Source organism: Oryza sativa, chromosome 5, assembly GCF_034140825.1.
Source record: "Oryza sativa Japonica Group chromosome 5, ASM3414082v1".
Lineage (NCBI taxonomy): Eukaryota > Viridiplantae > Streptophyta > Magnoliopsida > Poales > Poaceae > Oryza > Oryza sativa.
This window is the reverse complement of record NC_089039.1, coordinates 20,717,060-20,786,509: the sequence shown is the minus strand read 5'-3', so window position 1 is coordinate 20,786,509 and position 69,450 is coordinate 20,717,060. Positions and strand designations below refer to the sequence as shown.

The window sequence follows — 69,450 nt, the reverse complement described above, 5'->3', positions numbered from 1 at the left end:
TAAAAGAAACGGTGCGCAAATTGACACGCCGACTGGGACATGTATAAAAGGTTCGACCGACGGCTTGTACGTACATTTGGCTAGCGATGCCTTCTTTTTTACTTTTTTATTACATACATGAACAAATACGTGTGCACACATGTTTTTCAATAAAATGGATGAAAAACCGATCTTTATATCTACCTGTGAACGTACATAGATAAAGAATATAGGAATGCTTAAATTTCAGGTCTCGCAATTGAGAAAAAAGTTATAAAAGAGTAAATTTTACAAAAATAAACTAGGTTTTTGGAGAGAACCGTAAGGCAAAATCCCAGCATTACGTTTCGAAAACCCTCAAGTAGTGGAGCGCAATGTTTCAAGAAATTCATCTTTAAGCTTGTATTGATGTATTTGGCTAATTTTTTTATGCATAATAATTACAAAAGGTAAATATAAGATATGTCAATACATGCTAGTACTATGTTATCCTTATTTTAATGAGCGCTAACCATAAGATATGTCAATACATGCTAGTACTATGTTATCCTTATTTTAATGAGCGCTAACTATTGGTAATACGATTGTTTGGTTGTTTGTACGTATAAGTAGTCAGTTAAGGTTTCATTCTTAGCATGTGTTCGGTAGTTAGGGTTGGAACCTTTTACCCTGACACGTAAAATAGAGCTGCGAATTAGCGCACGATTAATTAAGTATTAGCTAAAAAAATAAAAATGAATTAGTATTTTTTAAAAAAAAATTCCTATAGAAAAATTTTAAAATATGTACCTTTAGTAATTTAGGAAGTAGGCACACGAAAAACGAGAGAGTAGAAATTGAAAAAATGTTATTCTGATCACATCTTAGTGGATTGTATTGCTTTTTTTAATCTACAACAAGAGAGTGAAGAAGATAAAATGCAGGGGGTTCGGGGATGTATATTTTGAGCCTACCAGGGTAAACTTATACATAAAAATCTTATATAATACTGGAAATGTTATCTTGGATAGCCTCCCGATCTATACAATGTCGGCCCTCTTGCTCCTCAAGGGGACAATTGAAGCTTTTGATAAAAAACGGCGGGCGTTCCTTTGGTCTGAAAATGATTACTGTAGTGCCTCCAGCTGCCTTGTTGTCTGGGACACAGTCTGCACTGCCAAGGATGTGGGTGGCCTAGGGATTAAAAATATGCACGATCAAAAATGTGCTTTGCTCGTGAAAAGACTTCACCATCTTCACTCGGTCGACTCCTCCTGGGGACGCTGGATATGGCAAGAACACTCCGGCTCCTCCCTCTTTTGTGATAATCAGCTCGGTCCTCACTGGGAATCCTTGGCCACTCTCCTCCCGGTTCTTCAGCGTTTGACGCGCGTTCAGGTAGGGGATGGCACACGCACTTCCTTTTGGAAAGATTGCTGGTGTGGTCCGAATTCTTTCAAAGATCACTTTGCCACCTTATTCTCTCATGCCCTGGATGGGGAGGCTACAGTTGTAATGTTCCTCTCAAGGCCAATAGAAGACAATTTTGCTCCCAGGTTATCCTCCATGGCTGAATCTCAGTTGCTGCAATTGCGAGAGGTGCTTCAAGACGTCTGCCTCAGTGCCTCTACTGATTTGCGAACGCCACGTGATGCTCCTGGAATCCTTCGCACTAAGAGCGTCTACTCATCCTCTCAACAGACCCTGCCCCTGTGCAAGAACTGGCACTTCATTTGGGACAACCGAGCTCCCCCCCCCACCCCGCATTCAATTCTTCGCTTGGCTTCTTGCTAAGGATCGTCTTCCTACCAAAGCTAACTTACATAAGAAGAACATTGTTTAAACAGGTGGGTGTATTGTCTGTAACCGAGGTGTTGAGACGGCGAGTCATCTCTAACTTCATTGTCAATTTTTCCAAGACTTCTGGCGAGCCTTACGCATATATGTTGTTTCGGATGTTCATGATCTCGTTGACCTCGCCGTTCCCTGCCATCTACCTGCCAAGCATTTCAGAATTTTTTTCCTGCTTTGTTTTTGGAGGCTTTGGAATCATAGACATAATATGTTGTATTCCGGGGTCTTCCCAATTCCCGGACTAAGTTAGTTGTCAAATGTATTGAAGATGCTACTCTGTGGGCTAAGCGTCTTTGTCGGTAAGATAGATCGGTAGTTACCGATTGGAAAAATCTTCTCTCTTCCTCTATTCGTTCTCCCTAATCATGTAATCTCTTTGTGATGTAACCTTTTTTTTTCTCTCAATATAATTCAGGTGAGGAATCTCTCCCCCGTATTTTTTTTAAAAAAAAGAGCTAAAGAATATCATTTTAAGGAAATCCGCTCGATTTTAATCGAAAAATCTATACAGATTTTTTGAAATCAAGTGCTATGGTTTAAATCCATACCCAATCCTGAAAGTTCTTAATTATCATATTTTCGTATTCTCTTCTTAAACTATGAATTTACTCCTTTAAAAGATTTTCTTAAAAAAATCACTTTGCTTAAATGTTGAATGCTGATACAAGTGCATAATTATATGATTGCCGACACCTTGTAAAAATGCAGCATGCTTTGTTGCATGCGACAAAGTGTCCAGTCTTCTTTAAAAAAGATGAAAAACATAGCAAGAGCCTCGAGAGAGAAATACGCCCAGATCGATCTAGCCAACCAATTTCGCATATACACACGGCTTATAATTCTCGAGTACAGTACCATGCATCTCCTTCCTACACGCATCTCGGGGCTCCCCTGTTTCATCGCCGCCGTCCATACGGATACTAGTAACTAACTAATGCCATTCCATCTCCCATCTGACGGCTACCAATAACTCGGCCGCCATCCAACGGCCACCGATCGATTCCAGCGGCTCGCCCGAGCCACCCCGATAGAATATCAGATCATTCATCCCTCCCGGCTCAAGCCGCCGAGCCGAGCCGAGCCGTCAGAACGGCTTGCCCCAGTACATGAGGATGTCCTGGAGGAGCGGGTCGCCGCCGCCGGCGACGGCGGCGGCGGGGTCGAGCTGGCCCAGAATCGGTCCGGCCGTGCTGACGGCGCCAGCCGGGGCGGCGGCGCCGGCGAACGTGCGCTCCCACTCGGCGATCTTGGGCTGGCTCTGCACCTCCGGCCGCTCGACGACGCCGCCGGACGACGCCGACGTCGTCAGCACGTGCTCCGAGCAGCTCGAGTCCGCGCCGTGCGCCCGCGGCACCGAGTCCGACGGCCGCACGTCGTAGAACGCCGCCAGCTCCGAGAACGGCGCCGCCGCCGCGTACGGCGGTGGCGGCGGCGGCAGCACGGCCGGCTTCTGCTCCGGCGGCGAGCCCGCCGACGCGGTCTCCCCGTGGCTCATCATATTCGAACGTTCGCCGCCGCCGCCGCCGCTCGGCTTCTCCACGCCGCCTTTCTTGTTGTAGATTCGGCACAGGACCCAATCATCTAGCTGCAATAACACAAACCACCAAAAATCAAATCAAATTTCATCAAGACCATATCATTTCGTGATCACAACAATAAATATATGATGAAATCCGCCCAATTAATGTAAAACAAACAGTATCAGCAATAATTATGAACAATAATCGAAATTCCTCCGAAGCGCATTATTGGTGGGCGTGCATATCTCCTCGCATCCGTCGCTATCGTCGCCCGCAATTTAAAGCTTAGCGTTTATACAATACTCTCTCTTTCACGATGTAAGTTATTCTATCATTTCTCATATTAATATTGATGTTAATAAATCTAGATAAATATTTCCGCATTCATATTAATGTTTAATGAATATAGATAGAACATCAATATGAATTTGAAAAATATTAGAATAACTTACATCGTGAAACAGAGAAAGTAAATTATTTGCGCGCGTGGAGGTGGTGACCCGCGCCGGCATCCACCGCGTTCACACTTGCAAGAAAGCGGCACACAGATGCTAACCTAAGCTAACCTAGCAAGAGGAATCATTTGTCCTTCCAAAAGTCCGTACTTATCTTATCAGTAATTAGCATCTCGATCGAATTTTGTGTGGTTAATCCACATCAAAATCATATGATATCGATCGTGCCGATAACCAATCAGCTAGAACTTCTTGTCTAAACTTGATTAACTGAGAGTAGAATTCGTCTGAATTTGAATTTGATGAATTAAGAGCAAATTCGAGGTAATTAATTAATGGCGTATATATGTACCCGGAGGGTGTTCTTCTTGCGGGCGGAGCGGTCGACGTCGGCGAGGCGGTACTCGTGCATGATCCAGTTGGTCTTGTCGCCCTTGGGCGCCTTGCCGGCGTAGAAGACGAGCGCCTTCTTGATGGCCACCGGCCTCGGCGTGCCCACCGGCTTGTCGGCGCCGGTGGCCTTCCAGTACCCGGACCCGGCGGCGCGGTTCGGCCGCGACCCGTTCGGGTACTTGCGGTCCCGAGGGGAGAAGAAGTACCACTCCTTCTCGCCGTACAGCGCCATTCCTGCATGGAGTCATGGACGATCGATGAACAGTAGCTATAAGTTTGCATGGATGGAGGAGGGAGATGGAAGAGACGTACTTGGGAGATGCCATGGATCGAACTTGTAGAGGTCGACCTCGGCGATGATGGGGACGGCGATGGGGAGGCCGGCGCACCGCCGGCAGAGGTAGTGCATCACCAGCTCCTCGTCCGTCGGGTGGAACCTGAACCCCGGCGGCAGCTGCAGCTCCTGCCTCTCCGCCGCCGCCGCCCCTTCGCCGCCGCCGCTCATCTCCGAGATAATTAATTCTCTCTCGTCTCCTCCTTTTTCTCCTCCGGGGAAGAGAGACAAGCTAGCTAGGCGAGGAGCAAATGGAAACCACGCGCCGGCCGTGCGACGCGCGCGGCATATATAGCGCCGCGACGGCGACCGTCCGTCGGAGCGCGACGCGTGGAGGGACGACGGCTTCTGTCACTGCTTACGACAGCGCGCTTGGACTCGCGCGGCCATGCATGATGGGCGGTGAGGCGGCCGGGTGGGGCCCGGCGGATTGGCGGCTCACGTGGACAGGTGTTCCATTTCGGGGGTGTGGGGTGGGGCCAGGGTGGGAACGTGCGACCGTCGAGATGAGGACACGTGGCGGACGGAGGCGAAAGAGGAAAGGCACAGGGTCCCCTAGAATGTACGGAGCATATGAAATGAACCTACCACAAAATACCAGTGGAGGCCTATACAAGGCATGTGGTACAAAATCTGTCTAGGTACTCCTCCCATCATGCCATCTATCCACACACACATCGAAGAGGAAGGACCTAGTGATCGGTCAAGAATCGAGCCGCCCTACCGTGTACTCTCTCCGTTTCCCAATATAAGTCATTCTAACATTTTTTATATTTATATTGATGTTAATGAATCTAGACATATATCTATCTAGATTCATTAACATCAATATGAATGTGAGAAATATTAAAATGACTTACATTGTGAAACGGAGAAAGTACTTCGAAGGGGCTGTCGATCGTCGGTTTATCTTGTGCTCTCCTTTTTTTTTTTTGAACATCTCATTTCGTACATAGAAATATTTTCATCCCGTCAAACCTCCTTGAAATATATTGAAGTGTGTATGCATTCCTATTTCTCTATGTTTTTCTTATTTCTATGAGTTAAAATTATGCCAAATTGACAAAGCCCTCAATGTTGTCGTCGGTGTTTTCATGCTTTCTTCAAATCGTGCATTACCACTTATATTCTTTGTACATGATGTGGTTGTGAAAGAAAAATAAAAGGGCAACAAAATAGAAACAAAATCAATAGAAAGAATGTAATCATGAAAACTATACAAATGACACTAAGAATTACATTCAGGGAAATCAAATCAAGAAAATGGAAAAGCAATCAATAAAACAATATATAGCAAGATATATTGAAGATGATCAAATCCAAACAACTAATCCAATCAAGAAAAACACAAAACTATTTTTTTTTTGGCTAGATCTTAATTGGCCTCATGGAGTTGCTTGTGGTGATATTGAAATCATGAAGTTGATGCATATATATGGCCTCTCACCACTAGCAAATAGTGCTCGGCCTATAAGATAGCTTGCAGACTCACCGATGAATCGAGCTTGGTACAAATGCTAAGCTTGTGAGCTGCTTTTTTACCACTCGTGCTATGGCAAAGATACGATAGCTAGGGTTAAGAATAGACGTATAGGGCGTAGTATATACGTACAACTAAGCCTTAGGCCTTCTAGTTGGACCACCCTAGATGTTCTATCCTCTAAGCTTTGTTCGATTAGTCTTTTTTTTTTGTTTAAAGCAAAAAAACAAACTTCTAAAAAACAAACAACACAAAACGAGCACTAAACCGAAGAACAAAAAACCACTACTTCAACTCAATTTATGTTGGGTTGGTAGCTCAAGTGCCCCCTACCCCCCTCGCATTCTTTCATATGATATTGCATTGTGTTTTTATGTTTTTATGGAAGAAACTGGTAGTGTTGGATTAATATTATCATTTCAGCAAGTTGAATGTCTACATAGTGCCAAAATTGTATTCACTCGAAACTTCATTTAACAATTACTCCCTCTGTTCCTCTTTATTTGGCAGCTATGAGTTGTGCATGCTTCCCAAGGTAGAGAAACTGCAATACCAGGAAAAATCTACGGAAAATGATAGATATTGCCAGAAGTGTCTAGAATAGCTATGAAAGCTTAGAGACAAGCAATACCAGATGATGTTGTAGCAGGGAGCCACCACCATCCTCTCTATTCAGCCTAAACGCCAAAGAGGAGGTCTTTGAGTTTTTCTAAGTGTTCAAATGGTAAAAATACCTTTCGAGTGGTAAAATGGTAAAATACCTTTCGAGTGGTAAAATACCTTTCGAGTTGGAAAGTACCATTCGAGTTAGTTTATGCTACTAAGGCAAATCGACTCTTTTGGGTGCATTTCTAACTATTGACAGATAAACTATCAAGAGCTGATCAGGAGGAAAGGAGTAGTCGAGTACCCAAGAAGGTAAAGATGATTCAAGATGGAAAAGACGACCCAAAATGGAAAACACTATTCGAGCAATAAAGATGCCAGGAGAAGATTCCATGGGGACCACTCAGGCCAGCTGGTGCCAAAAGACCGTAATGATCTCCTAAATGTACCAAAACACCCCTAGAGTTGCTGACATGGCAAGGGCATAATTGTAAACTCACAAGGGCCCATAGGGGCAAAGTTGTAACCTCACCTATACGGCTTTGGACTATATAAACCGGCCAAAAATCTGTAGCAAGACAAGACATAATTCAATAGAAAAATATTCACCATAAAAGTTGTGCATTTTGTTCGGGCTCATTTTTCAGGATAGGCGGGAAAATGAACTTTCCCATTTATCTCCAAACTTGTCCGTGACCTAAGGTCATGACACCAGAAGAGATATTTCTATTTTTTTTTCTTTTACTATGTGGATCCTACTTGATCCATAAGTAAATTATCTAACTGAACCATACTGTTTGATACTACTTGTGGACCCCACATTTGCCTCTCAGACGATTTACATGCTAGGGATGCTCTTGGGGGGCAAAACTAGAAAAAAGCTTGTTATGAACTGTGTGCGCTGTCAATTTTTTGAGAAAAAAATTGTGGTCGGGAGTCTAATCACAATAACTAGATATTAATTCTTAAACAGATCTCTAAATTCTCAACCATGTGGGGTGCAAAAATATGATAAAGTCACCACATATATATGATTCAGATTATGGCTTAAACAAAAAGATAAAAACCCACTTACAATAAATTGTCGCAACATTTATTATTCAATAGTTTCCTAAACAAGGGATGAAATTTTGTAGGTCAACTTAACTCAACTCAATACATGTCACCCTACGTATAATAGTAAAGGACATTAATAAAGGCAATATGCTACTGTTAATATGTTTTGCTATAGTAATCACTCAACATGTGTTGAGATTTACATGTCAACTTAAGTTATGTTAACCATATAAAAGAGTAAAGATATAAATAAAGCAAGACACTACCACAGATAAGGTAAGTTGTGCCGCTTTCTAAACGGCATTAATCCCTGATTTTTTGGCGGCACAACTTTAGTGTTACTAGTGAGCTTCGGTGGCACTCATAATTTACTAAGAACCAACACTAGGTTTTCTCCAGGATAAAACATGAAATTGCTCGATGAATCGGCTTGATTTGACCATCTGCTTTGAGCAGCCCAACGTTCTTGAATTTTTACCACCGAATGATCAAGATGATCTACAAAGAAACAACCAAATCACATCCACAGAGCAAGAACAACCACATTATCAATTAGAACAACCACATATTACGAACATCTTGAAATTTACCCCAAACTCACATTAACAAATCATGAGCTACAAGCATGCACACCTCCTCGTCGCTGGATCAGGAGGAAAAGGCGCCACTGTCGTTATCCACCAGGACGCCGCCGATTAGTTAGTTTTGTAGCAGATCAATAGAGTAAGAAAGGAGAAGAAGACTGAAATGTGGCCGTCATCGAATTTGAGGGCACCTCCTCCCACTAGCCCCTCCCTCTCCTCTCCAGTGCGGTGAAGGAGGAGGTATGAGGTCCAGATCCAACCCCCAAGCTCGGTTTGATCAGAGGATCAGCTAGGTCGAGCTCTAGGCTGACGGATCAGGTGGTCGTTGTGCTCTAGCGGACAGATCCGGTGGCAGATGTGCCAGGGATAGGGAGAGATAGTTACCAACGTACCGGTGGCCGCCATGTCAGGGAGGGGCGACTAGCCACCACCCGCTGGGCGGCTTGGGTGGTGAGGGGAGAATGGAGAGAGTTGGTCAGTGGGAGAGGAAGAAAGGGGGGACAACGTTAGAAAGAGGATTTGTAGTCCTCACCTTGATTTGGCTCGAATTTTGTACTGCTTAATTAAAAAATGACACTAAATAACGCATTTTTATTATGTCGGCTAAATAAAAATCAGCACTGTTCCACTTAAAAATAACTAGGAGCTAAATAACGCATTTTTATTATGCCGGTGTTCTTTTTTTTTCCCTTCCCGCAAGGAGCTAGGTAGGGATTAGTGGGTAGGAAACGGCCTATCAGTGTCAGCCAGAACTAATTAACACCATGTCACCTTACGGCAAATCCGATCCTAACATTATAGAATAGATATTTTATTTTGAATTATCTCAATGCATGATATTAGTAGCACTTAATAGTGACTCCAAATTAATATGCACCAGTCATACATGATTCACCACCATACACATGAAATTGCCGCACCGCGCGCCATGTTTATCCTTATAATTATCACGTTCTACATGGAAGATGAACGTGATGCCGATGAAGAAACTGCCCACACAAAGGGAAAAAGAAATTCCAGATTCCAGGAGATGATCAGGACCAGCTAATAATTATATTAACCGGCCGCACCACCGAAACACAACCGTGAAGATATGCACAGTACATCAACTATAATCAGCAAGGTTAGTTACAGTCCAATCCAACGAGTCAAAGCTTACTCCACTTTAATTAATTTCGTAGCCTCTCACAGAAATAATTAAAAGTGCGCACGAGCCTGCAGGCAGAATTAAGCTTATCAAGTACTGTTCGGACCCCTGTGCCTTTCAGAATTAATTAGTTCAGATATTGCTTTTTTTTTTTTGCGAGGCAGATATTGCTTAATTAATCCAGTCATTATCTGCAACTCTCTAATCATTAATCAACAGCACTTTGACTCTTCGCTGCAAGCAATTAATCAAAGTGGCACACTGGCACTGCAGGCTTTGAACAAAATCATCATCAATTGACTCTGCATCTCTTGTGTGATCCGTGTAATCGTTTGTTATCAATTAATTCCAAGCTAGCCATAACAGATTAGCTAGTGTTTGTACAAAACACGTACTGGGATGAGGTGTACGTACTTTTGCACTTGCTGATCGCCATTGGAGTACGTAGAGCTAGCGTACGTACTCGGACAGCGACACATACGGATGCTTAGTTAGGTGCTCGAAGCGTACGCGTAACCGACCGTGCCCGAAAGCACAATACAAATTCAGAGGCTGGCTGCAGGTTGATCAGATCATCGACTTAATTTGGCTGCATCTCTGCCACGTCGACGAGAGTCGAGACTGGTATAGTGAGTGTCACGTACACATCATGTGCAGTAGTAGATAGCGATGCATGTATATCTTCTCGTCTTCTGATTCTCCTTAGCTAGCTTTCAGGATTGATAGGAACGAGCTGATAAGTGATCCACGCATTCATGCATGTCTAGTCGTCCTTGGCCAAGCCGGTTAGGCGTGCGTAACCGCATATTTGACTAGAAGTAATCCAGAAAAGAAGGTTTTATTGTGGACTTAAGTTAAAGCAGGTTGCACGTATATATGTACATTATATTCACGTTGGAATTTAGAAATATCTCTTCGCCATCTATCTTTAAAGCGAAATCGTCCTCCTACCATCCCATCTTCTTCTTATCGTGCGAAACACGTTAGTATACTACTTACGCTCCACGTACGTAATCATCGGATCCAATAATTTACTTTACTTTAACTTTTTACCTTATCTTTAATTATATGTGATTGGCTAGTTACAAACGTTTGTACGTGTTACTAATGGAGGAAAAAAAAAGTTGGCGTTCACCATCAAGCAGCAGCGGAAATGCGGAATGCGGTTCGCTGTTGGTAGCAAAAGGATCGGTCCAATTAATCCAAAGTTAGCCGTGTGCTATTTATTACTCCCTTCTTCTTTTAATGTATGATGCCGTTGACTTTATAATCAACGTTTGACCATTCATCTTATTTAAAAATTTTATGCAAATATAAAAATACTTATATCATGCTTAAAGAACATTTGATAATAAATCAAGTCACAATAAAATAAATTATAATTACATTTTTTTTAATAAGACGAAAGGTCAAACGTTTGTCAAAAAGTCAACGGCGTCATATATTAAAATATGGAGGGAGTAGTTATTAGTTGAGATACTGATAAAAATATATATTATATTATACTTTCATAATTTGAAAAAGAAAAAAAAAGAACAAGGCGTTTTGTTTCTCCGCGTGAGCTTCGATGGCTGCATCAGCATCAGGCAAAAAGGAGAGGAAGAGATCGATCAGAGAAAAGTTCAGTTTCAGCAAGCGAAACGAACAAAAAAAAAGATATAGTAAAATAATACGAGTCCATTTGAGATGTGATTGCGACACAAAAACAATAATATCGATTGCTCATTCCTATTCATATATAACGGCATCTGCTTGAGATCGATCTGTCGAATTTTCCGTACAGAACGATGATAATTTATGCATGCGCCAGATCGTACCTCCACGTATGTTGGCCATGTAATCTTGGATGATGATTTGCAGGTTACTTAATTAAGTAGCGATGGCTTTGTTTAGTTAATAAGATGCCTGGATGGATGCATATTCAGCTCAATAATTATTAGCTTATTTGCAAGGTGATTAACTACTTATTTTAATTAGTTGCCACGTAATACGCTGTGGTTGTTCGGACAGGCGATCGTGACGGCAGCCTGATCGATGAGCAGGTGACATTTGTGCAAGTCGTTTCAGCTGCAAATTGATCTTATGGCGAGTGAATGATTAGTATATATCGAAGATGTAAGTAGTTAAGCACGAGCGTCTCTGACAGCTCTATGTATTGATTACTTCCTCCGTTTCATAATATAAATTATTTTAGTATTGTCTATATTTATATAGATGTTAATAAATCTAGATATTTGTCTATATCTATATTCATTAACATCTATATGAATGTGTATAATGCTAAAATGACTTAGGGAGTACCGGGCAAACTCTCTTGGTGATTCCGTATCTGTTTATCTCGCGTGCATTGCCTGCCTTTGCATTGATTATTCGTGTTTGGTGCCTACTGTGCATGGATCCGGTTGGTAGGTATACATACGTGACAGCGGTCACAACAACACACAATTATGTGGAGTATTAGACAAAACTTGTGTGGTTTTTTAATAAATTAAACCGGATAAAATCAACACGAAATATAAGCAGTTGCCATGACGCGACCTTTTCAAATATTGGAGCAAATTAGCACAGCCTCACAGGTGTCCAGCCACATGATAGAACGACTGCACCAGCATCCGCCAGCGTATCCTCCCGATGAATAATTCAGAGTTCAGAGAGGACGGAGAATAAAGAGATCGAAACGGTGGCGAACGACAAGGCCGCACAATTGGGCCGGCCTGCAGGTTCATATTGGGCCGAGATCCCGATAGGAATTTGGCCCAGAATAACGCGACCTTTGGATCGAATTATTCTGGGCCGGGTCACTCCGCGCACCAGCCACGCGCTGTGCACGTGCACTCCGGCAAAACGGTGCTGCCTGTGCCTGGGCGTCGGCGCCAACAACAAAACAGAGAAACCAAAGCCGGAGCAGAAGCCGATAATGGTGATGTTTTTCGAACGGGAATTGTTACAGCACGGTATCCCGTTCAAACAGGATTATACGTCATAGCTGATACCTACCAACCAGGTATCATGTGATTTCTCGAAGATATCGTTCCGTTCCAATAAGATACCGTCCTGTAGCATTTTTCTTTCGAACGGTCGATCGTTACCGACGTGAAGAAAAAAAGTTCCATTTCAGCGAATGTGGCGAAGGTGAAGCCGTCACTGGTCGCCTGCGGCGGCGCTGCCTTTGGATTTCGGCTCCGTCATGCTGGAGGTGGCCATGGCGACCAAAGGACGTCGTCCCGCGGCCGCAGCCGCAAGATGGCTGCGACGATGACGACGACACCTGCAAGAACCATCTGGGGTGTACGGATCATGTGACAACACACGCAACGACCATCACCGACGACATGGATCTTCAGCTGATAACCGCCATGGATCTTCAGCCGGCAACGCTGGCAACGGCCAGTCGGCCATCACCGTGGATCTTATGACAATTAACACCGGCAGCAATGACGACTATGGACGTTACTACAGTTACAACAGTGACCAAGACTGCAATACTTACGGTAACGATCGATAATTATCACCATGGATATGATAATTGGGATATAAATTTTCAAAAAAAATTAATGCATTACTAAAATTTACGGTAGGAAAGAAAAGAATAACGAATTAAAAAAAGTAAAACAATTTCAATTTATCCTTTTCCTAGTTAGTTACTGATCGAAATTTTGATGATTTCGTTCGGAATTTCGCTAAAGTCGACCAGTTTTCACAAGCTTATCGGTAAACTCAAGAAATTTGTATTCAAATTTTAGTTTATGAAATTTATTCAGAATCTACCGATTTTTTACCGAATTTTGTGAAAACCATCATTCCGCCAGAGCCGAAAACGGAAGGCCATCTCTGAATCGTAAACCCTGAATTACAGTGTATAATTTGTGAATAAAGCGTTATAATTCCTATTGTGACTTCTTGGGCTCGAGTGACGACTAATCTATGCTATAGTTCATGGCAAGGTTTACTTTGAACTAGTAAAAATACATGTGCACATCATAGCCGAGCGATGAACAGTCAATTAATAAACCAAGAAATCCAAAGAAAAACAACAATTTAATATTTTAATAGGACTTTTTTTTAGAAACACAGTACAAATGCAGGCGCTCACAACGTGAGCACACTTACCCCTATGAACGCATACACACACATCCTACCCCTATGAGCACTTCCGGAAGATTGGGCCGGCATATCTTGAGATTGACGAAGTCACCACAGGCGCCTCGCTGTCGACGGGTACATCGCCTACCACTGAAAGAATAATTAGCCGTAAATGTGAGCACCCGTGTCAAATCTAGATGAGCACCTCCGGAAGATTGCCGGTGTCAAATCTAGATGAGCACCTCCGGAAGATTGGGCCGGCATATCTTGACATTGACGAAGTCACCACAGGCGCCTCGCTGTCGACGGGTACATCGCCTACCATTGAAAGAATAATTAGCCGTAAATGTGAGCACCCGTGTTAAATCTAGGATTTCTACCCCTATGAGCACCTCCGGAAGACTGGGCCAGCATATCTTGAGATTGACGAAGTCACCACAGGCGCCTCGCTGTCGACGGGTACGTTGCCTACTACTGAAAGAATAATTAGCCGTAAATACGAACACCCGTGTCAAATTTAGGATTTAAACCCGGATAGGCTAGTTCCACCACAAGGAACCTAACCAGTTGAGCTATGCTCACTTCGCAATATTTTAATAGGACTTGGCCAACATCGTAACTTAATTAATACTGCTCTCAGTTAATGGGACCCAAGCATGAGTAAAACTATAGATAAAACCCTGGGTTGTTGCATCATTATATGCATAACGGCGTACTAAATGAACATTAAGAATAGGCAGAACAATATTTACATATGGTTTGAGCACCACACTCAAGTTCTCAAGCCTTACATTTCAGGTCGCTATCTGAGCACCCAGACAAAGGCAGACAACCACTGAGCACATAGTAAACTCAACCTACGGACACATAAACTAGAAACCAGTTAATCCTCAACCAATATAGAGTTTTACAATAAGAAAACACAGCATCCACCCTGAAGAAAATGTACATTCAATACTGCAGAATATAGAAAACAGTGCCAGAGTTTGCCTCTTGGCAAAACTTCACACATCAAGAAAGGAGGAAAAAAAGAAGGCACAGTTTTGTCCATTCAAAAGCTGAAAAATCGGTGGAAACACATTTTACAACACCAAACATGAAACTACTCCCCGAATAGAACACATCGAACGAATCACAAGCACAACCCTGACAAATCCAACATGGTGATGAGATGATAAATGGCATTGAAAAATTCAGCCTCGTTCTCAATAGGATAAATACAGTGGCACCAGATTTGTCACTTTTGAAAGCCATTCTTGCAAGGCTTTCTGTAAGCTGGCTCCGTCCAGTTCACAACTTTGTTTCAGTTTACTCGTACAGAAGACAAGCAGGTGGTTCCATTGTTTCTACTAACATAAGCAACACCAACAATCGTCCTGAATGGCAAGGAAACCTGAAAATTAATGGAACCGGAGGGGTCTCAGTGACAACTGATTTACACATAGCAAAACAGTAATCTCCTGAATTGTCAAGGAATACTATATGTGAAAAAACATATTAACTCATTCTAAGCAAGACTTTGAAGTACAAGCATCAAAATCACTTCCAGGAATCTTCATGTTTCTTCCTGCAAAGAAATTAACTAGCAGGAGACATAATGTACCTGGTTCTCAGCTTTTCTCATACTTGGTTATCGTTCTTCCATTCAGTTTCATCATCTGCCTCTCCTGTTGCATCATTCTCAGCATCACTTTCACTGGCTGTTTCCCACTCAGAGTCATCTGCCTCTTGACCAAAAGCATCACTAGCTTCTCCCTCGCAATGGATTCCCCCATGTTTCAAAGCTGCTTCCCTGAATAACCAAGCTGTGCGCATCTGCTTCTTCACCAAACGCTCAGCATAATCAGGAACTTTATTTTGCTTTAATGACAGGTCAGGATCATTCGACTGAGAGCATTCATTTATAAAGAGAATTGCATCCAACAGGCTCTCTTTCGCTAAACCAAGCATATCGTATGCTTGAGCCCTTCTCCACAAGCTTTTTGCGTGGCGATTCAAAGGACTATGAAGGCACAATGCACGGGTAGCATCACTTATGGCAGCCAATGGCTGCTGCAGGAGTAGATAACACTGAGCTCGATTACTATAAAGCACCACTCTTTCTTTCTTAGACTTCATTGGACACAGCGCAAGTGCTTCAGAGTACTTTGCTGCAGCTCCTGCTATGTTCCCTGAAGAGAAAAGTGAATTGCCTTCCAACTTAACAACCAATGCTGCTGCTTGTTTTATATGAAGATCCTCCTTTGGCATATTCTTCTCCAATTTAAAACTCTGCTTGGAACTCAAGAGTTCATCAATTTGTTCTTTGGTGTGAGTACTAATTGAATTCCGTGAATTTGCATATTGTTGCATACATTCTTGGAGCACTGTGACAATGGTGTCACCAAGTTTTTTATAATCACCGAGCATTGAGATATTTGCTAAATCTATCAGTGTTGAGGCAACTCTATCTATTACCTGTACCAAGGGAAACAAAAACATGACTACATGCATTAAAACAGATATTAACAGATCTGTAATGCTTGCATTCATACTAAATTAGCAGCCAAAATATAAATTTGCTGTTGCCAACAATTGAACACATAAAGACCACTTTAAGAAAGAAAAACAAGTGACCACGTAGACCTCATCAAAACAACCTTCTAAAATGCTAATCAATCAACATAACTATTCCAGTTAAAACACAGTGTGTGTGCCTCCATTAGTCCATTGACAGAAACTAAAATTTAACATCAGAGTATATGTTCCATATAGTTTTTGCATTTTTTACTGGCGTAGATCTTAAGCAACCCTAATTAAAAAATAGCTATAATCTGGAAAAAATTAACTGAGTAGACCCCAAGTTATTAAGACAAGACAAAAAAAAAAATTGGTCGTGCTGTAGAGTCCCTTTAAGTGATGCATGTGATGTATTTAAGAATGTCCTACCTTATGACATGTATTTGAATCCTGCACCAACCAAAGTAAACAATCAACAGCCATGTATTGCCAGTCATCTGAAGAACGGGCAATGTTGCAGAGAGCTTCAACAACACTAGGAATATTAGCAACATGGCCTCGGCCAAGCTTGCTCTGGCAGATAGTTCTTAGCAAACCAACACCAGCAGGTGAGTTCTCATTTACGAGTCCACCCCACATTCCAGGTAACTTGACTAGAAAATCAGCCTTGCAAATATCATGGAGAAATTCAGACTTAAATGCGAAGCAGTTAATGAGTTGCAAAGACCAGCACTGAAGTTGGCTTGCCCATTCCTCAGCTTTGCGAGATTCCATTTCCACACCACCCATGCCTCGTGTGAGAAGGTCACAGTGGTAGCCAATCCTTCGGTCCACAAACTGGTAAAAATGAGAATACACAATCTCTAGAGAACTTGAAGCAAGTTGAATAGCAAGTTCAAGTACTTCTCCATGGTCAGCAACTGCAGGAAATGTACTGGGATATGTAGCCAAATGCCCCAAAGCTCTAACAGCAACCCTTTGCTCTACCCAAGTTAGCCTGCCTCGTAAGAGTTCAACCAATGGAGGTATTACACCAGCACGAACAGCACGTTCCGCAAACTCCTCCATATTCATTGTGTAGGATCCAATTATATGTGCTGCATAATATGGGATGTAAATATTCTGATCATGAGAAAGCCAACGCCTGTTTTTCAGTCCCTTCCATATAAGAGCTGACATGCATTCAAATATCCCCAAGTTGATGAATTCAGGGTCATTTGGATGTGCCATCGCAGTATTCCAAAGACCACTAATAGGGAGAACTTGACCATCATCATCTTGAGAAGGAAGTTCCCTAAAGAACTTCAGTACACTTGCTCTTCGTTTACTAGGGTTTGCCTCTTTCATAACACAGAAGAAACATCCAGGATAAGGGCAATCAGATTGTATCTTCTCCATCGTGAGAGACAAATGATTTTACTGACTTCTTTTATTCAGATCCTCAAAATCATACTCCAATCTGTGTCAAAACAGAACTATGAGTAAATTGAGCACAGCCCTTTCTCCATTCATTCATTGGACAAACTAAAGGAAATTCTTCTGTATGGAACGATCATGATAGTTTTGAGAGAATTACTTGTCAGAAAAAGGTGAACAGAACTATTGCATCTATTACAAAAGATGATAATATGGAAATATGTGTAAGTTATATGCATGTATGATATAGGTGATTTACTAGAGACTGTCTTGTTTGCACTGCACTAGTTCAAGTTCAAGAATTTCCTGCAGTTGCTGACCATGGCTACATGCTCCAAACATATGAACTAGTGTTAAAGTTCAAGAATTTCGAACCAGCTTGAAATTACCAGTGAATGCATTTCTAAAACCTGAATCAATGTTAACAGAGACTTATTCCATTGAATTGGTTCAATGGTTACAGGAATATGAAAATGGAAGATGAAACATTACACAGAACAGGCAGATAACAGTTAAATTACAGCATCATGATGAGCATACAATACTCTAAACATTTGGACTCAGTGGGTGATTTACTCCTGATAACAGGCCCAGCTGAGACTAAATGACACATTAACAGGTCTTTCAGCCTCTCATTCAAGAACATGCCCCTGGTTCAGACTGAACGAACCTTTTTTCCTAGGAAAAAAGAATCAAAGGGAACTTCAGAAACTGCCTCCATGAAAAATCCAAAATCCGCCCTCATATTTCAAAAAGGACGTCCAAAATCAATTCACAGGGCTGAGTGTGAGCCTTCCCACCGACACCGAGGCAGGCCCCTATCCCCGCTCCGCTATGCGTTAAGTTATCACGAAGACAGGAGATAGGTGGCAAATCTACCATTCTGTATCCAGTTCTTGTTGAGATGTGGCTTCAGTAGTCAGGCTCTGTTCGGGAGGAGGGGTTCCTCCCCGGCACGTAAAACGATGTTCGCATTAACACGTGATTAATTAAGTATTAGCTATTTTTTTCAAAAATGGATTAATATGATTTTTTTAAGCAACTTTTGGCAAAAAACACACCGTTTAGTAGTTTGAAAAGCGTGCGCGCGGAAAACAAGGGTGGGGAGTTGGGAACCCTAGGGAACGAACAGAGCCTCAGTCTCATTCCTTTCTTTAATGTCTGGTTCTAAATTCCATAACATTTTCATTGGGTATTTACAATGCTTATGTTGTGCTGTACCAAAAGTGAGAGAGAGTGTTCTCATGTTCTTTCCTATCATGAAAAGAAGCCTCCATAGACTTCCTAACAGTTGCCCATATATGTGTACCATCAATGGCTCCAATACAATACTAGTTGTTCAAATAACGTTGAGTAAATTTCAGTTTGCTGCAACTTTAACTAAGCATTTCAGAGAACGGTAACAACAGTACATGATTTATCAGAATGTTGCAACTAGTTAAAGTTTTGTGAAATACCTAGTTAAGTTGCAGCAAAGTGATAGTTTTGACCAAATAATTGCAGTTTTGTAAAATCTAGCAATTACAAAAATCAACCTACCCCTCAAACAAACAGTGGCTACATGTATGGTATCACAAAGCAAGTCACATGATTCACATCCCCTCAAAACTTCACACAAATGGAAGTAAAGGAGCTCTAACATTTTTTTTGGCAGGTTGAATCATTCTTGTAATAAATTCTAGTATTTAGGCAGTCAAATATTTCCTGTCTTCTTTTCATTAATCTAGACCTGGCATACAAAGTCACAATAGCAGCAGCGAAGAAAGCAATGGCCCAAAAGAAAAAAACATCAGCTTTCGCCTTTTAGCGAGCCGCTTGTCCATCTCAAACTACATGGATGAAAGTGACTTGCTAGCTACAATAATACTCAAAACAATAAAGTCCATAAATATAGCTACCAGGGAACAATACGGTCAAATTCAAATGTAATGCAAAAAAAAAAAGCGCAATCAATCAACACATACAGCGCATTACTAACAAAATTCTGCAATGCGTACCCCGAAGCTTTTGGCGAGCACCCCCCGCAAACCAAATCGAGGAGGGGGAGGGAGGGAGAAAAGGGGCACTGGATCTGACGAGCCAACGAGCCCTCGTTGCCACCGGCCCGACGAGGCCGCTGCGCGCGGCGGATCTGGCCTTGCCCCTGCCTGCCTGCCTGCCGCCTCGCCGCTTCCCTGCTTCCCCGGCGCTGCCTCGCACAGCCCAAACCCTAGATTTTCTTGGCGGCCAGCCGACGGAAAGGAGGGAGCCGGTGCCGACGCCCCGCGACGGAGGATGGGGGCGGCGACGAGCAGCGGCGCACAGCTCCAAACCCTAGCTTTTTTTCGGTGGGAGGAAATGAGGAAGCGGAGGAATGTGCTTCTTCATGTGCACGTCCTCCTGTGCACGATGAAAACGGGATGGAAGGAAAAGGGATTCAAAGTAATACTCCGTCCCAAAATATAAGTATTATTTAATCCTCACGTGGTTTTAAAATATTACTTTAACCAATAATATTTATATAAAAATATGATATTTTAAATAAAAGAGTTGTATATTATGATAGTTTGTTTAATGATAAATTTAGTACTCTCTCTATTCCATAATATAATGGATTTTAGGTGGATGTGACACATCCTAGTACAATGAATCTGGACACTAGGATGTGTCATATCCACTCAAAATCCCATATATTTTTGGACGGAGTGAGTAGCATCAATTTTTTTATTGATCTTTTTTTTTCCTATCAATAGTTAAAGTTAAAAATATTTAACTTGTTACTATACTAAAAATGTTTATATTTTAGTATGGAGGGAGTAGCGAAAACATAAAAGTACTACAAATATATATACACCCACGACCAAATAACAAACGCAAAAAGACGTTTCTTCTATAACAAAACAAACCAAAATGCGAGGAAGTGGTATACATGTATCATATTACGGAACAAGGTTTGAAGGACCAAATTAGCTGATCCTACAGTATCAAAAAGACGTGCTACAAGGCCGTACCCCACGCACCGTTCGGTGGTCGACTTCACTGGCGCTGTAGCTCCCGGCCGGCAGTGCAGTGCGCGTCGGCGCGCCGTCATGAAATTATGGCTTTGAGCCCAATAATGGTCCAATAATTGATTGATTTGGATGCTCAAATATGTTGCTGTAGGCGAGCTCGAACATGCGGAACAGACGGAGATTAGGCTGTGTTCTCTATTTCCAGTTAAAAAAAAGGGAACAGTACGCACAGAAATGGAGCGGTCCATCAGCGCATGTTTAATTAAGTATTAGCTAAATTTATTTTTAAAAATGAATTAATTTGATTTTTTTAAAGCAACTTTCTATAAAAACTTTTTGTAAAAAACGCACCATTTAGCAGTTTAAAAACGTGCGCGAGGAAAACGAGAGAGAGGGGTTGGGAAAAGGAGTGCCGACAGAGCCTAATTGAACTAAAGCTATTTTTTAACTCCAATTCGGCTTGGCGATGAGTATAGATGGCCATAAGTCCCGAGGCCCGGCCCACGTCACGGCATTTTGGCCCGGCCCAAGCATGGCACGGCCCGACTTGGGTCGGGCCCGTGCCGACCCAGCCCGACCGCCAGGTCGTGCCTGGGCCTCCCCACCGGCATGCTGGGGGCCAGCAAGCCAGGCCCGACACACAAAGTATAGGGACTAAGAATAGACATATTAATATCACAGTCCAAAGAATAGGGACCTAAAATAGACTTATTTTAGCTATTTATATGTCACAGCCCAAAGAAGAGGGAGGAAATATAGACTTTTTTAGCTATGCATATGTCACAGCCCATGAGGAGGGAGAAAAATTAGACTTATTCTGTAGAAAAGCACGATGGACCGTCGTGCCTTCGGGCCGGCCCGGCACGGCCCGAGTCGTGTTGGGCCGTGTGTGCGGCCCGTGGGCTGGCACGGCACGGCCCGATGTGTTGGTCGGGCCATGCCGGGCCGACTACCCTTGGCCCAAGCACGGCCAGGCCTGGGCCGTGCCGCCCGTTTGGCCATATATAGCGATGAGGCGATCAGCTTGCTAGTATCAGGGGCGGGTCCAGCTATAATTCAAGGGTATTCAGTTGTATATCCAAGATTTTTGGACAAAAAATAGGTATATATACTCTATAGTTCGTATATGTATTCAAAAAGTTAAAGAAAAAGACTTAAACAACGTATTTGGGCCTTGTTTTTTCATTTCTCCTCTATTGGGCCTAAATTTTCCACTTCCCTCCCCCTTTCCAGTCGGCCCGCAGTGTACTTGGGCTGCAACTGAGCCCATTCGAAGCCAAAATCCCCAATTCCCAAATGCAAATGCCCTAACCAGCTCCTAACCCTAGCTTTGCCTGTGCAAGGAGATGGGCGGCGGCGGGCGCTGCGTGCGGCACTGCGGCGTGCGGCGGCGGCGAGCCGGCGACCGCGGGGCAGCCCGCAGCCAGACAGGCAGGGGCGGCTGCCGGCTGGGCGCGCCGGCGCAGCATCTGCCAGGGCGGCCGGCGGCCGAGCGGCGCGTCGCCGGCTCGAACGACTGGCGGCGCCGCACTGCCGCAGGGGGCTGTGGCCTGTTGGGCGGCTAGGCGCCGAGCCGCCGTCCGCCGAGACTTCTGTAGCAGTGACTGATTAGTTATTAATTGTCTCTTTTGCCAGTTGATGACTACATTCACAGTTCATGATCTGGGCACTCCCGGCCTGAAGGGAATTCTATCTATAATCCATTCCTTTCCCCTACCAGAAGTCTGCAAAGGTACATGCCATTTCTTTTCTAGCTTGTACAATATGCTGGATCTCAACTTGAGTCCTGTATAATTTCCTCCGCGTGTTTTGTTTCAGGCTGAAGTCCAGTACTTGCATCCACATGCTGGCGTGAATGCTAGTGTTGTCCAGAATGCAAATCCTCTAGTTAGTTTTTAGCTTTTCTGGTGTGTTTGGAACTGGGGCTTTTGCTGTTGGTACTGATGTTGCATTTGATACTGCGAGTGGAAACTTCACCAAGTACAATGCGGGACTGACCGACTGAGCCACACTACTCGATCTCACTGCGGCACTGCTTCTGTAAGCAGCTTCATCCAATTCTTTGGTGTATTAACACTCTGCTAATATTCGTACTGTTGTTTTGGCCCTTTACCTGTTGTTTAACCCCTCCAAGTCCCAGTCAATTGGCAGTATTTCCTGGGGACTTCTTAGGGCAGCTTGCTCAGTATTGTCCTGCAATGACATCAAGCATTGCAAAATTGTCCTCTAAATTGTAAGATTTCTAATCATTTATATGTTTTATATGTTGTCACTTTGATATGATTAACCATTAGCACTTAGATATGTTAAACAATTTTGAGTTGTGATCAATTCTACGAAAATATGAACTTTGGCTCTATTTTGTGTTATACGGAGTATATGTTATATATAGTACAAATACTAGTGTTTGATGTTATACAAGCCAATTATAGGCTTTTTTGGGTGATTTTTTTTTTACCCTTACATTTCGAATACCCAACCTGTAAATCCTGGGCCGCCACTGGCTAGTATGGCCAGCGTTTGGGCGCTTAACAGGTGAGGCAAGAGGCGGTCGATGGCTGAGCGAAGGTTTTTTGCCTCACGAGGCAGAGCAGAACAGAGGGACAGTCAACCGGGTCAGGGCCCAGAAGTCTAATTTGACTCCCGTAATTATAGTTGGTCTAATTCATGTCTCTCAGCTGTAAAACAGGATATAATGGCTCCTCCAATTATTAAAACCGTGTAAAATAATTTCCAAGATAGTATTGATAGTGTTATACGCTAATGTGACGTCCACATGAGAACCCAGTCTTCAAAGAAATAAAAGAAAAATATGTGAACCCCACGTGTCATCCTCCCCTCTCGAAAATGGTGCTCTGGGCTATGGCCTCTCGTTTTGCTTGTGCACTGAAGCTTCCAACTAGCTATCTAGGTGACGATGAGGCATGCAGAGCTAGTTAAGCCGACATTTAGCAAGCTAGGAAGAATTTAAGCTAGTAGAGAGACCGGTGGTGACGATGAAGGGAGCAGCGAGCGGCTGCACGCGCTACGATTCAAGCCACGGAGGTTCAGGCCACTCACCATCGTCGCCGGTTGCTTCCTCATTTCTCTCATCTTTCTCCTCTCCCCCCCCCCCCCCCCCCCAACACCGCTGTCTTCTACACCCATAAGCCCTCGTATACCTTCTTCCTCACTTTCTTTCTCCATTTGTTAGTTTTCTCACGATCTTGTACTTAATCAACTCGATAACAGGGTGAATGACTCGGTGATAATTCAGGAGAGCACTGACGACAACGAGGGATTGGAAGAGGCGGAGGTGGCAAAGTGTAATGGTTGATATTCCGGCGACAAGGCTGCATCTGCAGGACCACTACCAGTCGTCGCCCTACTGTGTCAAGAAGAAGACAGGGGGGTGACCGGGAGAGAGAGTAGGGGTAGATCAGGGAAGAAGAGATAGCAAGGGGATGACTACATTGTCACTTTATTTTTAATTTTTGTTTTAATGACTGGACTGTCACACGGAAGTCGTGTTAGTAAAATAAAAATAAAAAAAAAAACACCCTCGGAACAGTCAAGGGAGTCGTTTTGCATAGTTTTAATAGTTAGGATGGTCGTTATACTCGATTTTGTGATAGAGGGACATGAATCACACTCGACTGCTAGTTGAGGGAGTCAAAGAAAAGAAGGGAAGGAAGAGTGGAGGGAAAAGATCGGGCCAATGGGAAAGCAGGCCAGCAACAAAAAGGAAAATGGACCTCTGCGATGCAGGTTTGTTGCCAGAGTTTTGGAACAAGCAAATGCATTTTAGAGAGAGAAGGAGAAAAAGGTAAGGCTCCTCCATGGTTAGGGACTCCTGTACCACGACTACCACATTCTGGTTTTGCAGCGTAGCACGCGTGATAGGGCATTGTATGCTTTTTGCTGTAGCGTGTGCAACCTTGGTTGGGAGCTGCTTCCGTCGGCAGTTTAGACGGATGTGTGTCCTTGTACCAATTTGCAATAATAGCATTCCCTTGAAAGATTATTTGACGAGTATTGAGTTTCACCGTAGTACTTTTGTATCTGTGGCATTGGCCAAGGCCTTGGCATCTATGGTAGGAAATGGCGAGGTTGTGTTGCTTGCATCCTCCTCCTTGGCCTTCGATATCTTGAAGAGGGCTTCATCTATCATGAGGCCTTACGCTTCCTACTTTCTTCAAATTCCATCCTTCTAGATCCCTCATTCAATGAGAATGACATTGTTAAGAAGTTCAACCATGTCCAGATGTCCTTATCAGCAAAGTTTGTATTCGTCATATGCACTAGATAATCCGGGATGATTATGGCCCGGATGTCCGACAGAAGGCAAAACAATATTGGACGGTGATTCACCACGTGTAAAAAAAAATGTTTTAGATGTTTTGTCACTTGGTGAAAAATGTTTCGATAAAAAGATTTTCCATCACTTCATCAAAGATGTTTCAATCAAATGAATCATTCAAGAACAATGACTACAACAAAAACTGACTGCAACATTTATTTATAGGATGGGCAGTGTTCGAGTTTATCTCTTTAGTATCGGATGACTGGCTCGAAGCGTTTTTGAGATAAAACTTGTCTAATATATAAGCGTACATGATCATCTAATAAATTCACGTACCACGTAACTAAAAATCATGCTAAGATCAAGTACAATAGAAAGCTATAAGCTAGTAACAAACACTTGTGGATAAGAAAGGAGTAGATAGAGAAGAAAAATGAGCTACGAATTTATAATCAGGTACCACACAAGCTCTAAAATAATGTGAGCATGATAGGTGGACCAAATATTACTGATTTAGTATATACTAGCAAAATGCCCGTGCTTCGCTACAGGTATAATGACAAGTTAAATTATATAAATACACAATTGACATGTATAAAATAATGTTCTAAGATAGATAAATTGTTCATTGGGCTAATGATAATTAGGACCGATAAGAAACACTATTGCATATTGATATACTCATATTGTCATAATACACACACTCTCTCTCAACTCTTGCATGGCAAGCGCCTGATATAATTTCTAAAATCGAACATGGGCTTGTGTGGAGACGACTCGTTTTCATGGCTCATGCGTGGACAATAGATGGTGCGGACTCTAATATGTCGTTTTTCTTGCAGATGATGAAAAGAAAAAAATAATTATGTTTAATTTTCAAATTAAAAATTGGTTCATTATAAGATTTCAGAATCACTAAATATCTATTGAAGAAAGAGGTGCAAAACTTTTGATTTTTCATCCATCGGATACATGGTAAGCGCTTGATATAATTTCTAAAATCGAACACGGACTTGCGTGGAGACGAATCGTTTTCACGCCTCATGCGTGGACGATAGATGGTGCGGACTCTAATATGTCGTGTTTTGCAGATGACAAAAAGAAAAAAATGTTTAATTTTTAAATTAAAAACCGGTTCATTATAAGATTTTAGAATCACTATATATCTGTTGAAGAAAGAGGAGCAAATAGATGGTGCGGACTCTAATATGTTGTGTTTTGCAGATGACGAAAGAAAAAAAATAATTACGTTCAATTTTTAAATTAAAAACTGGTTCATTATAAGATTTCAGAATCACTAACGTGCTAGTGGCGGAGAGAAAAGAATTGCGCAACAATCTAGCAAGAGGCAAAGTAATAATAGGATTTGAGATGTGGGAGGTAAAGTAGGCGGAGAAAAAAACATTGCGCAACAATCTATCCTAGGGGAGGCAAAGTAATAATAGGATTTGAGATGTGGGAGGCAAAGTAGGCGGAGAAAAAAAATTGCGCAACAATCTATCCTAGGGGAGGCAAAGTAATAATAGGATTAGGCAAAGTAGACTTATTCCGAGTAGGATTTGAAATGTGGGAGGTAAAGTAGACTTATTCTGAGGCAAAGTAATAATAGGATTTGAGATGTGGGGGACAAAGTAGACTTTTCGAGCAATCTAGCCTGAGAGAGGCAAAAAGTAATAATAGGGATTTGAGTTGTGGGAGGCAAAGTAGTAGTAATAATAATAATAATAATAATAATAACAACATGTATAAAAAGGGAGAGGTGGTGGGAATCAAATTGTGGTGAGCAGGTTGAAAATGTCCTCCACTAACCAAGTAGGCAAGCTGCTAGTTGTGATTGGTTGCTACATGAGCGGTACATATTATATATCAACCGAGATTTTGGAGTAGGTTAGAAAAGGTCCAATCCGACTATTAAGCGAAGTAAAACGGATTTTGGCAACGTGAATCTGGATGACGGACGAAAAAAATCCGGAAACATTACTTTTTTTATTAGGTATATAGGTATATATTTATATAAAAGTACTGTATGTTTGAACTATTAAATTAACTATAAATAATACGTTAATTTTTAGAGCTAGCAGTTGACTACCCTATTGAACTGTGATCCCAATCAGAATAATTGTTGACATACGTATAGGTGAAAAAAATATCTTAATAACTAATTAAAAGATTACTAATTTTCTAATCATCGCATTAGAATTTTCGTACGTCTTTTTTCCGATTGATTCATGGCCTTGAGTACGTATCAAATACAAGCCGTAATCTTTTTTTGTCCGTTTCGTCCGTTGCTCACGTCACATAAAATCGTCGCTCGCGTCATCATGCCTGCAATGCCGCTTCATCGCGCGATGTATCGAGGCAGAAAAAAAAAGAGCTCCCCTCCCTATTTCTTTTTTTTCTTTTTGTTTCTAAAAAATAAATAAACAATATAAATTCCTAATCACAAAAGGAAAAGATCTAATCTCTAATCTCTATCTCTACTTAAAAAATTAAAAAAGTTTTCGTCGTCCGTATATAAAATAAACCCATTATCTTAACTAATTATTCATAATTTTCTTTTCGTCACCTATTTTCCTTTCATCACCTACTTTTCATCCATACGACCGTGTGATCCGTCCCTCCCAAAATTTAGGTTCGTTCATTTGAGTCCGAGTCTGTCTTTAAAAAACATCCCCAAGCTAGATCCCCAAATCAATCAATCAACTAGACAACCAAAAACAACCAGAAAATACCAAATTTAATCTTCGACCTCATGAATTTGACACCCACAAGAAACCCATGTATTATCACAAATCCAACAACAAAGGCAGGAGGAGGCATGTCGGGTGTCAAGGTAACCGGCTCATTCGATGATGGCGCAGAGGATGGTAAGGCAGCGCGGCTCCGGAGCCCTTTCTCCTGCCGGATCTGGCGGAGGAAGGGCACCTCCGAGCGCCGCCGCTCCTCCCGCTGCACACCGCCGATGCCGCCGCTCGCCGCTGACGAGGAGGGGAGGGCGCGGCCATCGCCACCGATGCCGCCTCCCGCCGCTGGCCGCACCGTCTCCACCCGCTGCCGCCACCCAGTGCCCACCGCCTCCCCTCTTGCGCCGCCGTCTGCCGCCTCGGCTCTGAGAGAGAGGAAAGCGAGAGAGAAGACCGAGAGAGAGGAGAGGAAAACGAGAGACCGAGAAAAAATAATGCGAGATCTCGGCCTTATCTCCTCGATGGCCCCACTGGCTCGGTTCTGCTCAGCCTTATCTCCGCTGTGGATGGATGGATAAGACTCGGCTCAGTTTTTGCAGGTGCCGTTTTTTTTTTAAAAAAAACGGTGTTATAGGTGTCGGTTTTAAATTAACCTACACCTATAATATTTTATAAGTGTTGGTCTTTTTAAAAAAACTAACACCTCTTAACTAACTAAAAGATTCGTAACTTTCCGATCGTCACCTCGTCCGTCAACACGTTACTTTTTCATCCGTCTCCTCCAAAAAAAAAAAATCCCTCGTCCGGAATGTCTGAGATGAGAGTCCAAGACAAAAAGAAAATCATCTAGAGTCCAGATCAACAACCAAATGCACGAGTGATTCAGCGAAAATTCATCACAAACATAGATACAAAATCCAATAAGACAATCAAGTGAAAGAGGAAAAAAAATAAAACATCACCGGAAGCCGCCACCACCGCCGTAGCCGTCGGATCCGGCGCGTGAAGCCGCCGCCACGCGTGTAGCTGTCGGGGCCGCCGGATCCACCGTGGGAACTGCTACCACTGTCGTCGCCATCGGATCCACCGCGGGAAGCCACCGGCGCCATTGGTGCCACCGGATCTATCCGCGGGAAGCCGCCGCACTGAGAGACGCTGCTAAGAGGGGAGGGGAGGGGGAGGGGGAGAGGGAGTGGCAGAGAGGGGGCGGCAGAGGAGGAGTGGTGCCGCTGGTCGGGAGAGGGGAGGGGATGGGACGAGGCACCACTGGTCGGGGAGGAGCCGAGCGGAAGGAGGAGCTTGCGGTCGGGGGAAGGTGTGATTCGGGCTAGGGTTTTGATGAATTTAGAATCGATCCGAGCCGTCCATCAAAACAAAATGGCTCAGATCGAGCCAGTGTCTATATCGGGCCGTAGCACAACGCGCATTTCATGGGTTGGGCGCACAATAGCAGGCCGATAAGGTCTAATGAGACTTTTTCTTACAAATTTTTCTATTTCTAAGGTCTAATGGGGCTCATATCATAAAATCTAAATCCTAATCATATAATATTTTTATATTTATTATATTTTTAGTTTATCCGCTATAATGCACGGGCATCTCATTATTAAAAATGTTTAAACAATTAAAAATATCTTGACATGTTCCCTCTGCTCCTTTTTTTTTCTTTGTCCCTATCCGCTCTTTTTTTTATTTTTTCCCTCCTGTATAATCTTCTTTCATTTTTTATATCTACTTATTAATATTTGACCTCAAATACAATTTGTAAATAAAAAACAATACTTACTCTCACAAAAATAATAAGATTGATTTTTACAATTTGTTAAACTCAACACATTTTATTCAGGTAACAATACACAGGTATATTCCCACAATTACAAAGTGGGTATAATTTAACTGGATAGGTTTCTTGTGAAGGAACCAATCAACCTAGATTCAAATCTTTGATTTAAGATGGGTGCTCAAGGCGTTTGCGGTAACTTCGTCAATCTCAATGCTCGTGTTTCTAAAAAAGTATATATTCTCGCAACTCAAAGTACATGTAGTAAAAAAAATTCCACTCATATTTTATTAGACTTACCTACATAAAAAATAAATATTTCCATTTGTGATACAAATTTTCATCCATCGCCTTTTGGGCAAAGAAAATCGCATTGTTCATTCATCCATTTTCTCCCATGCTACAAATCATCCCAACTAAACATCATATATATTCCACAAATATAGAGCAGATTATTTATCTAAAAACAAACATTTCTTTTTAGCAGATTAGTTGACTAAACCAAACAACACTTTTTATCACTGTACACACTCCGTGATCACCTGGTGCAACGCACGGACACTTTTGCTAGTTAACTACTTAAAAGATTCCTAATTTTCCTTTCGTCACATCTGATTTTCGTCCGTCAATAGAGGAATCCAGCTCAGGAACGACTGGACTCGGACGTGGAAAAAAATTAGGGCTATTCCGGGTTTGCTGGGATATAAATTGAGCCGAAATTCGCGGGATTCAGCGTAAAATTGATGTGGCTTTGTTGTGAAAAGGAAAGAGGAGATTGAGGGGAACCCATTTTTACAACCAATTTGGATAGGGAAGAAAAGGGGAGGCGGGATTGGAAGGATTGGTAGCGCCGGCTTAGCACGGGCACGGGGTTTCGGTATTGAGCAGGAGGAAGAAGATGCCACTGTGCACATGGGCCCCAGGCGACAGAAAGAGGAGGGAGTGAGGGAGGTAGTATAGACTTGCTGCTGCTGTTGGGCGGAAGAGAAGGAAGGAAGCAAACTGGCCAAAACGTGGAGGATATAAATTAGACTTTACCGGAGAGTAGGCAAGCCAGCTATAGAGAGAGGGATCCATATCAGACTTCACTGAAATTGGTCCATCAAGGAGGGAGGATTTTAATTACTTTTCCATTTATATTAATCACAGAAATGATTTTGGAATTTTAAAAAACACTTTTAGTGCTCAAATAATTCCAATAAAAATCAAGAAAATAGTTGGACACTCAAAGTATTTAAAAAAATATTTATCTAGATCATTTAGTCATTAATAGTTGTTTAAATAATTACGAAATGTCATTTGTATTTTAAAATTAATAATTGGAGAATTCTAGAGAGTATAATTAATCATGGAGAATTTAACAATGATTAAATATAGCCATGTTTTAATTAGGATCACATTAAACTTCACTTATAAATTAATAAAATTTAATATAGATTTTAGAAATAATTTACAAATCCCTAAACAAAAATTATAGTGTGGCAGAACACAAATCCTCAAAAAAAGAGCACAACAACAAGCGGAACATATGAGTCGCATCCAAGACCTAACACACCAGGGGATCCGTCAGCAAGATTTTCCTTAATTTTCTTTCCGTTGCCACGTACGGATACTTTTTCTAGTCAATAAACATAACACAATGAAATAATGAATCAAGCGAGGCAATTAATTAATTTAATTAATTTACAAGGCGCGTTCGATTGTTTAATCCGATTAGACGCCTAAACAAAATAATCCGCGACTTCGCGCACGAAAACACCAACTAACGCGTTCGTCGATCACAGGAACACTCGTTACACTCGTACGTACACCCAACGAACGGCCCAGATCCTACATCGCCGCGACGCCGGAGACGGCGGCGCCGCCGCCGTGGCGGCACCGGCACTGCGGCGATTCCTCGAATCCGTCCACCGGGAACGCCTGGGAGAGCGGGCCGACGTAGAACACGAGGTGGTCGGCGTCGGCCACGACGACGCGGTCGATGCCCCAGTTCATCATGAAGACCCTCACCGTGACGCCGCGGAGGCCGGTGATGCTGCCGCCGGCCACCCTGCCGGTGATCCTCCCCTGGTAGGTGAGCCGGTACCCGCCGTCGACCTCGAACTCGCACTCCCCCGTCCCGAGGTACACCGCGAACTCGCCGTCCGACGGCCGGAGCGTGTACCCCGTCACCCCCTCCGGCAGGATGCCGCGCGGGAACCCGAACCTCTCCAGCATCTCGTACGCGCTCGGCTCCTCGTCGCCGCAGTCGGTGAGGCCGAGGAGGCGGCCGGAGCACAGCGTCTTCCCCTTGGCGTCCCAGGCGCCGGAGACCGGCACGGCGGCGCCGGCGGCGAGGAAGAGGATGAACAGCAGCAGAAGGAGGCGGTGATGGTGGCGCGGCGTGGCGGCGGCGGCGGCCATGGCGGCGTTGGTTCGCGATGCTTAATTCGTTTGGAGTTTTGTTTGTTGGTGTAGAAGAGGGTTTTATGGGATTTTGTTGGTGAGGAGTCGTGAAGGGATTCAGGTTCGATCGAACCTGACTTGGATTGCAATGTAATGTAAGGCTGGTGACTGTCGATAAGCTGACTCCAACTCCATGTACAAATCCAATGCGTACGTTGCAGGCATTGCAACCGGTGTTCATGTTTGCCCTTCTCTTGTCACGTGCCATAGTTACCCTCCGACAAATATTTCTTCCGTTTCCTATTTACCACATACGTTTTGATTTTTTTTTTCTTACTCAAGTTTTTTTAAAGTTGAATCAAGTTTATATAGGAAAACATAGTAGCATCTCTAACACAACAAACATATTATCAATAATATTCTACTAGATTTGATAAAACTAATTGGCAAAATTTACTACAGGGCATCGAAAAAACTTGTAATTAGCTGGTGGACACAAGAAAAACATGAATTTGCTGTCGGGCACAAAAAAAAACTGGTAATTAGCTGTATGACACTCGCGGCCTTATTTTATTATTTTTAGGGAAAACGGAGAGAGAAACAATCGAAAAAGACCCGATTATCCTATGTGGGGCAAGGATGTCAGCCTCTCCTCTATTTTCTTTTCTTGTCCTCTTCCTGCCTGTGCTTTCTCGCCGCGCCGCTCGCTAGCGAGCGCAGCGCCTGCCGCCGCCGCCGTTTGGATTACATGTTTGATTTCCAAATTCTCTCTCTGTCTTGTCCAGGTGCACGCAGACTGCGCTTCACCATGCAGAGGGGGAGAAAGAATGGTGCCACACCTGAAGGAGATGTACAGCAGCCTGGCCGCGTCCAAGGAGCTCGTCAAGGCTCTCTTCGGTATCTGGGGCCCCGGCGATGGCCTGAACCTGTCGACGGCGTCGATGCTCTACCTGGCACGCGCCCACGCGCGGCAGCTCGCCAAGGAGGACCGGCGGCGTGGCGACGAAACGGTGCAGATGAGGGCGCAGCTCGCCGAGGAGGCGCGGGAGTGGAGGAGCCAGCAGAGGAAGAAGGTTGCGGCGACGGTGCGCGTGGCGGTGCGGGGCTCGACGGCGAGCGGAGGTCGAGGCATCACGCCGAGAGGGTGAACGCCAAGCTCGGGAAGGCACTGGCCGACGCGGAGAGGGAGCTGGAGAGGGAGTGGAGGTCGAGGGAGCGGCTGGAGAAGGTGTGCGACGAGCTCGTCAGGGGCGGCCTCACCGGCGGCGTGGACGGCAACAGGGGAGGCAAGGAGGAGGTGGAGGAGATGAGGCGGGAGGCCGAGAGGGCACAGGAGGAGCTGGAGAAAGAGAGGGAGATGTTGCGCCTCGCCGACGAGCTCCGCCACCGAGGCCTTCCGACCCGCGGCGCTGCTCACCGTCACACCAAGGCGATGAATTGTGGCGACCAGCTTCGGCGAAGCAGCACAGGGGCGTACTCTCACCTCAGTTTCTCTCTCCGTTTTCCATGAAAATAATAAACACGAGTGTCTGATAGCTAATTAACATTTTTTTTCCCGACAGCAAATTCGCGTTTTTACGGTATCCACAAACTAATTACAGGTTTTTTCGATGCACTGTGACAAATTTCGCCAAACTAATTGGGTTTTGTTATTATTTTTTTTTAATATCACTGACAAATCTTAAGATTCTCAACTCAATTACAGGTTTTTTGGATGCACTGTGACAAATTTTGCCAAACTAATTGGGTTTTGTTATTGTTTTTTTTTAATATCACTGACAAATCTTAAGATTCTCAAGTCAATTGGTGATTGGTTTGGATCGTCCAGTTGAGTGATTGTATCCCAAATCCTGTAGAAGATAGTCGGAATAGCTATGAGTGCACGGTACAGCAATTACTTACAGACGCAACGGTGACAGAACACAATCAATATTACTTCAGAAAATAGGATACTAATCAGACTGCCGGTGCCTACGATTTCCAACGGTTTATTCTACAATCATATGCCTGATGTAGTGCAAATGAAAAGAAAACCAACTTAAAAGTTAGTGACCTAACCAAACAAAACTACACTTGAATCAACCGCGAGTTGAAGTTAGAGACCAAAAGAATCATTGTCAGTGACCACAAGAAAGTGAATTCAGACGTCAGGTAACATGATGCTAAAGGTCACTTTTAACAGCAGCATCATAACACTGCACCCAAATCATATTCCAAGGCAGCTATCTTTTCTAAAAGAACAAAAAGGAGTGCATAAACACATACAAATATAAGACCTGTTACAACTTGCAAATATCCCAAGTACTTTGCTTGTTGTAGCATAAACACAGGTAGCTGATGGGCACAGAATACATCCGAAGGCCAAAAGGCACGGTGCCTGGGATCCAAAAATTGGCTAAGGCATTCTAGTGTCAGACAAATATATACATACACCGCCTGACTGGCCTCCCCCACAATACTACAGAGGGGCAATATGTCACAAGAATTGAGGCCCTCCTGCATTCTGCCATATATGTAGATACATCTAGTAGACATATAGTTGGTTAAACAGTGAGGCTCCTGATTAGTGCTAACTTGTCAGCAGCAAAGCATCTTTGAGCAAGATGGCAGAGTCACAAGATTGGCCTGTTCTCCAGACTCTAAAATCTTCCTTGAAGTATCCAGCTTTCGACCAGTGACGCAGAATCCGCAGCGGAAATGGCCCCTGTTCGTCACCTTGAGGATCATTGTAATACCAGACACTTGCGTGCTCTGAGATTTCTTCCTTCGCTTCGACAGCTTTCTGACCACTGCATAATTTAGGCTTAGCTTCATGTTGTCTCGTACCATGGTCCTCACTTCCATCAGAATCCAGATCAACAGTCATGTCTCCACTTTTACCATGCAGATCATCTTCACCGTCATCAATGTCAATAACTTGACCTGGGTTGACAGCTGCAGTAGCTACAATAATAGTATGAACAAGTAGAAAAACTTGGAGAAACCAAAAAACGAAAAAGAGACATAAAAGACCAAGGATAGCATGCCAAAATAAGATCCCATCCCATCAGCACCAGAAAACATAGGAGCAAAGGTGACATTTTTTCATGTATTAGCACTGTGCAATCATCTGGTTTCATTACAGTGGTTAAACATGTAGAATAAAAAAACTGAGCAAATGAAAAACCATTTTTGTTAAAAAAAAGAAGAAATACTGTTAAGCTATGCCTGACAGGTTTAATAAAGGGTAAAACAAGATGAAATAAGCTAAAAGCACCCTGAAATCTTAGAATAGTTTAAATTTAAGAAAGCAGATAAAGCCAACACGACCTACTTTTGGAACCAGATGGAATAGCATTACTGGTGAAAATGTAAGTGCAAACCTTTAGTGCCATGGTTTTGAACATGTGATCTTGGCATATCACCAGGAGGATTGACTTCAATAGCTGCATCATTAAGCACGAATAACCAAAAACAGCCAGGTTGCCCAGAATGTTGAATATGTCAAAGGGAATAAATTGCAATGGAAACTTCAGGAACAGCTAGTGCCTGGTGGAACAACTAGTGGAAGGACGGGCAGTAAGAGCAAACCTTTAGTGATGACCTTTTCTAAACACGTTCCAGGTGCATCAGCATCGCCTTTGCTACCTGCACATTTAATAAGAACAATAAAAACATGGAAAGTGGCCAACCAAAGGATTTTTCTTACAAGATATAGTGCCAGATTTCAGTAGGCAAATGCTATTTACTCCAGTTTCAAATACTACCAGCATTAAAACTTGAGGTTATGCCATGTAACAACAGTCAATGGTTTGCTCACTTATTAGCCCACACCAGAGGATAGAGACTTCTAACTTGCTAAGCGAACACATATTCTAGGGCCTTAATGATGCAATCTAGACATGCATATAGAACATAGTGGGAGCTATTTCATAGTGAAGTTCCACTGCCATCGATTTTAAAGTTAGAGCATACTCCCTCCGTCCCAAAAAAACTCAACCTAGGAGAGGATGTGACCCCGTCCAGATTCATTGTCCTAGGAGGGGTCACATCCCCTCCTAGGTTGAGTTTTTTTGGGATGGAGGGAGTAGTTCAGAGGGTAGAAGTTCTATACTTATCCTTCAAGCACCACTGCCATCAAATTTTAGAGATGGATAGAATATAGTGGGAGCCATTCAAGAAGTAAATACTTATGAGAAAACCTTCATGTTTTTCTTCTGAGAAACTTTCCGAACACAAAGGTATGTCCCTTTTGTTCCCTATGCAAAAAAGCAGTGTTTACATCATGTTAAAAAACAAATGAATGTACACTATATAAGCCAACCTTTAAGTTTTTCTCCTGAACAACTTTTCAAGCAATCAACTCTATCCTTGTTGCTGTTGGTACCTACAGAAAAATCACAGGGTATACCTGCTGTACAGAAGAAATTACTAAGAACTTCCTGAAGGAAAGCATTGAAACAAGCAGCAGATCATGAAAGAAAATGATTAGCAATCCAAAATTCAACTCTTCATCAGCAATAAGTGTTACATTCCTTAATTTTAATATTTAAAAGTTCAATGGTAACAAAAGAAAAATATCCCAGAATGGAAACTAATCAGGCTAAGTGATTGTCAAGTCTCTATACCCATTGCTTCCTACTTTCCATTGGTTTCATGGCACAATATGGAATTGAGTAGTAAAGCAGAAGAACACGAAACAATTCTAGGAGTCCTAAAAACAAACCTGTATTCCTTTGAGAAGATTTGTTTGCTGCCATAACTAGAAATCCAGAGTCCTTACTATCCTCTACATCTGGAATAATTCGCGGGACTTCTTCAAGAAGACGTTGCCTTTCTGATGGTGTTCGTAGTAGCTTTCTTTTGTCAATGTATTCGTGCATCGTGATATACAGTCAAGGATATAACTGTACTGTACAAAGTTCACTAATCTTATAATTGCTGCAGAGTTAGAATATGAAAACAAGATATACTCGTTGGTGAATATCAACATGATCACAAGAACTCAATCTGGTAAGGATATTCAGCACGCCAACCTTTCTCATTTGCCATTTCAATCAATTTTTCCAGTCTCTGAAGTTCCTTGTTGATCCACTGCAAGAATAACAAACAATAAGTTGGTTGTCACTTCTAATACTATCAACAGATGAACTTACACTGCGAAAATCTATAGTTTTAAACATGTCACCAAAGTATTGGCTATATTTTTTTTAATACAAGAACATAACAATGGGAATTCAGATAGAGAATAGTGATTAGGAAACAAGAAAATTTGGTCTAAAATCTATAAACAATTTCAGAATGTACTGCATGACGCATAAAAGTTCATCAGGCTTCCTAGTGAACTTACATGACTCATTATGTCTGCATGCATACTTCTCGCTTTCTCCTCAAACTCAGCCTGTATAAATACATCTAGTTCAGAGCTCTGAAAGAAGCTTAGGCATAGTTATACATGTATGATGTATTGTTCAAGTATAAGAAGAATTCATACAAACATCCTAAGAACTTCCCAAATGAAGGGAAATATAGAATAGCACCGGGAAAATAGCACATAATAAAACATTATATAATGTCCCAAACATGCAAGTTGCAAATGGTGAATGAAACACTGCGGTTGCTTCCAATGTGATTAATCTCTGAATATATAACCAGCCATAAGGCAGAGGCCAAGATGCCAGATACACATGGTAAAGTATTACCCATTTGGTGATCAAAAAGATGAATTTCAGTGGGCGTAAAGGCTAGTTAGAGTTTGGTGCTTATTTCCTTAGAAAAATAACCGAAGCAACCAAAAAAACTTGAGTAGAACTTTTATAAGTCAAACTGCTTTTCTTAGTAGTTCATGAGCAAGTAGTTCATGAGCCAATGATGGAAATTAGGATACAATGAAAAAAAATTGCAAAATCAACTCTAAAATTAAGTTCCAAAATTCAAATTTTGGCTGCGGTTGATAAGCCAACAAACAAACATGCGAGGCCAAAATACTCCTTGTTTATAATGACTAGGGTGGCACTAAATATCTTCTATTTGTACGAAATGCAAGATCCTGTATTTGTGAACTTGCAACCATTTGATGATTTGAAATTTAAAAACAGTCCCTATACTAATGGATATATGTTCCTTTAAAGTTTCACACTATGGATCTGTTCAGATAATAGCTATATAGCACTAGACTATCTTAGTCAAAATAAAACCTAGGTTTTTCTTATCGAACAACACAGGATAGCAGTCTGTCATGAAGGAGAAAATAAAATACAAAAGGTCAAGACGGAAGTTCTGACCAAAACAAATTCACAAACACTAAACTTATTTACAAATGTGTCATGCACAACTCATGAACGACCAAACTGCCAAGGCTTAAGAGCCCAGACCAGCCAACCAGGACAGCGAGATTGCAAGCCCTTTTGCCCCAGCCAAGCAACAAAGGAAGCTTTCATGAGAACCTAGGTTAGTGCACTATAACTCTGGACAAATTTTGCATTAATCGCCATGATAAGAGGCTACTCAAATTTTCAATCTTCTTTGCTACCATTCCATACGCGAACTGTTCACATTTCCTATTAGCCACATCATCAGCCATCTTGTATAAGGAATTCTTGCTTTTAGCCCAACCATGTCCAACACAACCAAGAACCGAACATTTTTTTTTTTTGGTGCTATCCCTAAAGTATGCATGCTGCCGAAACAAGAATTTCAGCAGCCTATTACATCTGATAAGATACTTGTGTTCTGGGGAAATAAAATTTCAAAGAAGATTTAACTTACAACAGTTTGCCTTTTAGAAGGTTCTTTCCGGGACAATGAACGAAGATCTTCACATTCTTCCTGTTATCAACAAAAGATGGTTTGTACATCAACAAGCATTCAGGACAAAATACTAGTAAGTTATAGAGGGAGGAAATCACATGGTATTGCAAAAGGAAAATAACTTGCACAGTAAATGCATGTCACATCCTGATTTTCGTTTCAGGATTTATAAATTATTTAATAAATTATTAATAGAATTTATATTAAATGTTCTTTAATTTACAAGTGAAGTTAAATGTGGGAAATAAAATTTCCTAAATATAAAGCATGGATGGATTTAATTTTTATTAAATTCTCCATGATTAAGTCAACTCTCTGAAATTTTCTCGGATTTTTCGGAGCTCAATTCCTAAATGATACAAAGAACAGTTCAGTAATTATTTGATCAATAATGATCTAATTATAATTGTTAAGAGCTTTTCTTGTTTAAAATCCTTAAATTATAAATTGTTGTTTAAAAGGAATTATTAGAAATGATTTTAAAAGCCTAAAAGAGAAGATCTAATTTTAATTTGTTAAATCTCAATATAAAATTGGGCTAGATAAAATTTTGTTAAATACTTTGCTTAATTCTATAATTCCTAGATTTTTCTGGGATTTATTTGAGCTAAGGAAGTATTTTTAATAAATGGAATTGCATTTAAGAAATAATTTAAATTGAAAAAGGTTTTTAAAAGTCTCTTTTGGCTTTGGGCCGAAAGCCGGCCCAAAACCCCTCTCTTCCTCTCTCTCTCCCCGGCCCAGTCAGCCCAGTCGGCCCAGTCCGCCGCGCTCCTTCCTCCTCTCTCTCAGCCGCTGACAGGTGGGGCCCGCCTGTCGGATCCGTCTTCCTCGCGCCGCCGCCGCCGCCCGAAACCCTAGCCCGAGCCGCCGCCGTCTCCTTCCAAAATTCGGTCGATCCTTTCCTTCTCCGGCCGAATTGATAGAGGGGAAATGATCTTCGGGATCTCCTCTACCTTTTCTCTTTTGGAAGCATCGGCTAATTCGTTTTGGAAGTTCGTGGAATCGAGTTCGATTCGGATCGGCCTCTTTCCTCCGAACCCCGAAGTTTCCATCTCGTCGCCGGTCGCCGTGGGCCTTCGCCGCCGCCTCCTTGCCCCTTTAAAAGGACCCCCGAGCTCTCCTCTACCCGTCGCCTCCCTCGCCTTCGCCTCTCGTCGTCCGTAGCGCCCTAGCGCCGAGTAGCCTCGAGCCGCCGTCGCCGCCGTCGCTCCAGCCGTGCGCCGCCGCCGTTCCGGTCATCGCCGTCGCTCGGGAAGACCGCCGTCGTGGTCGCCAAGTCGCCGCCGTCCTCGTCCGCCTCTTCGTCGCCGCCGAAGACCGCCGGAGCACCGTCGCCGCCGTCGACCCGATCTCCGCCGCCGCTTCTTCCTCGTCGCCGTCGCCGTCCGTTGATCTTCCGCCGCTCCTTTGGTCACCGGTGAGTTCGCCGTGCCGTCCGCTACCCGTTGGTGCCCTCCGTTCGTGCCGAAGCGCCGCCGTTCGCCGGCGAGCATGCGCGCCCGAGTCGCCGCCGGTGGTGACGTCATCGCCGACGTCATCGTCCCCGTGAGCCGGTCGAGGACCGTTCGATCTCGGCCGTCCGTTTTGGATAGGGTTGATCTCGGCCGTCCGTTCCCGTGAACCGTTGCCGTGCACCCGGTCCACCGCAAACCCTAGCCGCTGACGCAATAATCCTCCTTTTCCTTTTCAAAAATAATTCATTATTGCGTCATAATTCAATTAAAATCCATATAAGTGTTTTAATCCGATTTAATCTTTAAAAATTCATAACTAATTCGTTGTAACTCAGTTTAATGTGGTTCAAGTTGCAAAAGTTGTATAAAATAAAGATCTACATATTAAAATTGTCCATAAATTGAATTAAATTTATTTAATTCTTTTTAAATGGGCTTTAATTAGATTTAATCTTGTAAAATTCATAATAAATTCATTTGAAGTCAGAATGAGGCCGTTCAAGTCTCATAATTCATCTAAAATTATGATCTACATGTTTGTTTACTTTTTATGTATTGTTTATTTGGTTTTTATTAGTCTTTTTCTTCGTTTTGCGTGTTAGCTTGTCGTTTCCGTCGTTGCGAAGGTTCGCGAGTGCGCTGGAAGTATTCAAGAAGATTAATTGAAGACCGATTATTGCAAGGCAAGTCACACAGATCCTAAACACAATCCTTTGAGCATGTTGATCCTATATTTAAATTCTCTATTTATTTCAACTGTGCATTTATTTTCAAATGTCACTGGGTGGTGTGAATCTATTCCTTTGTTATGGCCTGTTTGCATTGATTACTTTAATCCTTGATACCTTGGGTTATTATAATTTGACTAGTTGAGCTTTATATATTGGTTCAGCTAGATATTAGATGTGATTGCTTAGCCATGCTTAGAAACATTAGCACACTATTGGGATAACTTATGATTCATTATTATTTAATGATGGTTTAATGATAGTTCACGATGGTTAATCGTGATTGGCTAATTAATTACTTGCCAACTAAAACTTGATAATGGTGGGTTGTGAGCACATGGTTTTGAGAGTCGTGCTCATGACAATTAAGGACCGGTTCGCGAGCTACTATTGTGAAACATTAACCGTGCCAACCACAAGCCAGCGTGGGCAACGGCTTTACCTTTTGTATAGCATGAATCATTGCGGAGCACCAGACTGAGAAGTGGCGGAGATAAGCCCACGGGGGTCGCTGGGGAGTCCGTGCCTTGTTTTATAAGGGGGTGATTATGATCCAGGAATGGTGCACTGTGGTGAGTTGTGTTATGCAGAGGGTATTGTCACAGCCTCTATTCGGGTACTTTCCAGTATCGCGACGCATGGTAAACATGATGTTGAGGCTGTGTCTTGTGGGTACAGTGGTACACCTCTGGCCAGAGTAAAACTATTCGAATAGCCGTGCCCGCGGTTATGGGCGGGTTGAGCAATGTTTTTCGTGATTAGTCTCACACCTCTCACAATATTTATAGATGTTATACCTGGTAATAATTTGCTTAGCTCCTGGTTTGGAGTTAGATCTGTTCAGCCGGGTATGGTTGTTCAGAATGGTTGGGCCTGTGCAGCATGGGTGTGCTGTTCAGTGTTGATTAAAATTTCTGATTAATTACTCCACTGTTTTACTTCTCTTAAATGTTTTGCTAAATGCTGCTTTTGCAAATGAGCCTATATTATGCCATCCTTTGGTATCCTTGTGCACTTGCATATTTGCTGTGTGGCTTGCTGAGTATGTCATATGCTCACCTTGCAATAATCAATCAACCTCAGTTGAAGAAAAAGGATCCAGAAGGAGAAGACGTTTGGCTTATACCCCAGTTGAGCTGCCTGTGGGAGTGGAGCCGGAGCTTCGCTAGATTTTATTTTCCGCTGCAGTTTTCTTCATGTTGAGGACTAAGTGCCTCTTAAGTAAGTATTTATTCGCTTTAGTTATTGATGAATCTGTATATTAAATTGTCAGTTTGTGTACCTCGGCTGATTCCTGGACGAGGATTTTATGCACAAATAAGTTCGGAAATTACTAGTGAATTTCCGGGCGTGACAATGCAGTTCAAAAAACTATTCATAAGCAGTGTTGTTGGAACAAGGGAATGCACAATAAACTGTACCTCCTCAAAGTCTTCATCTGACAACACTGAAATTTTGACATCAGACCACATGTCGGAAATACATAAAAGGATATCTGTAGATATGTCCCTTATCTTGTATTCTTCCGAGGATTTCCTAATGCCTGTTACGTATGCTTTTGTTAGCAGATAATAAATAAATGATTTGTCACTGAAAACTACATGTTAGATTATATGTGCCTCAGGTTCAGATGTAGAATACATTATATCTTTTCTCTATCTAGCACACGAAAGGAATAGGACATTTAGAGGCGAAAATAAACAACATACAAGACAAACTGGTTCACTACTCTACGGATCATCGGGGAATAGCAGTGGGTAATGCTAAGAGATGAACATTACCTGTCACCTGTCCAAGCTGGTATAGTTTTTGAGGCTTGTGGCGACTATACTCTCTGGGGTCATTCTTTACTCTAACAAAACAGCCAATAACTTTACATTCAAACGTATCCGGTTGCTTTAGCAGATCAATAACTAAAGTTCTCCTCAAATAGATTAATTTAATGTTTTCACGGACAAGAGAAGCAAAGCATCTCCTGTATCTTTCAGACACCTCTTCTGGAGTACTCAATTCAGAGTTCATGATCCGACTTTTCCTTTCCATAATTGAATCAGTATTGTCCTCGGAACTATCAAGTGATTCATCCTCGGGTGTGATATTTTCAGCAATATGCTTTTCCAACAAGCTATATATCTTGTTATATTTCAGTTTTGATTTCCTAAACAGAGACCAAAGCTTGCCATCACAAATGACCTGTTTTTTCTTATCTTTCTGCAAAAGATCGTTTTGCCGAATGTACTGCTTCACAACTTCAGCAGCACCAAATTGATCTAGAGGTTTTGATGTATCTTTGCCTATTGATGACATGAATCCAATAAGTTCTATTGAACCCCATCCCACATAAACCTGTTTCTTTGTTTTTCCTTCCTTCAGTATGGTTTTCACTTTATTTGATGTTCCATTTGAAACAGATGGATAAACTGGCTCATCGTCGTCATCACTATTGCCCAAGAAATCATCATCTGAACTCTGCTCACTATTTGGAAGTTTCTCCATATCTGATAGTTCATTACAGTTTAAGCCACTTCTGAGAAGAGTATAGGCTTCTCGCATATTATCCAATGTCAACCCTTCTTTTTCTCTAATTATGTCCCAGTAATCCTTGAACAAAAATTCATATGTCTCCCTGTCACTGAAATCAACCCTCTCCTAGACAAAGGAGAAACATATGAATTTCAGTGTGTGTGTGTGTCTATATAAAGCAAGAAAGCAAATAAGAGAGAGAGAGCAAGAAAGCAAATAAGCAAAATAGTAGAGGTTGAATGGCATAGATCTATTTGCCACATGTAGCATTAACTCAAAGTTAAGAACCTTAGAATGGATTCCTACAAAAGCATAGACATAAACTATACTCACTCTGTCCCAGAAAGCTGGCCGTTTTAAGGATTATCAAACAAATTAACTCTAAGTAAAAATCACCAAATTATCCCCATTTATTAGCTGCAGTTGTCATTTCAGGTTGCAAGAAATATTTACTGCATGTAATTAATTAATGAATGCTAGTACTCCTATTTGTCACATGGTACTAGTAGCAGCAGTATTACACAGATAGTAATCATTAGACAGATTCAAGTGGACCAGAATGACTCGATGCCCCGGTTCTCTGGTCAAAATGCTAAAGCGACAAATTTTATGGGACATTTCTCGAATGGTAGAATGACCAGCTATCTGGGACAGAGGGAGTAATATGCAACTAAATATTACACAAGCGACTACACCATTAAAAACACACCTACTAAACAACATTGAAGGAACTGTTTACAGCTGTGAGGTACAACTATTTGCAGTACACTTACCAAAGATCTAAATATTATGGAAACAAACAAATTAGATAAAACAAAATGGTTTATGGCACTAACATAAGGCAATTTGAAATGTTTATAAGGATGTGCATTGTTACCCCATCAGAGTCAACATCGACGTTCTTCTCAATCATGATTGCCATCCTCAAACAGTTGTTGCAAAATCCCATTGTTTGCCTCATGACTGGGACAAATTCTGCTTGTTTCACACAACTACGACAAACAGAGTGATCCGGACAACAAAAGCATCGGTAGTATGAACGCCCTTTGCAGATAAAACATGTATGCCAATCTGTCATGCATGTTCAGTACTTAGGTCAGTTTTAAAGAAATTTGTAGTCCACTGTGGAACTAAAAACAATTTGAACATAAAATGTAATCTAGAAAAACCATGAGTGAACATGTTAACTTCTCATTGAGGTAGGCTGTCTTGGTGACATGCGTCAAGTTCAAGCCTGAACTTTGGACATATTATAGCATCTTGTACAGAATACTTCTTTAAGCCCTTGTTACCATCCTGTGCTCATCTTATGTCTTTCCCCAGCTAGTTAGCTGGCTGACACTACAGAATTTTGCTAATCATGGGTCATGTTCAGGGTTTCCCTTACCGTTTGGAGGGGGGTTCTCGCACCCACGTGGTAAGGCGGTTACCACGGTAACTGCCGAAAACCGTATGAATTTCATCGACAAACATTTGAATTCAAAACTTTGGCGGTTTCGCGGTTACCGCATGGTTTGACGCGGTGACCGCGATATTTGCGCGGTTACCATGAGTTGTATAGCTGAACAGAACAATGCTAAAAAAAATTGAAAAACCACTTAAATGTAGAAATTAGGGATAATTAGAAGAATATATAGGATACTTGCAAACCTAACTTTTGGATGTAAAATACAAAAATTCATTATGACCTTCTCTATATTATGAAGATATTTTCTCCTCTATTGGGCCTTAATGGGCCGGTTGCACAGTGCAACTTAAGACCCAATACTTTTTTCTTTTTTCCATTCTCTAAACAATTATCGGTTTTGCCCTTAAATTTGATTTTATCTTACTCTTTTTCAAAAAAATTCTTCACCATCTGCCACTAAAAATCAAGAACTACATCCATGATTTTTTTTTTTTTGGAAAATTTTGAAGTTTGGTCAAAATTTCCCAAACCCTACCACCGGTAACCATTACCGTACCCCCGTGGTAAGCTCAGTTACCAGCGGTAACGGAAACCCTGGCATGTTGGCGCATTGCTATGTCATAGGGTGTCACAACAGGTAAAAATAACAATCACTAAATGGGATTTTTTATTCAAAACATCATATTTTTTCAAATGTCATTAATTAATCAAGTTCGTTCATGCGCATAACCAAAAACATTTTTGCAACAGTCAGGTCATAGCAATACTAAAGAAAGAATGGCTAAAACACTCACTGCAAATGAATTGTTCGTCTGAATTGAGGAAGCTGTCATCCTTATCCACGCACTCAGGATGGTAAGCCTTGTGGCAGTTCCTGGAAGATGATAGAAGACGTAAACGCATAGCCAATAAAATTTTCCGAAAACCCAAACATGTATCCCAATAAGATTGCGATAGTTCGATCCATCTGCCTACCATACGAATATTTGTGGGTTGATAAGTCAATAACCCATATGTCAATCAAATAAGCGCCCAATACAACACAACAACCCCCATGAGGTAACTCTTTACTACTCATGACATTGTGGCATAATGCACTCAACTAGACGAAATGTAGCTTGCAACTACCACGTACCAACACGGTGAAGCATGCAACAGGGCAAGTTAACTAGACACCCCTGGTGCTGTCACTGCTATGCGGTACCGGTACTGGTGCCTGCAGCTACAGCAATGGCTGACCCATTAATGCACACACTACTAGCTAGCATGCACAACTGATTGACAGTGATACATGGGGCCAAAGGCGACAATGCCGCAGGGAGAAATCCTGTCTACCCAAAAACCTCGCTTAAACCCTCTCTCTCTCTCTGGCGGCCGCTTGCGCCACAGCTTCAGTAGTTCAGTGCTACCAACAAGTGCTAAAGCTAAAGCGAGCAAGGTTGGTTTTCTCCTCAAGTCTTATCTCAACAGATCAAGCACGAGTACTCTCCGCTCCTACGAAACTCCGGCTAGCCACGACCCCGCGAGCTCATCGCCGCGACAAACCAACCAACCAAACACCTGCATGCCGCGTCATGGAGGAAGCGGAAAGGCGGGAAGGGGGGAACGGACAGGACAGGGGAACCTGTGGTCGCAGAAGCGGAGGAGGCCGCCGTCCTTGCAGGCGAAGCAGTAGTCCTCCTCACTCTCCCCCTCCCGCCGCCGCTTCCCGCCCCCGCCTCCATCCGCATCGCCGCCGCGGCGCTTCCCGGAGCACCTCCTCCGCCTCCCCCTGCGCTTCCCCATGCCGCCGCCCCACCCGCCTCGCGACCGAGACGGCCGGCGCGCGCCGCAGCGGCCGATGAGGCCGGCCGATCCGTACGCCGCAATGCTGCGGCGGAGGAGGAGGAGGGGATTTGGTGAGGGAGAAGGGGGAGACAGAGAGAGCGAGTTTGAGAGAGCGGGGGGGATTTCCGAGGGGTTTGGGGGGTTTGGCTGCGTACTACTACTGTCACTTGGCCTTCCCCTGTGAAGTGTGTGAGTGAGGTGGGTGCAGCAAAGGTGGTGTGGGACTGTGGGTGTCAATCGGTGTGGAATTGTGGGGCCCGCGGGCGGAGATTCCCCGATGAGGGGTGTAGCGGACTGCTAGCCGAGCAAGCCTTCAAACACTTCCTCCTTCGAGGCTGTGTTTAGCTCCACGCTAAAATTAGAAGTTTGAAGAAATTAGAATGATGTGATGGAGAAGTTGGAAGTTTGTGCGTAGAAAAATTCGATGTGACGGAAAAGTAGAGAATTTGAAGAAAAGAGTTGGAATCTAAACAGGACCAAAGTTAACTAATACTCCATCCGTCTCAGAATACAGTACTCACTAAGCTTCACATTATAAAAGTCAAAACGTCTTATAACCTAAAACAGATGGAGTAGTAACTTGAAATGGATGGGACGTATTCTATTAATATGAATATAAATAAGATATATGTCTAAATTAGTATTAGTATACTTCTTATCCTACTCTAGGTTACTATATTTTAGAATGGAGGGAGTACTCCCTCCGTCCCTGAAAAAATGAATATAGGACAGAGGGAATCTGGACAGAGGTTCTCCCTCCGTTCAAAAAAAAACTTAACTTCTAGAGTTTGAATTTTGTCCCATAAAAAACCAACTTCTGCATCATAACTACCCTCAACACGTAGAACGAGAAGTTTATTCCTTCAATACCCTCTGTCTACCTATCACTCTTATTATTTTTTTAATGATTAAGGTATTATAGTCATTCTCACTCTCCACTAATTCTACCTAGAGATGCTAAGAATTATTATTTTTTGAATGAAGGGAGTATGTAATGTGTCACATCAGTAATATATTGGTTTTTTTATGGGACGGGGAGTATGTGTTTGCTGGTGATTGGGAATCGGAGCGCGCGGTACCGAGAGTAAAGAATGTAATCAATCATGAGATTAAGAATTTGTGCTATAGCTGCTCCTTTTTCTTTTAAAAGAACGTAGCAGGGGAAGCCCCCAACTGTAAGAATTTGTGCTATAGCTATCAACACCTTTTGTCACAAGCTTGTCTTGTGTGTGTTTCTCTTCTTTTTTTTATATATAACTCATAAAATTTATTTCCATACTAAAACTGAGTGCATTCCTTATGGTGCAATTGGTTGCACTGAACTGGTTCTTTAAAGCATTTGCACAAAAAAGGTAATTGCTGGAGTAGGCAGGATGCGAGATGTTTTGACAGTTATAAATTGGACAGCCTAAATGTTGCATTCTCACATCATTAGCTAACTTATCACTTATCAGCTAATCGATTCACTTCTCTTGGAATGCAAATGATACTATGCATTAAGTCGTGCGGAAGATCACTCGTTGCATTTGGCTCAGCAGTGGTCTAAGACTCCAATATCCAGGGTCTCGTAGAAAACTTCTCTTCTTTATGATGTCCACAATTGTTATGTTGTCCGTTAGAAAGGTGGTACTTGCAATATTCAAAAAATTTGCGACCTCGATTGTCAATTGCAATGCTACAAGCTCAGCCTGCACAGGAGAATCAGCCATAGTAGTAGTGGCTTTAAGGGCAACAGCAATGTATATTGCCTAACTAGGTAATAAGTAGCAAGGCTAAGCTAGTAGGGCCTTTGTAAAGAGAATTCCATGAGGAAAAGAATATTGTTTTTTAGTTGCTTTTTGCTTGTGTTGGAAGGAGAGAGTGAGAGACTTTAATGTTTTTTTATTCTTATGACTAGGTCATAAGGGCATCCACAATGTGAAGCAAAAGTAGTCCATATGTAATATTATATTTCACTCAGCTACCTATTACCATTGTGCAACTAGTCCATATGGAGAAAATAACAAAAGGTATCCATAGACATATGGACTACCCATATGGAATAAATAATACTATATATCTCTATTTCTCTCTCATCTCATAATGCTATCTTGTATCTATATACATTATGGATATTGTTATAGCTAAAGTCTCTTTATGTGGGTCCCATCTATATGGATCACTCTTGCCATATACATTGGTGATGCCCTAAGCTTACTATCTAGCATTTGTTACTACCCACTTCCACAATGCTTATAACTACTACCTCCGTCCTATATTACTTGTCTTTTTGAGTTTTTGTTTGTCAATGTTTGATCATTCGTCTTATTCAAAAAAATTTAGAATTATTATTTATTTTGTTTGTCATTTGCTTTATTATCAAAAGTACTTTACATATGACTTATCTTTTTTTATATTTGCACTAATTTTTCAAATAAAACGAATGGTCAAACGTTGCAAATAAAAAGTCAAAAACGTCACCTATTATGGGATGGAGGGAGTAGGTCATTGGAATACTATAGTACATAATACCTGCTTTTTCCTAACATTATGGATGCCCTAAGAAATATAATACTACCTTTTTTTTTCAAAATGTATGATGTCGTCGAATTTTTCACTATGCTCAATCATTCATCTTATTGAAAATATTAGTATAAATATATAAAGTTATAAATTAAGATTATATTTTATTTGATGATAAAACAAGTCACCACAAAATAAATAATATTTATATTTTTTTAAAAAAAAGACGAATGATCACACTTTAGACGAAAAGTCAATAGCGTCATATATTTTGAAATGGAGAGAGTACTCCAAAGCATTATGTGAGTTTGACATGTGAAAAAATATTCCAATTCCTGCATTTCCTTTAACCCAATAAGCATCAACACAAAAGCTATTTCCTAAGGGAATCGTTGGCATTCTTCCATTTCAATCATCCTCTTGTTGAGCATCCTGGACCACTTCATGCTAATTACATCCTGCATAGGTGTTGACCATAGCTTCAGCTACATAAATAACTTGAGTGGGTACCTTAATTTTGCCCTGAAATCTCAAATCATTCCTCCAAACTTGAGTGGGACTATGGTACTCCTGCATCACATCCTTCTCAAATTCCTGTTCACTAGATCATGTGTGGCAGCGCAACGGAATGTAAACACAGATGGACATGCAACGGAATGAAAACACAGATGGACATCGACAATTCTGCTCAGATCACTGAGACACAAATGAATTCTTCTCAAACCACTAGAACACAAACTGAATTATTCTCAAACTGCTGAAACACAAATTGAAGGAAAGCAAAAGAACACACACAAATGAGTTATTATCAAACTGCAAATGAAATGAAAGCAAACACACAAATGAGTTTCTCTCAAACCGCAAACCGCTGAAACACAAATGGAAGGAAAGCAAATGGACACATAAATGAGTTATTCTCAAAACCACGGAAAGCAAAAACATAAAAAACTGAGCGTGGTCGGCAGGATTCGAACCTGCGCGGGCAAAGCCCACATGATTTCTAGTCATGCCCGATAACCACTCCGGCACGACCACTGAGATTGTTATACGGCAGAAGATTTTTGAATCATTTATAACGGAGCACATCAACAAACGGTGCGACCTCCAATTCGTCATGTCCATTAGCTCGTCTGGACAGAAACAATACCGCGACTCAAAACGTGGCACTAGCAATTCGTCATGTATTGCAACGCGCCAATCTCTAATCATCTCGTGTCGAGTCATATATTCCCCCAATCAAGCAGACGAGTAACTACGACCGAATTCCAAATCAAAATCATCGAGTAACTATGGCTACATGCCAACTCAACGCATGACCAAAATCCCAATCAAAATCATCGAGTAACCATGCCTACATTCCCGCTCAAATAGACGAGTAGTAACAAATACCCGCTCAAATAGACTAGTAACAAATACACGTGCGCCGTTGCAAATTCAACGGCATCGAAGCGAACAATTGATAACCAATACACACGTGGCATCCCAAATTCATCATCGCACCAATCAAACAGCCGAGTAAATCATCACCAATACGTGCCAAAGACATCAACCATTCAGTTCGTTCAAGTCAAGAACACCGATCCTTGATCAATATACAGATCATCCATCAAAACATAAATTGACAGCCGAACTGTCCATCCATGCGTGAGATACCAAAGAACAATTACGTGGCCAAACATCACAAACAAAAGAAAACATCACAGGCAGAGAACTAACCGTAGCAAATGCAATGGATCAAAATATCACAAATTTAAGGATCTCAGTATTTTTCCAAAAGGGATGCAATCCAGTCTCACCGACTGGTGATCAAAATACTGGTGTTTTCCAGCAGTTAAAGCAAAAGCTGTGAAAGACTTTTCCTGCTAAACCTAAGATATGGAACCCATAAACCATAAGAACAAAATATAACAAGATAATTGTCTCGTGGATTGCACCCTGTAAAACCAGAGCGACCCAGATGTCTAAATATTTTTATTTAACTGTAGAATGAATTGTCCGATTGTCTCATGTTACGACAGCTCCACTCCTTTTAAGAGGTTGCTTCCTTCAGGTAGGAAATAAGATCAGCACGCTCCTGTGGCTTCTTCAACCCAGGGAAGACCATCTTGGTTCCAGGGATGTACTGCATAATGAGAAAAACAGACTCAGTCCAGCTGTCTTGAACAAAAATCGCCAAACTGGACCGTGCCATAGTGAAACAAGGCACTCTAATACAGAGAATGAGTCCATGGTTGTAAACAAATGTGTGCATCTGAAATAATACAAAGCCGGCTCGTCGTGCAACAAGAAACTAATTTAAAACATCTAGATATAAAAACAATCAGCAATAAGAACTCCAGAGTGATCATAGTAACAAACAATGAGAACTCATTATACATGAATCAGGTTCTCCTAACCTTAAGCCTATTTCAGATTATTCGCTCTGAACATCAACTGATTTTAATAAGAATTGTATTCTGATGAGACTACTGCTCAAAAACAGTAAATCATGCATGTGGAAAAATATTTAAGAAACCCAAAAAAGTACATCAGAAGTGAACTAAACAATAACGATGCGAAACATGCACAAGTACGTTGAGTTTCACTAGATAATTACAAAGCTCTCTAACCATGTTTAAGAGTTTTGAAGTTTTGTATGGTAAAGGACGGTCAATACAGAAAACTAGATAGCATGAAGATTACTCTAGAGTGTCACAAGCAACAGGAATACAAAATAACAACAGGCTGGAAAACCCCAACATTTAGTTCCGACCCTGTGCACGCTAAAAGGAGGGAAACAATAGCAGGCTACAAGTAAAATTATAGAACTCAGGTGGCCAACGTTATCATTAATCATACCTTCTTAGGATTAAGCAGGTAGTCATAAAGTGTGTTCTCCTCCCAGATCACAGCCATGTTCTTGTTGGCCGTAGAGTAGGAATAACCAGGGGTGGTACCTGACTGCCTTCCAAACAGACCATTCAAGTTTGGACCTGAAAAGATTACAAACATGGATCTCATCATCAACCACACAATCCTCCGAACACTAAGTAAGCATGAACAGATAGACAGCAAATGGAGATATTTGTGGATGACATCCAATGGTTCATACACATAATAATGCAATCTATAACAATGGGAAAACTTACAAAATCACCCAAGAATCAGGAAAAATAAACTGCTAAAAAGACAGTAGTCAATTTGTATGGAGATTGGTGCTTGTCACATATTACTACTAAGTACCAGGAAGCGTATGTAGGCTTATACAAGCATCCTAAACAGATGGAACAGAGGTTTTATTCAACAATCCATAAGCAGACGCTGGATTCGTTTCCTTGAGCAAATAATTCTAAAGCAGCAATCCCATCAGACTCAACATACAATCACTACTTATTCCAAAGTAGCAGCAAGCAATCTGAAACAAGCTAGACTATAATAAGGGCTCTAATCAAAGCTAAAACTATTACAGCTACAGCCCTTTTAAAGTGTTAGGGGGCGAAGCGCCTAACTGAATATGCATTAATAATGCCATATCCCGCAAATCCATGGCAATCAACCCGGGAAAGTATCAAATACATGGACAAATCCGACTATCCCATCACCAATCCCACAGATCTAAGCACCATTCAATGCAACACGAAGCATACAGGCAGATCTATCACCAACAAGTTCCGATCTCAACCGCCCGTCTCCACATCAAGCAGAGAATCGTAGCGAACCCCCACCCAGATCCCCATCCCCCCGCAGTCAGCACAGAGAAAGGATAAGCCCTACAGATTAGCTCCTCCGAGACGCAGGGAGGGAGTGGGGCTCACCTTGCTTGTGGCCGGCGCCCTTGTCGACGGTGTGGCACTGGGCGCACTTGGTCTTGAAGATCTTCTCGCCGGCCTTGGGGTTGCCCGGGGGAGCCTCCGAGAACGACGCCATCTCCGCCGCCGCCGCGAGAACGAGAGGAGGAAGAAGAGGCGAACTACGACTCTCTTTTTTTCCTTTTTTTCTGGCTCGTGGGCTCGTGGCGATTCCGAGGAGCGCGTGCCCTAGTATACACCAGCGCGGCGGAAGGGCAGGTGGCGAAACTACGATAATACCCCTAGAATTATTGAACGGGTGGAGCGTGGGGGCAGGGGCGTTTCGGGGAATCCACGCGGTTCCAGAAGGTTTCCGTGTCTTGCAGAAAAAGGCAAGGGGGGTGTGGGTGTGGGAGGCGTGGACACCCAACGGCCCATTCGGTGTAGGGGCGTTCCGTTCGTGGACCGGGTCCACGTGCTCTGGTAGAGTCGTCGTCTTTGACTCGATAGGTGGAGGGTGGAGGCGGCTCGCGTTTGGTGGACGGTGGAAATCGCACCGTTGGTGGGTCGGTGGGTGGACGGACGGTTCAGATCGGTTCCAGCGTATAAATGTTCTTTTTTTTTAAGGGATTTCAGCGTATAGATGTTACTTCCTCCGTTGCAGGTTAAAACATGGGTAATGCTAGAAAGTTTTACAACCTGAAACGGAGGTAGTACTATGTTAGGGTTGACAAATGCAACAGCAAGTCACGCAACCGCTCGGTAATTACGGTTATTGATATTATCAAGCCCGTAGATAGGGGTGGGCATTCGGTCTAACCGAAAATTTCGGTCTCGGTCTTCGGTCTTTCGGTCTTTTCGGTCTTTAAAAAGTGAAGACTGAATTTCGGTGAAAAAATGTTAGGACCGACAAATTCGGTCTCAGTCTCGGTCCTGACCGAAATTCAACAACATTTTCATATATGCAAAGAAATAGTGGAAACTTTCAACACAAAAATCACAAAAAAAATTCGTAAGCACTTATGAGTAAAAACTCTTATTATGTTACATGCCTAAAAGAAGTAGGGATGTGAAAAATTAGAGTTTAATCCTATTAAACATAGTGGGTTGTAGATTGTATTTAGATATTTTTTGATAATTCGGTCTTTTCGGTCTATTCGGTTACCCGAGAAAACTAACCGAATTGACCGAACAAAATTCGGTCTTTCATTACCTAGGACTGAATTTCTCGGTCTCGGTCTTTTCGGTTCGGTCTTTCGGTTCGATCTTTTTCTGCCCACCCCTACCCATAGAGATCAAGAAACTGTGAAGCAAGGTTGTGTTTAGAACAGGGATAAAAAGTTTTACATGTGTCCCATCGGATATACGGTCACATATTTAAAGTGTTAAATATGGACTAATAATAAATAAATTACATATTTCACATATAAACTGTGAGACGAATTTATTAAGCCTAATTAATCTGTCATTAGCAAATGTTTACTGTAACACCACATTGTTCATGGAGCAATTAGACTTAAAAGATTCATCTCGCAATTTACACGCGATCTGTGTAATTAATTTTTTTTATTAATATTTAGTACTCTATATATGTGTCTAAACATTCGATGTGACGGAGTGAAAAATTTTTGTGTAGGAACTAAACAGGCCTAAACCAGCCCACGTTTGAGAGATCAAACGGAAATTTAAATTTTTGGCGAAGTTTATCCAAATCTCACCGGCTTTCGTCGGTAACCGAGTAATGGTCGGAGTACCTGGCGCAAAAAGATTATGCCAATAGATCCATGTTTTTTTTTTATAAAAGAACAGCATTATGATCGGTAATAACAAACCGATCTCCTTTTTTTTTTTTGACAAAACAACGGCATTACGATCGGTAATAACAAACCAGATGAATCAGTAGTTACAGATGAATGAAGATGAAGATAATAATAATTCAACAATTCAAGAACTGCAGCCTACCTTCGAAGATCTCGTTGGTCAAGGTTCATCAGCCAAAAGCTCCATTTATTTCAGGTATATACAATGTTCTAGGTAAATTCTTGGACGGTAGAACTACGGGATTAGTGGAGAACTGGACATATTACAGATTGGTAGATACGAACACTACATCGGTTACTTCTAATAGGTGACAAAAAGTGATGGTAAGTGGTACTAGTAACGACTAATGACAGAAGATAACGAGGAACAGCACGGTTAATGCTTTTAGATGCGTCGAATGCCTCATTTTTTCTTCACATTTTTTCACAGCTATCTTGTTCTGCAGGATCCTAGATTGGAGACTTTCGATTGGGTTAGTGCCAGTGTGGAGTAGAAGCCCTGCATTGGAGTCAAAAAGATCATTTTTAGGTTACAGTTCACATATGTTGTGTACAAGAAGCTTGTTGTGAGTTGGTTTGTCAATATGATATTGCAAAATATGTCATTTGATTCTTATGAGGCATGATGAATTTGCTTACTTGGGCTTCCTTCCACCAACAGACAAGTTATTTGTGTTTGTCTTGCTGGATATCTGAGAAGGTCGCCGCGGTGGGGGAGGAGGCGGAGGTGGCTGAAGAATCAAGGGAGCAAAAGATCAAATCCAACTTCAAGGTATAAACATGAAAATTTTATGCAACAAACCATGAATGAATTCCAACTATTATTACTGAACAGTAGTATAAGAGGAGAAAACACATACGTTGGGAGCCCTTGTCTTTATACTTCTAGTCTGTGCAGGAGTTGCACTCTTTGATGAGGATATTTGAGATCTCGCTGTCTCCTGAATGCCCTGAAAAAATGATAATCATCATTATCAGCAAATCAAAAGCGTGTAATGCAGTAGAAAATTTCATTATCTCATGTTCATTTGCAGTTTGTCTCCCATAAGATAATCTTTAGAATTCAGAGGTATGGGTTAGCTTATAGCCATATGCTACAACACTAACGTGAAGTGCAGTGCAAGATTCCAGTGTAGGCTGGAACAAGACTATGCAAAGTCCTCCCAGAATAAGGTGTGGAACACCTTTAAATATAAGCCACTCTTTACAATTTCCATATTGTATCGCTAAAATTTACTTGCGGATTTCCCCTGTGGCAGCAGGTAGTAACTTGAACTAGATTTATCAATATAGTGTGTCCAACAGGGAAGCATCCAGGATGCAAAGAAAATGCATAATGCAAATGTAATTAATCTAGTTGTAAAAGGCGCCAGACAGCAATAAAAATGGCCAAAGGCGCCAGCACTGCATATGTCACTACAGTACTTAATGAATGCAATTTAGACAAACAGCATGGAACAAAAAATAAGCTCGGGCATGTCACCTTGTTTGGCTTTCTGAAGCTTTCTGGGACTCGATTGGCTCTAACATTTGAAGTAAACATTTCCCTTGGAGGAAGGTTAACAGAACTGAAGAAAATGATAAAGTTGTGTTAGATCAATACTCTTTTAAGTTAATATACGAACATAACAAGCATTCCAGCTCCTTAGCAGAAGTAGCACCTTGCTTTGTGTTTCCCAACTGCTTGAAGTTCTGTCCTCTCTTTAGCACAACTGCCAAATGCAACCAAAAGTTGTTAAAATCTCAGTGGAGAAGTAATCAATTAAGCATCTCTGAATAGTTTTGCAAAAGATTACCTTTTCATTTCTGGCTTGCTACTCTTAACAAGCTTTTGAGTAATTGCCTTCTGGGGAGTGACCTGCATGAAGAACAAAATGGATATAAGAAATTCAGCATGAGAAACTTTGATGTTTCATATTCTCCACATTAATTCAGTAGATATAAGAATTATTTTGTTTTTACGATACAATCATTGTTGTGTCTGAAAGAGAAGGGGTCAGAACATACTACTGTAGCCATAGCACCCTTTGGGTTAGCCAGCATGCCTCTCAACTTGATAGGTGTTTTTTCATCCAATTTTATGTTACTCTCTTTGGTGATAGGGCGCCTTTCTCCAGTAGATGGATGACGCGGGGTGGTGCTAACGTCAGCATGTATTTGTGCACTTCCCCTGCTGATGTGCCTTTGAGGAGTCAAAGGCCAACATGAACCGGTGAAATTACTGTGCCTCAGTGCAGTCTCTCTGGTGACAGGGCGTCTTTCAGAGGTAGATGGCCGGCGTGCAGGAGTGAGAGTGACATCAGCATGCTTTGGAGCAATCTCTCTAACAACAGGTCGTCTCTCCGCAGTAGAAGGCCGATGCAGTGCGACAACGTTAGCATGCTTCTGTGGAGTCTCTCTGGTGATAGGGCGTCTCTCGGCAGTAGAAGGTCGATGCAAGATGGCAACATCAGCGTTTTTCCGTGCAGCCTCTCTGGTGATAGGTCGCCTTTCAGCAGTGGATGGCCGAGATGGGGTGGCCATACCAACATGCTTTTGAGCCATCTGTTTTGAGGTAGGGCGCCTCTCAGCAGTGGAAGGTCGAACTGGGGTAGCAATGCTAGGATGCATTGGTGCCATCCCTCTGGTGATTGGGCGCCTTTCAGCAGTAGAAGGTCGACGTGGGGTAGCAATGCTTGAATGCACTGGCGCCAACTCTCTGGTCATAGGGCGCCTGTTTGGTGTAGATGGTCGACACGGAACAACTGTGTTGGCTTGCTTTGGTGCCAACTCCCGGGTGGCAGGGCGCCTTTCAGCAGTAGAAGGCCGGCACATGGTGGCAACTTCAGGAGCCTTCCGTGAACTATCTCTGGTGACAGGTCGTCGTTCCCTGGTGGAGGGGCGTTGTAGTGCTGGAGAGGAAGGTCTTCTAACACCCATTATACCAGGGACTTCTTTTACCACAAGTTTGCTTCTTCCAACGATGTCAACAATATTGCCAGTTACTGCTTTTAGCCTTTGCTGAATAGTTTCTGGCTTGGCTCTACGATTCACCACACTGGATTTGCCTGAATCAGTTCCCTGAAATTATTCATGAGAAAATAATATTATAACCTTATGAAATAAATGTTCGTGCAATCATGCTCCCAGTGTAATAAATGCAGATTGCAACATAGCCCGATCAATTGCAACTTATGTAGCAAGTGACTGTAGATATCAAGCTAAGAAGGCATGTGGGTTCTTCGACTAAGAGAAGGCCTAAATTATGTTAGTATGTTCCACAAATAGTGGGTGCATATTGTTGATGTCCACGACAGTGAAGTAGATCATTGCCCAGGTCAGGTCAGATAAAAAAGCATATGTCACCAGACTATAATGGGGGAGAAAATATGAATTTACTGTGCCATTACCTTATTAACAACTGCATGACCCGGAATATTACTAGAAGTCATATTGACAGTCTTTGGCATTGTTTTTGCAGCTTGACCAACCAGTGAATCTTTCTTGACAGTTCTCTTCGGAGTCATCATAGACTCCATGGGCCTTCCCAGATCATCTGGACCACAGTTGGTGTTTTGCTGCAACACATCCACCATTCTGTCAGGATGATTACCACCGCTTGCACTTTCTCTGAATTCTTGCTCAATTTGACATGTGCCTCCAACTGATGGAGAAATATCCTTATCTAACATCTCTTTGTCATTATCATCATAGCATTCCAAATCATTCTCAAATATAGTCTGAACACCTGTTTGTACCATGGAATCAAGAAGGGTTCCAGATCCAGAAGGAGATGCCTGATCTGCAGTTGGCACATCCTCTCCTGTCTGACTAGAATCACTACCATCACCACTATAGTCAAGATTAAGTTCAGTTTGCTGGTTTTGTTGTTGTAAAGCCTTTAACTCCCTAATTCTCTTGAAGTATTCTTCGAAGTATGCCTTCTTCTTAGCAACCAAACCATTGAACTTGCCAAACTCTTCATGGCGCCTATCATTGGCAAATACAGACCACTTCTCCCATGCTAGTGATTCCAACTCAAATCTTCCAAAAGATATGGAACCATGGTCGAACACTTGTGGTGTTCCCTAAAGGAAGAAATTGCATAGATACAAATCAGTGAGATTATTGACAAAGGCAATGGTTTATTTCCTATTCGAAGCCATTATTTCCTAACTAGAATTTAAATAACAACATCAACAAACGTGGGCATGCCTAATACTAGTTCTCAGCATGGAACTTCTACAATTTGTACTGCATAAGGTAGATGACTACTTGCCAATTCTTAGGTTATCCATTTTTACTTCATCTAACCACCATATATGCCGACAAACAAACGCACACGCACACAGACACGATAATTCACAGATGAGAGAGATTACCTAGGAAAGTTACCATGTTGTGCTAGAAATTTCAAATTTGAATTGAACCAACAAGCTCTGTGATCAAATATGATGAGAGAGAGATTACCTGAGAGCTGTCTTGCACAGGTGATTCCTCCTGTGACCATGCAAAATAATTCTGAGTGACCTCTGTTGCCATCTTATATATTGTATGTATAATTCATTGGGTGCAGAATTTCACTACAAGCAAACCCTGCAAAATCAAGCATGCGAGAATCATAAGTACAACATGGTTTATCTGAGCTCAGGTTTCATTTTGATAATCAAGCAGAAAAAACACCTGACAGAACTGTTCAGTACTTCTTTTCACACAAATTTTGCAGCCAAAACACAAGTGCTGGCCACACTAAAAAAATTCTCTAAATCCAAATCCATCCCAGCTCTAGTCTAGAGGGCGTTAGAGAGACCCACACACCACTCACTAACCCGCGAAGAAAAAACCGTATCCTAGTACAATTTCGTAATTCATATAGATCCCCCAAAGTCCACACTTAAAATCAAGAACTTTCCATCGATTGCCAAAAAAACAAATCACGGACATGTTCGTGAATTATGACCACTTCCAAGAACACCATAGTGGCCTTAATATCCTTTTCACCACACCTACCTACCCCCTTAGAAACCAACCTGTTCACTTGCACGATGTACTAAACTAGATCTCCATGAATATAGCAGCAATGCAAAACGAATCAAGTGGAAAGGAAGCGAGGGTGCGCAACCCCGTAAAAAAAAGCTGCATTTTGGCATTTCCTTGCCATTACTAACCAAATTTGTAGTTAATAAATGAAAATGGTGTTTGGCAAGACCTATTGAAGAGAAAGTATCTTTATAATAAGTCTATAACCCAAGTTGACAGGAAACAAGGTGACTCCCATTTTTGGTCAGGACTCATGAAAGTCAAAAACACTTTCTTAATTATGGGTTCTTGGATTGTGAATAATGGGGAACAAATAAGATTTTGGGAAGATAGATGGCTAGGAAATATGGCCTTTAGAGAAAAGTAACCATCTTTATATGCTATTGTCAGAAGGAGAAGTTCTTCTGTTGCTAGTGTGATGGCTTCTGTTCCGCTCAATGTTTCTTTTAGGAGAGCTTTAGTTGGTCAGAATTTAACACTTTGGCATGAATTGTGTGCATCTATTGTTCATATTCAATTGAATAATACTTCTGATTGTTTTAGATGGAACTATCATCAGAATGGCCAATTCTCAGTTAGATCAATGTACTTAGCTTTAATTAATAATGGTTACATTGACAGAAATAAGTTAATTTGGAAACTCAAGATGCCGTTTATGATCAAGATCTTTATGTGGTATTTGCTTAAGGGAGTTGTGTTAACCAAGGATAATTTAGCAAGACGGAATTGGAATGGTAATTTAAGATGTTGCTTTTGTACGAAAAATGAGTCTATCCAACATTTATTCATTGATTGTCATTTTGCAAAGTTTATTTGGAGAGCAGTTCAGTTTTCTTTTGGTTTATATATTCCTACTAGCATATCTTATATTTTTTATGATTGGCTTCAGGGAGTCATAAACAAAAAGAGCAAACTGATACTTGTTGGAGCTTCTGCCTTGTATTGGGCTCTGTGGCTGAGTAGGAATGATAGGGTTTTTGACAAATCACCTACTGTTACTTATATGCAGATCATTTTCAAGGCAACATATTGGCTTCGTCTGTGGGCACAGTTACAAAAGTATGATGAAGATGCAGATTTCTTAATTGTTGCATGTCGTAAGTTTGAAACGACGGTTATGCAACTGTTTACCAATCATGGATGGAGATTTACCAATAGACTGGAATAATGTTATTTTGTCTAGTTTGGTTGGTGTGTTTGCTTCCATTTGGACTTCACTCTTACATAGTGCTAGTTTGTAATAATTGGCTGTAGCTCTTTTGAGTAAAGGCCGGGATGCTATTTCATTCCATTATCTAAAAAACCAAATTTGTAGAAATTGAAACTTGAGAGATACAGATCAAAGAGGGAAAATGTTGAGAACTAATACAGCCGCAGATAACTCGTATGAAACCACTATGAAGTCTCGATAATGACAGTTCGCCAACCTAGTTTTGCAGGATTCGGCACCGTCGAATCGGAAGGCAACACAAGAAGAATACTAGTTGCTGCTTGTAAAAACCTTCGAGGCAAAAATAAATCGAGAATATTTTGAAGGCAGCATTAGCGCAAACCATGCGACCCTGATAACGTTCTTGACGCCATTAGTAACAAATTGATCAGAAATAAAAGGAAAGTCGAGCGCAAATACCAAAATTAGAGCAGGAAAAAAATGGATCTTTTGAAAACACACACACACAAAAAGGGCTCGTACAGAGTTAAAAAGAGAGAGAGAGAGAGAGAGAAAATTTTCGGGAAGGAAAAGAATCGCTCAGAAACAGCGAAACCAAGAAATCCCCACCTCAACAAGTCAAAGAACAAAGAAAATGCTGCAGCAAGAAACACCACCAGGAGAAACCCATCCGCATTGCCGAATTCCACACCGCTCCAAGAACCCTAACAAGCACACACACAGTCACACACCCCTAGATCAAATCAAACCCCCCAAAATCCCCCCACAAACAAAGCTCCCCCACTTCACCTTCCAAAGCTAGAGAACCAAACTTAGTACTAGTAAAAGAATAAGAAGCTCCCCGTACCTGCATCGCCTCCGCCGCGGCGCGTCCTCCCCAGATCCGAGCCGAGGACCCCAGCTGAGGCCTGCACTGCAGCCACCGTCTGAGCCGATGCCCTCTCCGCCTCTACGGTTGGGTGTACCAAGAGCTTTCCTTCCCCTCCTCCCCTGCTCGCTCGCTCGCCAGCTGCGCCTGCACGCCCTCGATCCGATTCTCTTGTCGCCACGGGGGGGTGGATTCCTTGCTTGCTCCCGCACCGCACGCCGGATTAGGTGCGGATGGATTTAGCAGCAAGATGGAGAGAGAGAGAGAGAGAGAGAGAGGAGGCAGTGTGAGTGTGAAGCAGCTGCTGAAGAGGAGGAGGAGGCTTGTGTACTGTGCTGTCGTGACGAGACGAGACGACTGAGGCAGCGTCTCTCTCTCTCTCTGCTTGGACTTTGGACTTGGATGCAACTAGGGCAAAGAAAAAAATTGCAAAACCATGGGTGCTCTTTCCCTCCAAATGTGTACTCGCTGATTTCGGAAAAAAGAGCGGGCGAGCGGTATGGAAATAAGCTGGACGTTTTGAATTGAATTTCTAAATTGAGGTCCAAAGGTTATACTTTTGTTGATTTTTCATGGCTTTCGGTTAGGAAAGAAAACCGGGTTTATTTTTGCCCGTAGTTACATGAGTCGCTCATCGTCAAGCAAAGCGTCCCTTATAAACGCATGTTGAGAATATAGACATATAATGATTTAATATATTCTATAAATAAATCATGACATTACAGATGTATACTAGCATTAACACATCATTAGATCTACACATGTAAACTAAGCAGTAAAACATGAACAGATCAAATATGTGTAACATGTCGAACACGTACCGAGGTGGCGGAAAAACCGGTTGCTCGGCAGGAACTACTCGCGGTTGCGAGCGTCGACGAAGGCGCGCAGCACGCGAGCGGAGAGGAAGGCGAGCCGTCGCGGACGAACAGGGAGCAGTCGCGCGAAGCGCTTCCCAAAAACCTTATTGCCGCCTTCTCCCGGTGCAGGACGTCGAAGGCAGAGGTTCCGAAGACCTGCTCTCCCGATTGCAGGTGCACGCCAGCGAGCGGGATGGAGTAGTCTACGAGTGACGGCGCAACACAGAGGAGGAGGCAAACCCTAGATTGATTACGTGTGTTTTGCGTGAAGGCGGCAGCTCGGTTTATATAGAGATAGGTCGCTTGATCAGGGCGCCCGCACGATCTCCACTCCGCGTAACCGAACCGGATAAGTCGCGCGTAACTTATCCGTACTCCACGCCGTTTTCACGCACCGAATTTTTCGGAATGTTTCCAAAACAAAACAAATCCGAATTTTCCTGCAGCAAAACAAAACTGTAAAAGGAGGCTACATCTTCGCAAGGGTAAGGAGCCAATTGTGCGGACCATTCGACGCGTACGTCGTGTACGCGCGCCGCCTGCCCTGCCAGGCCAGGCGAGGCGAGCGAGCGCGTGCGTGTTCCCCCTCTTCTCTCCACCACACATGCTTCAAGTGGCTAGGAGGGCATCCTCCCTTTTAAGAAGGTCCCCCTCTCCTAGAATAAGCAAGGTGGTACTAAACTCCACATGCATGTCATCCCATGAGGTGGGCTTTTGTGATTTTCCAAAGAATTAATCTTCGAATGGGCCTTAGCCCATCTATTAATTCCAACAATCCCCCACCAAATCTCAAAATCCCACTGAGATTTGCCTTTTCAATGTACTGTTTATATACCAGCGCTTCGATGGAGACCGATCAAGGTTGAACATCCACCTAGAACTCCAAGCTACACTTACTCACAACTTGAACAATGGACTACGCCTTGAATTGCAAGTCTTGTGCAAGCAAGTTTCACTCAGAATCTTATCTGGTACTAGACCGTCTGTAGACTACCCCTCGGGTGGAGCGTATAAGTCATACTCCTAGATCTTTAGTAAGCTTCCTAGAAGATTCACCCAAAATCTTCATAGACTGCGACCAACAGTCAAGCTTACAAAGGTGAGTTCTTTCAAGAATGCTCTGCAGGACAACATCTTCGCTAATTAAAGCTAACAGAACTCATTAAGGCATAGCCAACCTGCCTTGCAGCTCATGAGAGTACATGCATCTTCACTTAGAGAGGGTATAGATTGGTACTCTCCTCTAGTTTACTAATGGTTTGTTCTTCCCAGGTTCTAATTCACGGGATCTCCGATCACATAGACTGGGTTACCACCATAGTATAACTCACATGGGTCTCAAACCCATCTCCTTCGATGCATTATCTATCACATTTCGTGATAGTCCCTTCGTGAAAGGATCTGCCAGGTTTCTAGCTGTTTGGATGTAATCCAATGTTATAACTCCGGAGTTTCTCAATTTCCTGACAGACTTCAATCGTCTTTTCACATGTCTAGACGATTTCATATTATCCTTAGAACTATTCACTTTGACAATTACCGTTTGATTGTCACAGTTCATAAGGATAGCCGGCACCAGTTTTTCAACAATAGGCAGATCCATTAATAGATCACACAGCCATTCTGCCTCAACAGTAGCAGTATCCAGTGCCGTCAGTTCTGCTTCCATGGTTGACCTCGTCAAAATAGTCTATTTGCAAGACCTCCACGAAACAGCACCACCACCTAGTGTGAAGACATATCCACTAGTGGCTTTGATCTCATCCACATCAGAGATCCAGTTAGAATCACTATATCCCTCCAGTACCGCAGGATACCCAGAATAGTGAAGCTCCAATTCCATAGTACCTTTCAGATAGCGCATTACTCGCTCAAGTGCACGCCAGTGATCATCTCCCGGATTAGAGGTAAACCGGCTCAACTTGCTCACAGCAAAGGAGATATCAGGCCTAGTTGCATTAGCCAGGTACATCAGCAAGCCAATGATTTGGGAGTATTCCAGTTGATTCCTAGCAATTCTCTTGTTCTTGCGAAGCAACAAGCTAGGATCATAAGGTGTTGGAGAAGGCTTACTATCAATGTAGCCAAAGCGATTCAAGATCTTCTCTACATAATGGGACTGCAAGAGTGTAATTCTATTCTCACCTCTAATTAGCTTAATGTTTAAGATAACATCAGCTACTCCCAAATCCTTCATATCAAAATTTTGAGACAAGAATGATTTAACCTCATTTATCACCTCAAGGTTTGTCCCAAATATCAGTATGTCATCAACATACAAGCACAGAATAACTCCCTCACCCCCACCATGGCGATAGTACACACATTTATCTATCTCATTGACTGCAAAGCCTGCGGATGTCAATGTTTTGTCAAATTTCTCATGCCATTGCTTAGGAGCCTGTTTTAGACCATACAAAGACTTCAACAATTTGCACACTTCGCCTTCTTGACCTTCAACTACAAACCCATCAGGTTGATCCATATAGATCTCCTCATCCAGCTCTCCATTAAGAAAAGATGTCTTAACGTCCATTTGATGAACGAGAAGACCATGTGAGGCTGCTAGGGAAAGTAGCACACGAATTGTGGTCAATCTAGCAACAGGTGAGTAAGTGTCAAAGAAATCTTCGCCTTCTTTCTGAGTATAGCCCTTAGCAATAAGCCGAGCCTTGTACTTTTCAATAGTACCGTCAGGCTTGAGCTTCTTCTTGAACACCCACTTGCACCCCACAGGTTTACACCCATAGGGTCGCTCTGTTACCTCCCAAGTCCCGTTAGCGATAATGGAATCCATTTCACTACGGACAGCCTCCTTCCAGTAGTCTGCATCAGGAGATGTGTATGCTTCTGAAATTGACTTAGGAGTGTCATTCACGAGGTACACAGTGAAATCATCACCAAAAAACTTAGCTGTCCTTTGTCTTTTGCTCCTTCGAGGAGCTTCACTGTCATCCTCCTCAGTAACATGTTCATGTGTATGTTCAGTTTGTTCTGGTGGTGTGATTGAACTGGGAATTATTTCAGAGGGTTGGCTAGAACTACTATGTGTATCATTCATTGGGAAAAAACTCTCAAAGAAGGTAGCATCACGAGACTCCATAATTGTACCAACATGCATGTCAGGTACCTCAGATTTAACTATTAAAAATCTATAGGCAATGCTGTGGTGAGCATATCCCAGAAAGACACAGTCCACAGTCTTAGGTCCAAGTTTGCGCTTCTTCGTTATTGGTACATTGACTTTCGCCAAGCACCCTCATATGCGCAAGTAAGAAAGTGATGGTTTTCTCCCAAACCATATCTCATATGGTGTTTTGTCCTTATTTCTGTTAGGAACTCTGTTTAACACATGATTCGAGGTTAACAATGCCTCCCCCACCATGCCTTAGGTAATCCCGCGGTGTCCAACATGGCATTTCACCAAGTCGGTCATTGTGCGGTTCTTCCTTTCAGCAATCCCATTAGACTCGGGAGAATAGGGAGGCGTCCTCTCATGTATAATGCCATGTTCCTCACAGAATAAGTCAAACTCGTTTGAGAAAAACTCTCCACCACGATCAGACCTAAATCTTTTTATCTTTCTGTCAAGTTGATTTTCAACTTCTGCCTTATAAATTTTAAAATAGTCTAGAGCCTCATCTTTCGTTTTCAACAAGTACACATAGCAAAATCTAGTAGCATCATCAATCAACGTCATGAAATATCGTTTTCCACCCTTCGTCAACACCCCATTCATTTCACAGAGATCTGAGTGTATGAGTTCTAGAGGTGCCAAGTTTCTCTCCTCAGCAGCCTTGTAAGGCTTGCGAGGTTGCTTTGATTGCACACAACTATGGCACTTAGAACCTTTGACAATGGAAAACTTAGGAATTAAACACATGCTGGAAAGCCGAGACATCAAGCTAAAATTAATATGACATAAACGTGAGTGCCATACATTAGCCTCATCATCCACACTGCCACAAATATGGTTCACAGACTTATTGCAGAAATCAGAAAGGGAAAAGCGGAACAGGCCTCCGCACTCATAACCTTTACCAATAAAATATCCATGTTTAGACACGACTACTTTATTAGACTCAAAAACCAACTTAAATCCGTCTCTAGTCAGACGAGAGCCACTAACAAGATTCCTGTCGATAGAAGGGACATGCTGCACGTTCTTCAGCTGCACGATCTTTCCCGAAGTAAACTTCAGATATACCGTGCCAACACCATGAACAGAAGCATGTGACCCATTCCCCATTAGGACGGTGGAACCCCGTGCGACCTGATAAGAAGAAAACAATGAGATGTCAGCACAAACATGTACATTGGCCCCCTGTATCAACCCACCAATTAGTAGACTGATTAACTGAAAAAACAGTAGGTAAATTACCATACCCGCTTCCATCTCCAGTGTTGCCAATGGTCACATTAGCAGACTTAGAGGTCTGCTCTGCAGGTGCCTTCATCCCCTTGCGTTGTGGACACTTCCTGGCCAGATGGCCAGGTTGACCACACACAAAGCAAGTCCTCTCATCCTGATTAGGATTGTTGTTGTTGTTCTTCTTCTTGAAAGTTGGTGGTCTGCTGAGCTTTGTATTTCCCCTTGCTCTTGTTCTGGGCCTTGTGCACAACATTGGCAGTGGACTGCCCACCATCGCCCTTAGACGCAGCATCTTTTTCCCGAGCTTTCTCCTCAACATCAAGAGACGCTATCAACCCCTCAACGGAGTATTCCTGTCTCTTGTGTTTGAGTGCAGTACCAAAACCTCTCCAAGATGGAGGTAGTTTCGCAATAATGCACCCGGCCACAAATTTGTCGGGTAAGACACACTTAAGGAGTTCGAGTTCCTTAGCCATGGTTTGTATCTCATGAGCCTGTTCGACTACAGAACGGTTGTCGACCATCTTGTAGTCATGAAACTGCTCCATGATATACAGATCATTGCTAGCATCAGTAGCACCGAATTTAGTATTCAGTCATCCCACAACTCCTTAGCGTCGGTCATATGCATATACACCTCGACCAGACGATCGCCAAGCACACTAAGAATGTATCCCACAAAGAGAGTAGTGGCCTCATCGAATTCTTTCTGCTGGTCAGCATTAAGAACGCCCATAGACTTGTCAGTACTCACCCAAAAGCATTTCATAGCTGTCAGCCACAGAGTGACACTGATATGCCGTCTCTTAAAGTGCACACCGGTAAATTTATCCGACCTCAGTGCATCAGCAAAACCAGCCATAGTAAAACCACAGCGCCTATAATAAGGTTTTTGGATTGTTGAGAATAGACATATAATGGTTTAATATATTCCATAAATAAATCATGACATTACATATGTATACTAGCATTAACGCATCATTAGATCTACACATGTAAACTAAGCAGTAAAACATGAACAGATCAAATATGCGCAACATGTCGAACACGTACTGAGGTGGCAGAAAGACCGGTTGCTCGGCAGGAACTACTCACGGTTGCGAGCGTCGACGAAGGCGCGCAGCATGCGAGCGGAGAGGAAGGCGAGCCGTCGCGGACGAACAGGGAGCAGTCGCGTGAAGCGCTTCCCAAAAATCTTATTGCCGCCTTCTCCCGGTGCAGGACGTCGAAGGCAGAGGTTCCGGAGACCTGCTCTCCCGATCGCAGGTGCACGCCAGCGAGCGGGATGGAGTAGTCTACGAGCGACGGCGCAACACAGAGGAGGAGGCAAACCCTAGATTGATTACGTGTGTTTTGCGTGAAGACGGCGGCTCGGTTTATATAGAGATAGGTCGCTTGATCAGGGCGCCCGCACGATCTCCACTCCGCGTAACCGAACCGGATAAGTCGCGCATAACATATCCGGACTCCACGCCGTTTTCACGCACCGGATTTTTTGGAATGTTTCCAAAACAAAACAAATCCGAATTTTCCTGCAGCAAAACAAAACTGCAAAAGGAGGCTGCATCTGCGAAGGGGTGAGGAGCCAATTTTGCGGACCATTCGACGCGTACGTCGTGCACGCGTGTGTGTTCCCCCTCTTCTCTCCACCACACATGCTTCAAGTGGCTAGGAGGGCATCCTCCCTTTTAAGGAGGTCCCCCTCTCCTAGAATAAACAAGGTGGTAATAAACTCCACATGCATGCCATCCCATGAGGTGGGCTTTTATGATTTTCCAAAGAATTAGTCTTCGAATGGGCCTTAGCCCATCTATTAATTCCAACAACGCATGCATGAAAAAAAAAAGAGAGAAGTGCCGGGGTACGTAGAAATGACTCGGCTATCTGCACTAAACTAACTTCTGTTGTAGTATTGGGATATTTAGATGTACTATAAAATATATGAAAAATAGATACTCTATTAGAAATTCCTAGACAGCTACTAAGATGATCCTTTTTGTAAAAATCTATTTAAACATATTTACTATTGTATACTAGTATATCCTTACAAGTGTGTTATTAACATTTAGCCATTTTATGGTTGGATTTAGTGGATACCAATACGATAGTAATAGATGTAATTAAATATTGTTACTCACCGAAAATAATAATTATTTAAGTTGTTTGGTCCATGTTTCATGGCTATATTAAAGACTAATTAATATCTTTTCAGATATCATTTATTAATCATTGTGTACATATTGTAAATCGTTTATGTAAAATAGGAGAGCGACTACCCTATTCTCTCTCCATCCACAAAAGTTACACCTATTACATTTGTCACCAAGACCAAGAAGATATTAAATCATCTTGCATGTTACAAAATCAAGAAGTAAAATGCAAGCATGCAACCAATGAGTATTTATATGACTCCTTGGATTCTAATCAAACATTTAATTTATATCTTCATTTAAGTCTTGGATGGATAAAGATTACAAATAGAAATAACTTATTTGGAAGAACTCAAATGTGAAATATGCCTAACTTTTATGGATGGAGTATCATGAATTGTGATTGGTTGCAACCATTACATGGATCCATGCAAAATAATCACCCATAAATTAAGATAAGAACTATATGTTCAAAATAGGGTGACATTCGGGAGATAGGAACTATGCTTTTCTTGAGAGAAGAGGGTTTTGTTTAAAAGAAATGCGAAAGTGCTTTTACTTGAAGCTAAGCACTAATCTGTTGACGTGGCGGGTTAGCAACTTTATTCAAATTCAAAATGTTGCTAGAGCTATAGATGTTGTGGGGAGCACCAAAATAAAGTGACCAGACGAATTAGCTTTTT

General features: G+C 42.3%; 8 protein-coding genes, 2 long non-coding RNA genes and 1 other non-coding gene across 24 annotated transcripts; 3 read left to right on the top strand and 8 right to left on the bottom strand.

Moving 5' to 3' along the window:
* Positions 1-2,615: 2,615 nt before the first annotated feature.
* On the bottom strand, positions 2,616-4,776 carry LOC4338832 (NAC domain-containing protein 48-like). Its single transcript, XM_015782002.3, has 3 exons — positions 4,493-4,776; positions 4,140-4,414; positions 2,616-3,397 (listed from the first exon to the last, which is right to left on the bottom strand). The coding sequence occupies exons 1-3, from the start codon at positions 4,683-4,685 to the stop codon at positions 2,897-2,899; spliced, it is 969 nt and encodes a 322-aa protein (XP_015637488.1). The 5' UTR covers positions 4,686-4,776; the 3' UTR covers positions 2,616-2,896.
* Positions 4,777-14,332: 9,556 nt separating this feature from the next.
* Positions 14,333-19,750, bottom strand: LOC4338831 (uncharacterized). The gene is made up of 4 exons (XM_015784988.3): positions 19,383-19,750; positions 16,399-17,428; positions 15,074-15,927; positions 14,333-14,863 (listed from the first exon to the last, which is right to left on the bottom strand). Exons 2-3 carry the CDS (start codon positions 17,365-17,367, stop codon positions 15,091-15,093), a joined length of 1,806 nt encoding a protein of 601 aa, XP_015640474.1. The 5' UTR covers positions 17,368-17,428; positions 19,383-19,750; the 3' UTR covers positions 14,333-14,863; positions 15,074-15,090.
* A 1,934-nt stretch (positions 19,751-21,684) lies between these two features.
* Positions 21,685-23,924, top strand: LOC107280882 (uncharacterized). 3 transcript variants are annotated; one of them, XR_001545856.3, is made up of 3 exons: positions 21,685-22,107; positions 22,194-22,608; positions 23,632-23,924. It is a non-coding gene; the product is annotated as an uncharacterized lncRNA (long non-coding RNA). The 3 variants fall into 3 exon arrangements; XR_001545855.3 differs by having other exon boundaries at positions 23,607-23,924; XR_010741236.1 differs by lacking the exon at positions 23,632-23,924 and having other exon boundaries at positions 22,194-22,732.
* Positions 23,925-30,766: 6,842 nt separating this feature from the next.
* LOC4338830 (uncharacterized) lies at positions 30,767-31,744 on the bottom strand. The gene has a single exon (XM_015783538.3). It carries the CDS (start codon positions 31,522-31,524, stop codon positions 30,952-30,954), a length of 573 nt encoding a protein of 190 aa, XP_015639024.1. The 5' UTR covers positions 31,525-31,744; the 3' UTR covers positions 30,767-30,951.
* A 1,989-nt stretch (positions 31,745-33,733) lies between these two features.
* Positions 33,734-46,329, bottom strand: LOC107278777 (uncharacterized protein At5g08430). Of its 12 annotated transcripts, none has more exons than XM_066310598.1 (14): positions 46,036-46,329; positions 45,206-45,285; positions 43,881-44,074; positions 42,262-43,129; positions 41,902-42,023; positions 38,254-38,313; positions 36,836-36,886; positions 36,509-36,579; positions 36,212-36,369; positions 35,810-35,899; positions 35,688-35,744; positions 35,077-35,133; positions 34,869-34,931; positions 33,734-34,449 (listed from the first exon to the last, which is right to left on the bottom strand). In XM_066310598.1, exons 1-14 carry the CDS (start codon positions 46,194-46,196, stop codon positions 34,076-34,078), a joined length of 2,406 nt encoding a protein of 801 aa, XP_066166695.1. In that variant the 5' UTR covers positions 46,197-46,329; the 3' UTR covers positions 33,734-34,075. The 12 variants fall into 12 exon arrangements, with proteins under 12 accessions (XP_066166695.1, XP_015637305.1, XP_015637304.1 ...); XM_015781819.3 differs by having other exon boundaries at positions 33,734-34,440; XM_015781818.3 differs by having other exon boundaries at positions 35,810-35,896.
* On the top strand, positions 36,362-41,924 carry LOC136356554 (uncharacterized). Its single transcript, XR_010741429.1, has 3 exons — positions 36,362-36,498; positions 40,355-40,435; positions 41,564-41,924. It is a non-coding gene; the product is annotated as an uncharacterized lncRNA (long non-coding RNA).
* On the bottom strand, positions 39,276-39,981 carry LOC136356553 (uncharacterized; the record flags this gene model as incomplete). Its single annotated transcript, XM_066310603.1, has 1 exon — positions 39,276-39,981. A coding segment is annotated over one exon (561 nt), but the record flags the coding sequence as incomplete, so codon positions are not given.
* Positions 46,330-49,693: 3,364 nt separating the features above from the next.
* Positions 49,694-49,775, bottom strand: TRNAS-AGA (transfer RNA serine (anticodon AGA)). The gene has a single exon. It is a non-coding gene; the product is annotated as a tRNA-Ser (tRNA).
* Positions 49,776-50,325: 550 nt separating this feature from the next.
* On the bottom strand, positions 50,326-52,733 carry LOC4338825 (cytochrome c-like). Its single transcript, NM_001402558.1, has 3 exons — positions 52,535-52,733; positions 51,579-51,712; positions 50,326-50,862 (listed from the first exon to the last, which is right to left on the bottom strand). Exons 1-3 carry the CDS (start codon positions 52,644-52,646, stop codon positions 50,770-50,772), a joined length of 339 nt encoding a protein of 112 aa, NP_001389487.1. The 5' UTR covers positions 52,647-52,733; the 3' UTR covers positions 50,326-50,769.
* A 1,764-nt stretch (positions 52,734-54,497) lies between these two features.
* On the bottom strand, positions 54,498-61,684 carry LOC4338824 (protein WVD2-like 7). The gene is made up of 10 exons (XM_015785157.3): positions 61,365-61,684; positions 58,777-58,902; positions 57,717-58,394; positions 56,335-57,387; positions 56,124-56,185; positions 55,989-56,039; positions 55,811-55,895; positions 55,188-55,277; positions 54,967-55,058; positions 54,498-54,826 (listed from the first exon to the last, which is right to left on the bottom strand). Exons 2-10 carry the CDS (start codon positions 58,846-58,848, stop codon positions 54,802-54,804), a joined length of 2,208 nt encoding a protein of 735 aa, XP_015640643.1. The 5' UTR covers positions 58,849-58,902; positions 61,365-61,684; the 3' UTR covers positions 54,498-54,801.
* Positions 59,722-60,514, top strand: LOC136356676 (uncharacterized). Its single transcript, XM_066310920.1, has one exon. It carries the CDS (start codon positions 59,765-59,767, stop codon positions 60,512-60,514), a length of 750 nt encoding a protein of 249 aa, XP_066167017.1. The 5' UTR covers positions 59,722-59,764.
* Positions 61,685-69,450: the final 7,766 nt, after the last annotated feature.

Bases quoted from the DNA above. Each gene is read 5' to 3' on its own strand.
- LOC4338832 (XM_015782002.3), bottom strand. From the start codon at position 4,685: ATGAGCGGCGGCGGCGAAGGGGCGGCGGCGGCGGAGAGGCAGGAGCTG. The intron at 4,415-4,492 runs GTACGTCTCTTC...GACTCCATGCAG, and splicing joins CGATCCATGGCATCTCCCAA to GAATGGCGCTGTACGGCGAG. The intron at 3,398-4,139 runs GTACATATATAC...GTGTTATTGCAG, and splicing joins GCAAGAAGAACACCCTCCGG to CTAGATGATTGGGTCCTGTG.
- LOC4338831 (XM_015784988.3), bottom strand. From the start codon at position 17,367: ATGGAGAAGATACAATCTGATTGCCCTTATCCTGGATGTTTCTTCTGT. The intron at 15,928-16,398 runs GTAGGACATTCT...CCCTTGGTACAG, and splicing joins ATTCAAATACATGTCATAAG to GTAATAGATAGAGTTGCCTC.
- LOC4338830 (XM_015783538.3), bottom strand. From the start codon at position 31,524: ATGGCCGCCGCCGCCGCCACGCCGCGCCACCATCACCGCCTCCTTCTG.
- LOC107278777 (XM_066310598.1), bottom strand. From the start codon at position 46,196: ATGGGGAAGCGCAGGGGGAGGCGGAGGAGGTGCTCCGGGAAGCGCCGC. The intron at 44,075-45,205 runs GTGAGTGTTTTA...CATGCATGACAG, and splicing joins AGACGAACAATTCATTTGCA to ATTGGCATACATGTTTTATC. The intron at 35,134-35,687 runs GTTTTCTCATAA...TTAAATGTGCAG, and splicing joins CTCAGAAGAAAAACATGAAG to GTAGCAAAGGCGATGCTGAT.
- LOC4338825 (NM_001402558.1), bottom strand. From the start codon at position 52,646: ATGGCGTCGTTCTCGGAGGCTCCCCCGGGCAACCCCAAGGCCGGCGAG. The intron at 51,713-52,534 runs GTGAGCCCCACT...TAATCTTTTCAG, and splicing joins GGGCGCCGGCCACAAGCAAG to GTCCAAACTTGAATGGTCTG. The intron at 50,863-51,578 runs GTATGATTAATG...CTCATTATGCAG, and splicing joins ACCTGCTTAATCCTAAGAAG to TACATCCCTGGAACCAAGAT.
- LOC4338824 (XM_015785157.3), bottom strand. From the start codon at position 58,848: ATGGCAACAGAGGTCACTCAGAATTATTTTGCATGGTCACAGGAGGAA. The intron at 58,395-58,776 runs GTAATCTCTCTC...TTCTTCCTTTAG, and splicing joins CTGTGCAAGACAGCTCTCAG to GGAACACCACAAGTGTTCGA. The intron at 54,827-54,966 runs GTAAGCAAATTC...ACTCCAATGCAG, and splicing joins GTTGGTGGAAGGAAGCCCAA to GGCTTCTACTCCACACTGGC.
- LOC136356676 (XM_066310920.1), top strand. From the start codon at position 59,765: ATGGCTTCTGTTCCGCTCAATGTTTCTTTTAGGAGAGCTTTAGTTGGT.